This window comes from Desmodus rotundus, chromosome 7, assembly GCF_022682495.2.
Source record: "Desmodus rotundus isolate HL8 chromosome 7, HLdesRot8A.1, whole genome shotgun sequence".
Lineage (NCBI taxonomy): Eukaryota > Metazoa > Chordata > Mammalia > Chiroptera > Phyllostomidae > Desmodus > Desmodus rotundus.
The window spans coordinates 36,774,985-36,840,845 of NC_071393.1; the positions used below are offsets into that span (position 1 = coordinate 36,774,985).

The window sequence follows — 65,861 nt, forward strand, 5'->3', positions numbered from 1 at the left end:
AATGATTTAGAGGGAGCCAGGTAAAGAGGAAGGGGAGGGGAGTGTTGCAGGTAGAAGACATTCACAAAGCCCCCTGAGGCCTGAGAGAGCTTGAATCTGCTCTGAATGCCATTTGAAAGATTATGAAGAAAATGGAAACTCCTGCAAATTCAGCACAAACACCTCTGCCTGTGTCTGCTGTGAGTCCCCAGGAGCCGTGGTAGAGGGAGAACGTGGTTGGCACACACGCGACCAGCCATGGGGACTCACAAAAGCCAGAGGTATTTTTCTTGTCTGCCTTGAGCAGCAAGGAGAAGGACAGAAGCAAAGAATAGCTAAAGCTGCTGCAAAAATGAATTTCCTTTGAAACAACACGAATGAAAAACAAAATCCTCTTAACCTAGCGATGGTCCTGATGGAATAAAGCACTTCTCTGACACGAGCCCCAAATTAACAAAACCCTAATTAGGATTACTAAATGAGCAGATCAGAACTCCACAGAGAAAATATTTACTTAGGCAGAACCTCCTCGATTCAACAGCTCCTTCAATTAATTTTTTTCTAAAGTTTTGGATTTCCACTGACTAATCTGCTGGCATTTAGTAGGATTTGTAAACCGCTTGCTAAGTAGTTAGAAAATGTGAAATGTCTTTGCCAGGAAGCTCCTTGGGGACCTCTGCAAGAACACAGAGAGAAAGGAGGTGTCTGAAGCGCCTCATTACAACCAACAGGACACCACCCTCCCAGAGCTAGATCACCTCCCACTGGAGTGTGCCTGACTAACTGTCCTGAGCGGCCCGGAACTGGCCCGCACCTTGGCCAAGCCCTAAAGTGGTGGCTGCACCTGCAGGAAGGACAGAGCACGGGTGGCAGCCTCGCTCTGCAGAACTGCAGGCTCCGTTTGGATGGCTGGAGCTGATAGGGGTCACACAACGGAAGTGGACTGTGTCACTCTGAATGTGACACTGAATCAAGCCTGGGCCACAGGGAACACTAAGATCTGTGTGCATTACCCTAAGATTTTGACTGGTAGGGTACACGGGAGAACCCTTGATGTGGAAGGTAAGCAAGGCCCTACCCACAGCCCTAACCCACCTACTACCACCATCTCCAGCTGCTCTGGTCCTCCCCCTCCTCCCTATACCTCACACACATTCCCACCTGCACAGGACGCTTCCGCCCTTTTCACACTCACCTCCGTCCTGGCTGTGCCCTCTACATTAATTGTTCTTTTCCTTAAAGAAGGGGCTTGGTTCCCCGTGTTCCTGGTGTAGAGGGCTGAGGTTCCCGGGGTTTTGCATCGTCCAGGCCTGGTTCTCTCCCAGTGGGAGCCTCTCATCTCCCCCCTCACCAACCCTGAAGCAAGACTCAGCCTTCTTCTTTTTTCCCCCCAAAGAAAACCCAGCACACAGAGTACGAAATTGATTTTGTTCTGAAGTTTCAACAGGGGAGACATAGTGGAGGTTCACATCACAGAGCACACGGCACACACCACAGAAATTCCAGTTAGACAGCTCCACTCTCCCTGCAAAGTTGCTCCTCAGCCACGCAGCGCCCTCCCCCTCGACCTTCCTCCACAAAGTTTCAGTCACCATTCCCACCCACCCCCATACGTGTCCCTCCCTTTCTGCAGAGCAGTGCAGCTCTGCCCTGCCTCGCTTCCAGTTTGGCAGGCTCCCTCCCATGACCCCCACTCAACTAACAGTTCGAGCCCCTTCTTCTTCAGATGGCAGTGGGGAGCGGTAAATAGCAAACACCGTTTTCCCACATCCCACCCTTTCCCCTCGTGAATGAGCACCGGAGATCCAGAGGAGCCCAGAGCGAGGTCTCACCGAAGGTGAGTGAACAGCCTAAACCTAGTGGTCACGGTGGCTGCAAGAGCCTTTGGAAGCCACCTCACTCCTGCCCAGGCAGCCTGTGATGCACTTGAGGCTGCCCAGAGGTCCATCTAAAGACCCTAGCAGAGGCAGCTCTACCCAGAGGCAGACTCGGACCCCGCAGGTGCACAGGACTCACCAGACCACAAGAAACTGAGGCCCAGACTAAAGCAAGAAAGTGGAAGAATTCATCCTCACAGGAAAAAACATCCACGCTTCAATTGTGCAAAGTTTCTGTAAACTATAAAATCTAAAGTCACAGGCCCCTTTAATTGTGTGGTCCCTGGGTTTCCCATGCGCCTTGGGAAAAGGCAACCACCACATCCTCTCTCTCTTCTTCAAGCCGCACCCACACATTGCCACTGGGAAAAGCTGCTGTCAGTGAAGCTCCTTCCACAGGGCGGGCCTGGACACCGCTGGCAGTCGCCTGCTTGTACCTGCACATCGCTCTGGGGGGAAAGTGATTATCACTCTTACTCCATGGAGGAGGAGAGAAAAATGCATCTAATCGACTCAGGCAGCTCCAAACAGACGTCTCATTTTAGAACCCTTAGGAGGGGCTCACTTTAACGGCACTCGAATCTCAGGTTGTGACTTCAAGTCACCAAGGGCAGGGGAAGAGGGTGGGGAGCAGAGGTTTGGAATCCTGGCTGGGAGGGAGTATCTGAACTTCTGATGTGCCAGCAGGGGAGCACCAAAGAGCAAACACTAGAGCAGTCTGTAGGGGCACTTCTGTGTTACAGGAGTCCCTGTGCATCCACGTGAAATGTTTCAAGACCCCCAGTGAATGCCTGAAATCGTGGATAGTCCTGAACCCTCTATATGTTGCACTGTGTTTTTTCCTACACATACCCTTTCACCTAAAGGAAGCGCCGTACAGTTTCTCTGTGACATATCCAAATCGCCAGCATCTCTACTCCTGTGCTTTGGGGCCACTGTTAAATAAGGGTGACTTGAACACAAGCACTGTGATACCGTGACAGCTGGTCTGACAGCCCAGACGCCTGCTCAGTGACGAATGGGTGGGGAGTGTATACAGTGTGGACGCGCTGGGGAAAGGGATGAGCCAGGTCCCAGTTTGGACAGAGTGGGATGGCACAAGATTTCATCACACTATTCGGAGTGGTATACAATTTAAAGCTTATGAATTGTTTATTTCTGAAATTTTTCAGTTACAAGTCCGGACCACAGTTGGCTGCAGGTAACCGAAACCATGGAAAGTGAAACCACAGATTGAGGGGGAGTGGGGGGATGCTGTCCTGGAAACTTTGGAAATACTGACAACGGAAACTCTTGGAAGGACTGGACTTCCTGCTGTTCAGATTGGTGTGGTTGCAGAGCCTTCATACACTGAGATATTTTTGTTTGGAGCATTGTACCTGGAATCTACCAAGTGGAGTGCTGTCCGGTATTTACATTGGTGAAGATGGGCATCTGACAGATTATACTTTCCAAAGATGGCCACCGCAACATCACCCACCCCACGTGTCCTCTGTGATACAACCTGCCACACCCTGTCAACAGGTAGAGTTTATTTGCCCTTTGTATCTAAATCATGCAATGTGTGCTTCAACCAGCAGAACACAGCAGAAGTGATGTCGTGCCATATCTGGCCGTAGCTTTAACTGTCCTGGAAGCTTCTGCTTCCTGACTCTTGGAATGCTCGCCCTTGGCATTTCCCTTTCAGAACCCAGCTTTTCTATTGACTAGATTATCTTCTCTTCTGTTTTCTTGATGCTCTGCTGTTTGGGGCCTTGATCCTCCAAGGGTTAGCTAATTTGTACAGCCTCTCTTGTGAATGCATCTTTGATGCACAAATCAACCAATCCAACTTCCAACCAACTCCTTTATCATATTCTCACACATCAAACCAATATTCCCCCTGCCGTAATCACCTCAGTTACCAGACAACAAAGGACCACCCCTATAGCCAAAGCCTACCAAAATTATTCAAATTATCTAATCCTAAACTTACTCAGCCTACCTACCCTGCCTCACCCCCTCCTTCCTGCAAAAACTCCAGTAAAGAGCATGTTCTTCTCCCTACCCTTTCTCCCTCCTGAGTGACGCCGGTGCCTCCCTGTGTGGCTCTGCATGACATTTCCAGGCATCTAGAGCGAGTGTAAACATCTTCCCCCTGACAATCATTTCCATGTCTGCGTGTCTGACCATACTTGATTAAAACAAATCCTGGTACGGCTACCAGGCTATGAGAGGCTCAAGCCATGTGGAGAGGCCATGTGAAGGTATGACAGTCGGGAGCCCCACCTGAGCGCCCTGGCAACAGCCCGTGTCAGCTGCCAGCCACGTGAGGAGCCTCCTTGGATGTTCCACACAGAAGACAACAGCTCCAGCCGACTCCTGATTGCAACTGCAGTAGAGCCCTCCAATAAGAATACCTGAGTACCACGTGGTGTTTTTACCCATTCTCCCCGGGGTGGTTGTTACACTACAGGAGATAACAAGAACCTGTGTGATGTGCTTTCACTGGAGGGTCAGTTCCTGTAATATGTAGTTGCCTTGAATGGTATGGTGGCTCCTTGCTATCCAAGATTGAACATCACCTGGAAGCTTGAAATGCAGAATTTCAGCCCCATCTCACACTTACTAAGTCACAGTCTGCATTTTGACAAGAGCCTCTGATAAACTGAATGCAAAATAAAGTTTAAGAAGCACTGCTCTATCAAATATTGACTATACTCTGTCCAGCTCCCCCAAGGATCCTTGAAACAGCTCCCTGTGCACCCCCTGACACCAGCTCCTGTCCAGCTGCTTTGCTTCTGAGGGCTTGCACCTGGGATCTTCTTCCGGCATTGCCCTCGGCCTCCTGGAGCTGCCTGGCCTGTACATGCAGACAGCCAAAGTGTCTGGGGGTTAACGTGCCCCCACACAGCCCACACAATGACTGACTAGGTGGCAGTATGAACGCCCAGCTCTCTTGCCTGGAGGTGGAACAAACTTTAAAGCATGATTTTCTCCAGCGCTGTCCAGGGTCAGTTTGAAAGTTGGACTTTGCCTGAAATTTCACCCTTGGTTCACTTCCTCCAGCTTCCCCGACCCCGTTTCCAATTTCTATTAGGAGATCTTCCTTAATAAATCTCATGCTCAAGAACCCTTGTCTCAGGGTCTGCCACACTACCTAAGGCAGATAACATAGAAACATTTCACCTGATCAAAACTCAGCATTGATTGCCCTGTCACCTTTTAATCACACGGGTCGTAGACACAGACTAACAACACACTAGGACAGAGAGGATTGAGTGGGGACAGGGGGAGGAAACGGAGACGATGAGACTAGACAATGCTTTTGAAGAGCTTTGCAATAGACAGAAACTAAAAAATGGTGCGGTAACTGGAGAGAAATGAACGTGTGTTAATTATATTGCAGTGTGACCCATCACTCCAAAACGTAGCAGCTTAACACAACAAACATTTACTACCTCACACGGTTTCTGGACGTCAGGATTCCTCAGGGTGGTCCTGGCTATAGTCTCCCATGGGGTTGCAGTCAAGAGGTCAGCCAGGGCTACAGTCTCACCTGAGGGCTTGAGTGGGACCTGGTTCCAAACTCACTCACGTGCCTGCTGGCCAGAAGCTTCAATTCCTCTCCACTTGGCTCTCTCCGTAAGGTTACTACTCATGACACAGTGCCTCCCCCAGAGTGAGTGGTGAGAGAGAGAGGTGCTTGTCAGTGCGTAGACGGGAACTGGGAAGGCCACACTATGCATCGCTGGTGAAAGTCCCTCACTCTTGGGAGTGGGACTGAGGAACACAGGACATTGGGATGAGGAAGACGTACTTTCACTTTATATATTTCTGAATTCCTTCTGTAATTTTAAAACACTAAAGGAGAAAGCTTAAATGAATTGCCAGTAGTTAGTAATGAATAGAGGTAAGTCCACCACAAGAATATCTAGGAGGAGAAATGACAAGAATAGAAAATGTAGAGTTCTGGCCCAGATGGAGGCGTAGGTAGGTAGAAACCCTTCACTTCCTCGCACAACCAACAGGTGGATAACAACCAATCTTAAATCAATAAACAACCAGAAGCGCCAGAAGATCAAACTGCATGGAACTCCAGCAACCAAGGAATTAAAAGAAAAAATCAACCAGAACAACCAGACCTGTAAGGCAGCAGACCACGGGGGCAGGCAGAGAAAAACCGCAGCGAGTCACTGACTGGGCGGGCGGGGCTGGCTTCAGTGAGGTGCTGGGCTGCGCAGGAGGGACTGACTTAAGGGGAAACTGAGACTCAGAGCCAACTGTGGACTACAACGGGGGTTGCCCCGGTGGGAAAAACTCCCAGTCTCACATGAGAGTCCATTGGAAAGTGAGCTAGAGCTGAGCAGGTGAGCCTCACTGTTCCCTCTCTGCTCCCCCCCCCCTCCCCGCCCCCAGGCAGCGCTGCAGCGCAGCAAGGAGGGTTGCCCTGCCCAGATGAATGCCTAAGGCCCCATCCCCCTACAACCTATCAGCTGCTCCAAGACAAAGAATTATGGCCCAAATGAAAGAACAGAGCAAAACCTCAGAAAGAGAACTAAGCGATAAGGAGATAGCCAACCTAGCTGATAGAGAATTTAAAGCCCTGGTAATCAAAATGCTCACAGAACTGATTGAGCTTGGTCACAAAATGAAAGAACGAGTGAAGGATACCCAAAATGAAATAAAGCAAAATATTCGGGGAACCAACAGTGACAGGAAGGAAACCAGGACTCAAAGCAACGATTTAGAACAAAAGGTAAAAATAAGCATCCACCTGGAACAGAATGAAGAAACAAGATTTCAAAAAAGTGAAGAGAGTCTTAACAAACCTCTTGGACAACCTGAAGCATTCCAACACCCAAATTATAGGGGTGCCAAAAGGAGAAGAACAACAGCAAGAAATTGAAAACTTATTTGAACAAGTAATGAAGGAGAACTTCCCCAATCTGGTGAAGGAAATAGACTTCCAGGAAATCCAGGAAGCCCAGAGAGTCCCAAAGAAGTTGGACCCAAAGAGGAACACACCAAGGCACATCATCATTAAGTTACCTAAGAGTGAAGATAAAGAGAGAATCTCCTAAAAGAAGTAAGAGGAAAGGAACAGTTACCTACAAAGGAGTTCCCATAAGGCTATCAGCTGATTTCTCAAAAGAAACCTTGCAGGCAAGAAGGGGCTAGAAAGAAATATTTGAAGTCATGAAAGGCCAGGACCTACATCCAAGATTACTCTATCCAGCAAGGCTATCATTTAGAAGGAAGAGAAGATAAAGTGCTTCCCAGATAAGGTCAAGTTAAAGGAGTCCATCATCACCCAGCCCTTATTATATGAAATGTTAAAGGGATTTATCTGAGAAAAAGACCAAGAATATGAACAGTAAAATGACAACAAACTCACAACTATCAACAAATGAACCTAAAAGAAAAGAAAAACAATGAAAACAAAAACTAAGCAAACAACCAGAACGGGAACAGAATCAGAGAAATGGACATCACATGGAGGGATTTCAGTGGGGAGGGGGAAAGGAGGAAAGGGGGGAAAGGTACAGGGAAGAATAAGCATAATTAGTAGGCATAAAATAGATGGGGAGAGATAAAAATGATATAGGAAACGGAGAACTCAAAGAACTTATATGTACAACCCATGGACATGAACTAAGGATTGGGGAATGCTGGAGGGTTGGAGGGCAGGGTGGAGGGGAGATAAAGAGAGAAAAAAATAGGAAAACTGTAATAGCATAATCAATAAAAAATACTGAAAAATTTTTTAAAAGAACATTTAAATTGGGTCATAAGAAATAACGTGGATGATAAAAACATGTGAACGATCCTAGAGGCAGGTTTCAACCCCATGCAGGAGTTCTGCAAGCGCTTGTGAGCTCTGGAATTGCTGCTGACCCCACCCAGGGTGCAATTCCTGCCTCCACGGAGAAAGCCCAAAGTATTCTGGGAACCTTCTTTCCCCTTCTGTTTGCTCTCCCACCACAGGGGGACATCAGCTCCGACAAGCTGTACATGGCTTTTTCTTTTACCATCTGCCTGTCTGGGCCCTGACTATAGGCTTGCTGGTCTGATCTTCATGAATACCTCAAATCCCTGCTTCCTGTGGCGTGACATGGACGTTTGCCCCAGAGGTAGGGTCCTGACTCGTCCAGCAGAGACAACTGAAACAGTTCAGCCCCAGGTTCCAGCACCAACCCTAAGAGTGAGGACAGGTGGGAGTATTAGTCTTAGTTGCAGAAATGCACCTGCCCTCAGCAGGTGGCGCTGCTAGAGAAACAGCCGCATTCCCCATGTTCAAGGGGCAAAAGAACCATCCTGAGCCTGACCCCCTCTCCCAGCAGTGTCGAGCTGACTGGGGAGTGGTCCTGGCTGTGTCAAAGGCAACATCACTCTCAGCATGGCCCTTGGCTCCCAAGTCTCCCCCCTAGGCATGACAGACACTGAAGGCCCCTCACTGTACGTGGATCGGGCATGACTCAGGGAGAAGCAGGGACTGCAGAGGTTTGTGGAGACGGCAGCACCTTAGAGATCGGCATCTGTGTCAGGATGGAGAGAGAACAGAGGACTTGGTGGCCTGAGATGAGAGCCACATGATGTAGGAAAAGTCCCCAGAGATTGAAGAGACTGTCAGGCAGGATTCGGCCCCGGGGGGTTCGGGTGCCTCCCCAGGCAGAGGCAGAGGGGCCTCCCCAGGGCCCTGCAGAGCGGCACCAGTCCACAGCAGTCTGCACTGGTTGTTGATGAGTTACGCACAGAAACTGAGAATGAGTTTCTACCTGTTGAATCTTTTAAAATCTAGCCTTACATTTCATGTCGATTTTGTAATTTCATTTTCCAAGTGATTTATTTTTATTGGATTTTTACAAAAGAATTGGTTTGTTTCAGAATTGGGAAATGGAAAACCAATCCCATGCCACAGAAAGTTTCCCAAGCTCTCCTTTAGAAGTTTCCGCGTTGCAACTACACAGAAAATAAATGGTGACAAGCACGTGCGACCTGGTGCTCAGCTGGCAGCCTGCAGCCGGCAGGTAACACCGTTAGGCCCCCAGAACACCGCTCTGCAGCGTCTGCCCAACGTCCTCAGCACAAACCAAAACAAAAGAAAACTAAGCAAACAATTAGAACAGAAACAGAACCACAGAAATGGAGATCACATGGAGGGTTATCAATAGGGGATTGGGAGGGGGAGAGAAGGGGGAAAGGTACAGAGAATAAGTAGCATAGACGATAGGTGGAAAATAGACAGGGGGAGGGTAAGAATAGTGTAGGAAATGTAGAAGTCAAAGAACTTATAAGTATGACCCATGGACATGAACTATAGGGGGGGAATGTGGGAGGGATGAGGTGGGCAGGATGGAGTTGAGTGAAGGGACGGAAATGGGACAACTGTAATAGCATAATCAATAAATATATATTTTTTAAAAAGCTATGGTAAAAAAAAAAAAAGCAACTCTGTCTGAATGTCACAAAGGCTTCTGGGTTGCATTTCTGCCAGGATCGGAGACAGACACTGCTTCAGATAAAAGGAAGATCCGAGTGGCAGAGGCACTTAGGTGAGAAAAAAGGCAAATGAAGTTAACTTGTCAAAGCCTTTCTCTCAGGCAGCACAAATGCAGTTTCTTGCAGAGGGAGGTACCATCTTGCAGTTGGGCCGCATGTCCATTCTCACACTTCTCTGTGGTCCCGGGGAACTCCATTCTCACACTTCTCTGTGGTCCGGGGGAACTCAGGGAGCAGTGTGATGCTGACGTTGCGCAGGGTGGCTACGGAACATCGTGCAATATTAACACTTTATTTTACCTTTAATCTCCATATATGTAAGTATAGAGAAAACATACATGATGCTAGTTCTTCACATCACTGCATGAATCTAGATATTACTTTAAGAGATAATGAAATCTGCAGTGCAAGAGGCAAATATTTATATTGTAAAACTGAAACATTTTGTAATATTTTCTTCAATTAATTTGTCTCATACAACTCCGTTAAAATATTTGAGCAAGATATGTACAATTCATGTTTCACTTCCAAATTTAAATAGTTTTTAAGACTTTGATGACAATCCACTATTACTGATACTTTCCCCAAGTTGAAATTAATTTTAAAAATTATCTAAGAATTACATGGACTCAAAAAAGTCTAAGTTGTCATCAATAGAACATCAAGTGCAAAAATATTGATTGTAAAACATTATTAACTAACTTTGCAATAGGGAAGACAAGAAAAAAGATAGTGAAAAATATGTAATAGTTTGTTATTTTTTGTGTATCTTGATTTTATTACTTGTCTAAACATCACCAACCAATCAACAGAATATCCAAATATGTGCAAAAATAATTCAATTCTGTTTTCTTTACAGAATTTTTAATTTCCACTCATATAAAATCCATGTACACTTTCAAAAAACATTTGATATTGTGAAAGTATATTTTTAAGGTAGGAAGATAGAATATTTGTATCTAATAGTTGATTGGCTTCATTTATGGCTTTCAATATTGACACATATACCATGTGGGCCTCCATTTCGTGCAGGCCCTGCTTACAGCTGCCTTCCTGAGCCAGGCCAGCGCTGCCTGCAGCTGACTGAACGTCAGTGAGTCCACATTTTAATTCACTGGGAAAGAGGTGTCTGGTGGATAGGGATGTGGCTTGAACACAAACATCAGAAGGGAGACACAGTTTTTAACAATAACAGACACGATTTTTTTATTTGTAGTTGATCCCATGTCTCACTTATCCCTCAATTAGCAGAGAGTTTTCTTGCCTGGCTTTGGCTTAAGCAAGCCACCGTATGTGTGACCCACAGTGGATGTCTGTAAGAGCCACCTCCGTGGCCCTCCTTGGCTGGTGTCCCTTCTCTGATCCTGGAGGGACAGGATCTGAACCCTGCTGAGAGGCATTACCTCTGTCCCAGGCGCTCGGTCTGTCCTCCAAATCCTGCTCGGGGATCACAGCTGCTGGCCAAGGGCAGGAGGCAGAGGGCTGCCAGTCACCCGCATTGTCCACCCCACCCCATGCTTGAGGTGGAAAAGGCCACAGCTTACCACGGGGCCGATGGACTGTGAGCCTCGGGGAAAACTCTGTCGCCTACACCATTTCTCTGCTGAGAGGCATTTGTTTTGTTACCAGGGTGTGCGCGCAAGTGTGTACACACACGAGGCACCATGCTCACTTGCACCTCCACCATCAACGCTGCAATAAACACCCTGGTACAGGGGCCCTAAGGAGGAGGCTTTTCTTTTTCAGGAATATTTCCCCAGGAGTGCAATTGCTAGGTCAAAAACCATATGTATTTTTAATGTTAATGGATCTTTCCAGACTGATTTCCAAAAAGATCATAATAATTTACACCTCCACCAGCAATGACTAAGAGCACACTTGCCCCCCATATGCAATAAGCGTAGACGCTCTTTTTAATATTGCCAGCCTGAGGGGTCTGTGCTAGTATCTTATTCTTTTAATTTGCATTTCCCTTAATTCTAATGAATTTGAGCATCCTGCCATACATACAATTGGATATTTTCCTTCTCTGAATTGCCCATTCATATTATTTTGTCTATTTCTCCACTGGGTTTTTTGTCTTAGCAATTGATAAGAGCTCTTCGCACATTATAACTATCAACCTTTGTCAGCTGCACGACAGATATTATTTTCCAAATCTAATGCTTGTCATTTGCCATTGCTTGTAGTATCTTTTGCCATAAAACTGATTTAAATATGTATTTATATATGTATGTATAAAGGCAAAAATATCTCCTAGGTTTCCAAACTTGGTTGAGAAGGTCTCCTAACCTCTTGTTTATATGAGGCCTCCTTGCCAAAATTTTTATTGATCATTATTATATGAAATAGTGTACATATTTTTATGAATCCATAAGTTTTCACAAGAGCACATTCAAGTAGCCGGGATTCAGGTCAAGAAACAAAACATTCCCAGCACCCTAGAAGCTCCTTCGCGCCTCCCACCAGCGCCACCCCTTCTAAAGATTAACCTCTACCCTGACTTCTAACGTCATAGGTGAGTGTTTGAATTTTATTTAAATGAATCACTAGCCCTGGATGGATGGCTCAGTTGGTTGGTGTATTGTCTCTACACCAAAAGGCTGCAGGTTTGATTCTCGTCAGGGCACATACCTAGGTTGCAGGTTTGATCCTGGGTCAGGGAGTGTACAGGAAGCCAATGTTTCTCTCTCACGTAGATGTTTCTCTCTCTCTCTCCCCCTTCCCTTCTCTCTAAAATCAATAAACATATCCTCTTCAGGTGAGGATTCAAAAAAACAAACCATCATCTGTATCTAGCTTCTTTAACTCAACATCACGTTTACGAGATTCATTCATGTACTATAGTTCAGTCATTACTGTTGTATGGTATTCCTTCATACAAATTACCACACTTTCTTTATCTGTTTTACTGTTGATGGACATTTGGGTGGCTTCTAACTTGGGGCTATTACAAATTGTGCTGCTATAAACATTCTTGTACTTCTTTTTTGGTGAGTGTATGTCTGCATTTCTGTTGGATATTTACCTGAGTATAAATTCGGGGTCACAGTATATGTATGTTCATGTTTTGTAGACATTGGCAGTTTTCCACAGTGGTTGTACCAATTACACCCTTGCCAGTAAGGTAAGAGATGCTTTAGTTGTTCTACATTCGCCCAACACTTGGTTTCCTCTGACTTTTTCATTTTAGCCATGCTAGTGGGTATATGCTACACTTGCACTGTGGTGCGTCTTGAAAGATTCTTAATATTTTATTTTTACACCGAAAGCCTTTAATCCACCTGGAATTTTATTTTTGTATATGGTAAGACAGAAGTCCACTTGGACTCTATTCCAGACAGATAGCCAGATTAAATACTCTGTCTTTTGCCCTGATAGGTCAGGCGGGATCAGCAGACCTTCGCCAGGTGGGGCGGAGTGGAGGAGAGCACCCCGGGCTGACAGAGCTGCAGGAGCCAAGGCACGGAGGCATGAAGCAGCGCGCTGTGGCTGGAATCAAAAGTGTGCAGCAGCAGGAGGCACAGGAGGGTTGGCAGGGCCAGATCTTGCCATTCTTGCAGGATGCCACAGACCCATGGCTGCTGTTAAATGCAAGCACCAAAGGAAGAAGGACCCTCTCCTCTTCGGATATTTGGGAATATATTTTTGAGATCCTTACTTTGAAAGGGGTGATTACCAAAATGTTACTCGTGGGGGAGTGTTGACAGAAACACTTACATACATCATTTGATTTAATTCTCACAATGCCTTCATGGAGGAGGCACAATGAACCTGGACTCACAGGCGAGGGCGTAAGGCTCAGGGAAATCAGGAGGCTTGTCCCTGGTCACATAGCTAGTGGAGTTGAGCCTGGAGCCGGGTCTGTCTCCCTGCTGAGTTCCTGCTCCTCCTGCCCGAGGAGCTGGCGGCACTGGCAGCAGACTGAACGGAGCTGCAGCACTTCCCAACTCATGGAGCAGGTGACGAAGCAGAGACATACTCTTGATCTCAGCGCCTGCAAAAGAACCTGTCGGTGGCTATTTGCTCTGCCCCGGTCACACTGAGAGGTCAGTTTCTTGAGGAACAGTCACTGTTCTAGGCAGAAAGGACCTCTTGCCGATCAGACTGGGGTGACTGCTCTTGGGCCCGTGGGAGGTGTCATGGGTCTGTGGAGAGCAGGGCGCAGCTCGCTGGAAGAAGCAGAGTGTGGTGAGAGGGACAGAGAGCATGAAGTGGCCTCTGTCCTCCACGCCTTTCCCATTCACCGTTCCAAGTCACAAAGGTCCGGCTGCTCTTCTGTTGTCAGTTGGGAGAGCTCTCTGTGCCCTACGTTATAGCCCCGAGAACCTCTGCTGTTGTGAGCAGTTCTGTGTCCCCAGCCAGGGAGATGGGGACACTCACTGACATGAGCACTGGCACTCAGAGGTGACACAGCCCAGCACACACCTGCACAGCACCTGCCTCCTGGAACAGGAGACCCCAGAGAATCAATCCAGTTCGGGGTCCTCAAATTAATGCATGTGAGTTATTTTGCAGAGGGAAGTCACCCAGGTAATGAAGCAATTTTCCACCGAAGGGAAGATTTTTAACTGCTGGAGATAATTGTAGAAAAGTACACTGAAATTATGGGGTGCCATTTCCCTCTATCAGATTGGCAAAGATTTAAAAGTTTGATAATACCCAGTGTTGGTGGGAATACAAAGATATGGCATTTGGCAGGAAAAAAATAAATGATAACAACTTCTTGGGGAGGTAACTTGGCCATATATGTGAAAGTATTAAATGCAGCTAGCCCTAAACCTAGCGATTCTACTCATAAAACTTTACAATATATAGGTAGATGTATATATACGCAAATCACAAAACAAAAATAGTGACTAAGAAAGCTCATGGCAGCCTTTGTGTATACTACCATAAAATTAGAACCAACTAGAAACTATCCATTAATAGCAAACTGGCTAAGAGAATATTCCATCCCATTTAACATGAAGACGTGGACCTCTAGGCGCTGACAAGGAAATGTGTCCACAATACATTTTTTAATTGGGGAAAAAAGGTACAGAAGAGCACATTGTTCTCATCCCACTTGTGTCTTTAAAAGCATGTTTGTACGTGCATAGAGGGCATCCACGCCGTACACAAGAAACAGTCATAGGACGTAGCTCTGGAATTGAAAGAGGGGAAGAACAGGGAGACAAATGTTTTACTTAATAACCTTCTCTACTATTTGATATTTTTACAATGAGCATGTGTTAGCTGTATAATGTTATTTTCACTGAGATTTTTAAAATATATTAGGCTTTCCTGTAACATTTCACTTAGAAAAAGAGTTCCCCTAAAAACTTCGAAAGAACTTAGGCAAACCAGCCTTAGTGTACAGACTGCCAGGAAAATCTGTGAAAGCCTTTTGAAATGTGAAGGAAAAGTACCTTATGGAACACTGGTCTAGTGCACACTTCCAGGTTCTCTGATTCTATAGTAGTTTCCACCTTTCCTCGTCCTGGAGTCAGTAAGTGGTAGAAAACTGAAACTAATCCAAATAATTCCATCGCAGTGCGAATGAATTGTGTGTTGGGGGGGTGAAGATGGGGGAGTTGCGGTTGATTTCCCCCCCCCGGTGGAAGAGGCCAATCTCAATCAACTAACAAGTTCATTGCATTATTCCTGATTGCCAACACGTGTGTCTGGCCTTTGCCCCGGCCCGTGAACAGACATTTAACACTTCACTGGTTCCCTCACTAATACATTAACTAAACTATGACACGTGTGCCTTTTATATTTTTATGAGTTATAACTGTTTCGTTTAAATAGTGACCGTCTAACGAAGTGGAGACAACGAAGGCCAGTCGAGGAAGAGGTCTGCTTACGGTTGCAAACACAGGACTAATCCCCAGCCATCAAATTTCTTGGCTATTTTACCTACATCATCAAGTAACACGGATTGAAATCCTTTCCAGTCTGACTGGAACGCTTCTTCCTTATAGGCTTATTGTTCATTTACAAGATGCTTTCTCACAAATATTCATGCCGCACAACCTGCCCCATAAATGCAGACCCTCCCCCTCCCCCACCACAACCACCACCGCCAAACAGCGCCACGCACTCTTACTGCAAAGCGGCTGGAGGGTTGGGGTGGGAGCGCGGCCCCGTCCTAGGGATTGGTGCAGGCAGAAGAGGTGGGCGAAAGGCAGAGTGGCTCTCAGGTGCGGTGATACAGGGCCCGTGTGCAGGGAGGGAGGCAAAGCATCCTCAGAGACAGCCTAACGTGGGAAGTGGGCCGCCCACCCGCGGAACCAGGCGCCGCCGGGGTGCCACGGCCCTGAGTCCGTGGACAGTCCAGTAAGGCTGCCCGGAGGCGGTGGCCTTTGTGCTGAGGTTTGAAAACTCTGGAGGGCAGACGTGAAGCCCACAAGCTGCGTGGCGGCCTCTGCAAAGAGCCCGGGAGGTAAGAAGCCAAAGCCTCTGAGCACGGACTCGCTAAGCGTTTTCCTTGCGCTGAAAAAGAAATCCCACGAGATGAAGGCCTGGAGCTGCAGCAGCGTGGTCGCCGCCCAGTTCCCCTGCAGCTCCTGCGGTGGACTCGCGGCGCCCCCTGCAGGCGCCGGGCCACTCTCCTGGCGCGGACCTGCGGGGAGAGGCGGAGGCGGAAGGGTGCTCCCAGGAGGCCGGCCAGGCTGTGTGATCTTCTGTCCCCTCCGTGCGTGGCGGGCGCCCCTCCAGGCTGGGCTCCGTTCTGTGCACCCGCGAAGGCACCACATCCACGCATCTCCATCACTGAGAGATCCCATCGCCATTGCGCAGATGAGAAAACCGAGCCTCAGAAACGCAGCCTGACCCAAATAAGCACTGAGAAGGATTTCCAGGACCCCGAGGCCCATCCCCACCCGTGTTAGGCTCTCTCCCTGGGGACTCTTTCCTTTGCCCTAGAGGGCCTAGTGGTCTGAGGTGCATCCAGGTGCCCGCCCTCCCCGGTTTCTCAGAGCCAGAGCGTCTGTGGTGTGGACAAGACTGCGTGTGCTTTGGGGGGTCACCCCTATCCACTACCGAAGGCAGGCAGACCAGCTTCAACAGAGGGAAATCTGAGAACAGCACCATCAGTGCCCTTGGACCTGGCAGTTCCACTGAGCGATCCTACCCTAAGGAGAGCGTTAAGAAAGAGCAAAGATTTTGCTATGAGAGTGTTCACCCCCCATGGTTCATAATAACTCTGCCGGTAGGCTAAATAAACAGAAGTCTATGCAGCCATGAAGAAGCATGTTGGATTAAAAAACTTTTGGTGCTATATCAAAATGCTCATTTTATGGTTAAAAAAAAGTTACAATACAACATGTATAATAAAATTCAATTTCTGTGAAGATATATGTGCTTGTGCACACAATAAAAAAAGTCTGCAAAGATATACATAAAGAAATTAGATTTATCAGTGGGGATTAAGGGTGATTTTAAAAGTCTTTGTACCTTTCTGTATTTTCTAAATAATACACGCTGAAAATGAATTCGTTTTGTGGTTTATTCTTCAAGCAGAAAAAGCCCAGTGTTCCTTACCGCCCCAGGAAGGACAGAGCAGCCTGAAGAGTCGGATCGAGGACACAGGAAAGGGACAGCCACAGGAATGACAGTCACCAAGAGCTGCTCCTTTTAAAGAATATGAGAGTGATGACACATTTTCCAAACTGTGGGTTCTAACACATGTCAGTTCGCAACATGCCCCAACTGGTGGGTCGTGCATTTTTGCCCACAGATGAGGAGCTTTGCAAGGAAAACTGCTACGGGCTACCCACTCCAGTTGTAAAGGAACTCACGGACGTGCCACCTTTTTGTTCCAGAAAGTGGACAGACATGCCGCAAGTAATGCGGTTCCTTTATCGTAGCAGCTCTACGCAAACTGACTGCAGCACGCAGAGTGACCTCTGAACCCCACAGCTGCACTGACCAGGCAGGGGGTTTATCCGCTCCGACCTGGATGTGCAGCTCCTGCTGACGGAGTCTGTTGTGGGCGGGATCAGCGGTAGGCCGTCAGAAAGGACCAAGTCCTCTAGAATCTCCTGGCCAGGAGGCAACGCTGGAAACTACCATAGGCTTTTTCCTTTTGAAACCTGGTGACGCGGAATTTGCTGAAAAGTCTTTTTCATTTCATTTCTCAAGAAAATGCAGCTCATTTTCATCATAACTTTTTAATCTTGGTATCTTTTTGGAAATTAACTTTTTAATACAACCTGAACTGAAGAGATGCAGATTTTGCACTTACGACCTAGATGAATCTCAAAATACTTACGCTGAGTGAAAGAAGCCAGATCCCCAAAAGTACATTCTGTAGGATTTCATCTACATAACGTTCTGGAAAGTGTGAACTGACGTACATTGGCAGAAAGCACATCATGGGCTGGCTGGGTCCAGAGTAGGGGGCGGGGGCGATTTGGGGGCAGAAAGGAGGGGGAGAGAAGGGTTACAAAGGGACGTGACCACTCTTCTGGGGTGATGGATAGGTTTATGATCTTGACTGTACGATGGTTTCAGGGTGTATACATACGGGAAACATCACATTGTACACTCTGCACATTGTGCGGTTTACTATGTGTTCATTTTACCGCCGTAAAGGTACTAAAAATATTAAGTGTCACAAATAAATTATGCTGAAGATGGGCAAAGCTTTTACTTATAAAACATGTCATTGTGAGACATTTCGGCAGGTCTAAATAAACAAAGGGGTCTCCCACAATCTTAGAGAGGACAACTCAATATTACAAAGATGCCAAACCTCCTCAAGCTGAAACTGATGAAAATCCTAACTTGTTTTTGTGCGATTGTTTCTTATTTGAAAATGTATACGGCAATGAAAATAAAAAGGCCAAGGATAGCCCAGATGCTCTTGAAAGATAAGGTAAAAGACTTTACATTGCCAGAGAGCGAGATGCTGGTCTAGGGAATAACAAACAGACCAATGGAACAGAATAAAGAGTCCCAAACAAACCTACCCCTACTCAGACACTTGATAGTGGATGGAGGTGAGAAAAGCAGAGTCACTGAGAAATGACCAACAAAAGCCACTGGGTCATTTCCTCCCACAGTACACAAAAACCAGCCCCGGGGTAGATTAAACACCCAAACGTGAAGTGCAAAACCATACAGCTCTGAGAAGATGGTATCTATATCTTCAAGACCCCAACAGGGAAAGATTTTTTTTAAACAGGTAACAAAAAGCACTAAGATAAAGAAAAAGACAGACAGTAAAAAGGAACCATCTACATTAAAATTAAGAACTTTATTCACTAAAGATATTATAAAGAGGATGAAAAGGCAAGCGGCAGGGGTTGAAGACAAGATATTTGCAACTCACTCACACATAAAATCCTTGTCCAAACCCAAACGAGACACCGCTACACGCCCTACAGAGCAGCAACACGTGGAGAATCCGCTGGCGTGTGTAAGGAGCAACAAGAACACAGTCACACGCTTCAGTGGGCACCCCACTTCGGAAGGATGCCTGGTATTACGTAATGAAGCTGAGGACAGGTGTATCCCATGACCCAGAAATTTTACCCTTAGTTTATGCCCCAAAAGAAGTTCTATACATACGTATCAGCGGTGTGTACATGGCAATATTGCACATAATAGTAAAAAAGTGGGGAAATGTTGTACATTCTATTTATAGTAAAATGGACAAGTAAATTTTAGTTTTTTCATTCAATTGAATATTATGCAGATGCTGAGCAGCCAAAAAACTAGAAAAGGCCACTGCACAGTGATCTACGTAGAGATGTCCGTCCTTGCAGTATAAGGGGGACAGGTCAGCGGGCTGAGACGAAAATTACGTATATTCTCGGGAACCAACCCCAGCAGCAACGGCAGGGAGTGTTTGGGCGTGTGTTAACATGTAGCAGACACTGGGCGAGGCTCTTGTAAGGTGCCTCTACTTCCCACAACCATTTGGTAAAGTGGGAATTATTTTGCAGATTAGGACAATGAGGGGCAGGAAGGTTAAGTGACTTATCTGAGGTCCCAAAGTAGGGGATGGCAGAAGTGGAATTTAAAATCAGGCAGCAAATCCCACACTTTCCACTGAAGGAGAAACTGCCGGCTGCCTTGCAGCAGCCATTCACCCCTCTCCTTTCTTTCAGAGCCCTGAGTTTGTACTGACGCCCCCTTCTTCTGTGCCGTCACCCCGGGACAGCAGAGCAAAAGATGGAACAAGCCCGGGTCCCTAACGACTCTGGAGCAGCGCAGTTAGATGTTTTTGCTTCCTTTCATTTATTTATTTATTTTTCCCCTTTATTTCCATTTGGAGAACAACTCTTAGGCTAAGTGGTTGTTGAACTGTTAAGCTTCTTGAATCAAGAAGAAATGCAGTCGGAAGGCAAGTTTTCCATTTCCTCCCAAACGTACATTGCGGGTATTACAGAACCCAAATCAAATGTGTATACCACATGCTGCGAGATCTGCCACAGGGCTGATTTACTGGGCCTGCACAGGAGCACCGTGCGGGGCGGCCGTGAGTGTGAAGGGCTACACAGGCCGTGTGATAGCAGGACTCTGTGTTAAGACATCCAAGAGAGCCCTGCAGGCCAGGCCCATCCTTCACCCTGTCTGCTTACCCATTCATGAGCCCCGTGAAGTTCATAGGCCCTTGCAGACAGAAGCCCGAAGTGGAAATCCAGGGCCACCACACTGTTACATCCCCACAAGCTAAAGAGTTCCCTGCCCCCAGTCTGGGTAGGAAGTCCTAGGGAAAAAACCATCACAGCTGTCCTCAATGCTTTGACGCGAATGTTCTTGTCACCTGGCCCCCGGGCCTTCGATACCCCTACCTCTCCCCATTCAGCCAGCAATCCGTCTTTCTAGCTCTTCTAGTGCCTTCCTGAGGGCAGGTTAGGGACAAGGGTGTCTGATTGCTCAGGGCTGGGCCTGCCAACACAAAACTCTCTCTCTCTTTTTTTTTTTATTGTTATTCAATTACAGTTGCATGCCTTTTCTCCCCATCCCTCCACCCCACCCCAGCTGAACCCACCTCCCTCCCCCACCTCCACCCTCCCCCTTGGTTTTGTCCATGTGTCCTTTATAGTAGTTCCTGTAATCCCCTCTTCCCACTGTCCCCGTCCACCACCCCCCCCCCCCCCCCCCGCCCTGATTAAAACTCTCTCTTTTCAAAGCCTGGAATTATCTTTTGTCTCCTGGGAGTTGTCTACAACCGTCAAAGCTGTGCTCGCACTCTGGCCTTTGGGTGAGGCCTGTGCTGGGCTGTGTCCCTGGTGTCAGCAAAGGCCCCACAGACACAGTGTGGACTGCGGAGAGCAGCCTGGATGAATCCCAGAGGCCTGGAGCTGTGGGAAGAGTGCGCTAGCCCAGCTTTCATAAGAATTGTTCAGTCTCAAAAGGCACACAACTGTAATTGAATAACAATAAAAAATTAAAATTAAAAAAATTTTTGTTGATGGGCACTAGAACGCTTTCTACCTTTTGGATATTGTGAATAATGCTGCAATAAACATGATGAATAAATATCAAAAAAAAAAAAAAAGAATTGTTCAGTCTCACTTCAGTTTCAGTTCCAATGTAGGAACACAGTTGTTCCTTAAAACGCTTTAGATCACGTAGGTGGTGTTGACTGGGGTACCTGTCGAAAACAAAGCCTTAGGCTAATTTGGGAGCAAAAAGGACTCTGCTAATTCCTTGTATAAGTATGAGATCTGCTACTTGGCCTTCCAGGTCAGGGTCTTCATTGGGACGCCTGGAACCTCTGTTCGCCTCTGAAATTCTGAAATCAGTTTTTGGCATACGCTCCCTCTCTCTCATTTCAAGGTTCTAAGAGAGAGACCCAATAGCAAAAGCAATGTCCAGAAGCAATTTGGGTGGGGAGGGGGCTGTCTTGAGGCCCACCCAGCCCTTTTGTCTTTGTTTAGCCTAGGCAATGGAGCCACAGCTGCCCACTGAGGCTATTTTGTATGAAAGCCCCAGAAATCTCACTTCTCAAAAACCAATTGGTTTGCAAAGCATTCCAGGCTCATTACACAGATACATGATCAGAATCAGACGTGACTATTTTTCATTAAGAAAATATATCAAGTGGGACTGTAGTACCAAAAGAGCTGAATGCCTGCCCCGAAACCCTCGTGAGGAGTAAGAAGGAAATGAAGTCACCGTGTGTATGTGACCAGAAGCCACATCAGGAGTCACCATGCCTGGCAGCTGTCCCTGGTGTTCCTCACTTCCTGCAGCTCCTGCCTCTTTAGTTTCAATCTAATCAAGTTTGGCTCTGGGCACCTTGTCCTGCCTTGCCATCATCCACAACGCAAACCCACTCTGAGCGCCCAAAAAACAGGAGCCCCAGAGCGCCTATATAATGACCAGGTGGGACTCCTTGGCTATTGAAGCCCACAAAGTGCCAGCACCCCATTTGGACTTTTATATGAGAAATAAACTTTCATTTTGGTCAAGCTGATTTTGTTTTGTTTCTTTGGCTAAATCAAAACTTCTGGAATTGTATATTAGAAAGTAGCTTAGAAAGTAAACATTAGGTCTCACCACAAGAAAAAAATTGTAACTATGTGAGTTAATGGATGTTAACTAAACTTATTGTGACTGTTATGCAATACATATGTATATCAAATCGTTACATTGTACACCTTAAACATATACAATGTTCTATGTCAATTATATCCCAGTTAAACTGGAGGGCAGGGTCAGGCAAGCCTAGAAAGAAGAAGAAATAGACGCAAAGTGCTATCAGCTCAGCAGCTCTCCAGGGGGCCAGAAAGGTAGGCCCCAGGCACTTTCCCTCCACATCAGTTTGGTGTGAAGCACTTCCCTGCTCCTCTAGGCCTGTCTACCCCATGACCTTCCCACAGTTCAGCTTCCTTCTCTCTCCGCAAAACTTCACCTTGAAAATATATTTAACTGACCCTATCTGACCTTCAAGCCAATGTGAAATTGCAGGTCCAAAACCAAAACCAGCTAGCTAATGTGTACCCCAACAAGAAAGATTCATTTAATGTGAACCCTGAGAAGGAACTTATCTGCTGAGACGGGATCAAAACTGAGGGACCAAATTTTATGAATAACGAGAACCTACTAGCCATTTGTTGACAGAGGGTATCCAAATACTCATGTGCCCTGCTCCATTAATGAGTCAACTACTTACTATAAGGGAGTCAGTTCATCTTTCCACCAATGGACTAAGCTCTACCCTGTCCAATCAGAACTGTTCCATAATGACCAACAGGATGCATAATGCCAACCAATCAGGACTATGAGACTTGGGCCAATCAGAGGTGTGCAAATTTGGATACCTCATTTACATAAAATGGACCTAGTTGGGAACATGGCAGAAACTTTTGCTATAAAAACAACATCCCTTTTGTCTGGTGGTACACCATTTAGGTTGCTACCTGAATGTGCATGTCCTGGGGTGCAGCTTCTTGAGCTCAAATAAATGCTTTTCATTCTTTATTACAATCTAAAATTAATTTTGGTTTACACTATAGGCTGTTGGCTCTTTCTTGGTTCATAGTCCCATTAGAGAAAAATGGTCTCTAGCCAATCAGTGGATTCACTGCTTTAAAAAAAGTTTTTTTTAATGTATTATTAGAGGGGAAGAGAAGGAGAGAAACATCAATGTGTGGTTGCCTCTCACGCACCCTCTACTGGGGACCTAGCCCTCAACCCAGGCCTGTGCCCTGACTGGGAATTGAACTGGTGACCTTTTGGTTCTCAGGTGGGCACTCAATCCACTGAGCTACACCAGCCAGGGCAATTCACTGCTTTTGAGTTAGTTTCTGGTTCAGTTACTTCTGGGGTGATAGGGAAAGCTGCCCACTTGGGGCTGAGAGAGGAAGCAGTTTCCCTCCCGGGGAATTGATTGTCATGTCTTTCTGGGGAGAGAGAAGGAACACGCAACTCCAGGGAAGACAGCTTCCGATCTCATTGGCCCCTTGGCTGTGGCTCTTTTCCACGGTAGCCCACATCTCCTCCTGTGTGAACACCTCCTTTGAAACGGATGCTATGGTCAGGTGGGCTGGGGGCGGCGGGCCGGGGGTGATGTGAATCAGGACAGGGTGGATGACCAGGATGGGATGGGTAGGTGCCGGTATGGTGCTTTTCGGGGGAATGAAGCCAAATGCCCAAGATCAAAGCTAGGGAAATATAAAGTTTCGCTGCCAAGTCCAAAGGTCAGGCACAGAGTGGAAAATCTGACACACAGCCAAGTCAGGAGCCAGCAGTACTGGAAAAATGGAAACAGTCCAGGGAACAAGAGAAGGCCTGGCGTGGTGGCTACTGAGATTGAGCTGCCAGTAAGCCTAGGCTCACGCACAAGGGCCACAGCAAGGACGGCGGGGCCTGCCGGGTTTAAGTCGCGTCACGAGGGAGGAGAAAACAAGGGTTTTGTAAACGAGGTGCATAACCTCCCTGTGTTGTACACAAGATTGTGTGGATCTGTAAATTTTCCTGAGATTGTTAAAGGGAACAGCGCCCCCAAAGGATTATTTTAGGTTTGGATTTGGTCAGCCGAAGAGGACGAGGGCTGTGGGCTCTCCTCGCTCTCGGTTTAGGCCGTAGTGGCTGACGGTCCCGGCTACCCTCCCTGCCACCTGTGCCCCAGGGACTCGCTGCGCCGTGCCGCCATTGCTCCCGGGAAAGCCCAGCCCCGGGCCTGAAACAGGATAAGCTTAGTAAACGAGGGAGGATAAACACAAGGGCGGAGGGACCGATTAAAAGGGGGGTGGGATGGGAAGTGTGATTCGTGACGCTCAGAGGAACTGCGGGCGCAGCTCAAATGGGGACACTGGCGCGGATTAATGTAAGGTTTGCAAACTTCTTCGTAATCCCTCCGCCGCGTTTTACTGGTGGGAAAACAATGGCACCCTCGCCCCTCTATTTCAGGGTACGGTTGGTGTTCCGGGAAGGAACGCAGCGCCTCCGCCTTTGTCTAACCTATTTGAGGGCCACGACACCGCGCGCGGAAGTGCCCGGATTTGAAAGCTAGAAAAGGGCTCCCCGCCCGCCCCCGCGCCCGTGGCCCCGCCCCGCGCCCGTGGCCCCGCCCCGCGCCCGTGGCCCCGCCCCGCGCCCGTGGCCCCGCCCCGCGCCCGTGGCCCCGCCCCGCGCCCGTGGCCCCGCCCCGCGCCCGTGGCCCCGCCCCGCGCCCGTGGCCCCGCCCCGCGCCCGTGGCCCCGCCCCGCGCCCGTGGCCCCGCCCCGCGCCCGTGGCCCCGCCCCGCGCCCGTGGCCCCGCCCTCACGGCGCCAATGACGCGCCGGCGTGACGTGTCGCTCCTTCGACGTCTGCGCACTCCGAGCCCGGAAGAGGCCGGACCCCAGAGAGGAGTCGAGCGGCTGCGTTTGAGCGCTCTCGTCCCCATGGCGCTGTGGCGCGGCTCCGCGTACGCGGGCTTCTTGGCGTTGGTGCTGGGCTGCGTCTTCTTGCTGGAGCCGCAGCTGCCGAGCTCGGCGCTGCGCCTGTTGTGGAGCTCCTTGCAGTTGGGGCCCGCGCCTCCGGGACCCGGCTCCCCCGAGGGCCGGTTGGCGGCCGCCTGGGACGCACTCATCGTGCGGCCGGTCCGGCGCTGGCGCCGCGTGGCCGTGGGGTGAGTGCCTTCGGGGCCTGCGTCTTCGGGCCAGTACAGGATGTGAGGGCGCCCAGGACCTCCCAGCGCCGCCTTGGCGGAGGTCGGGCGGCGTGGGAGCTGGGAAGTTGGAGCCCGCGCGAAACGGGCTCGCAGAGGTGCCCGGAAGGCCCCTCGGCGCACATGTCCACGCTGCTGCCTGCCTTGGCGAGAAGCGTTGACGTCTGGAACGAGCCCTCTCCGTCAGTGTTGCAGGGACTCACGAGCCCACTTTTTTCTTGTGGCTGGACCCTGCGCGCTTCCCTCCTGTCCGCACTCCCCGCCTTGTCGCCTCTTGGAAGTGCCGCTCAGCCGGACCCCTCACTGTGGGAGCCCCCTTCGTTCCACTTTCAGCTCCGCCGGTTCCTCCGGCAACGGCTCTTTTGCAGTCTAAATGTTTGGTGTTGCCGCGCTGTGACGGCGCTCTTCTTCCTCTTGCTTCTGAACTTGAAGCCGTGGGGTGGTAGCTGCCTTGAGCTAGCGACGCCGTGCTTCCTCTTCCTTGACGCCTTGGTTTGCAGGCCACCACGCCACTGAAACTCCTGTGTCAGAGCTCACTGGCGACTCGTCGATGTTCAGATTCAGCCTCCATTTAGTCTCCGCAGCCTTCCATGCGTTGCACATGCCTTTGCCCTTGAAACTCATACTGCATATTTAGGGTGCTCCCAAATCACAGTGCCTCCTTTCTTCGCAGCCCTCTGAGAATGTGATTATTGGCTTCACACTCACTAGTTCCTGCCTCGGTTTGACTTGAATACCTCACCGGCACCTCTAGAGCGCCATCCAAAAGCAGGCCTTCTCCCAAGCGCTCTGTTAGTTTCTGTGATTGATGGGGCCAAGAAGGGTCGGGTAAAGCAAAGTTAGCGTGAAGATTACAAATAAGTAGTCCATGTAATAGGGCATGGTGGCTGCTTTAAAGAGCACTCAGATGTTAGCGAGTGTTTTTTTTATATCGGCACATTTATTGTTTCCTTGGATGTCTCTCCTTTTACCTCTGTTTTAAAATTGGGGCCCTTCCACCCACGTCCTTATCAGCTTCTTGCACATTCAGGCCTGTGTGGCTTCATGCACATTCACTCAACAGTGTTCGTCAACTACACGGTTTGTGTCAGGCCCACGGTGGGTTCTGAGGATGCGGGGATGGACGGAGTGAGGCCCCTGCCTCCTTCGTTGGGAACACATGTATGTATCAGTCTGCTTGGGTCACAGAATACCACAGACTGGAAGCTTAAACAACAGATGTTGATTTTCTCACAGTTCTAGAGGCTGATGGGCCAGGGTCAAGGTGCTTGCAAGGTTGGCTTCTGGTGAGTCCTCTCTTTCTGACTTGCAGATGGCCTCCTCCTTGCTGTGCACCTACGTGGCCTTTCCCCGGTACGTGGGCACTCCTCTTATATGGGCACTAGTCCTGTTGGATTGGGGCCTCAACCTTAATTGCGTCCTCAATAGTTTCTCCAAATACAGTCACTTTTGTGGTTACAGCTTCAACATATGAAAGGGAGGTGGGAGGGGGGATACAGTGCTGTCCATAAGGATTATGAAAAGCGCTTTGATGAACTAGTAGTATAATCAAGGTAGCCTGTGCCCCACAGAAGGATACCTAATTCTTCGTAGGGTGAGAATCCAGAAGAAAACCCCATCTGAGAAGGTGATGTCCCATTTATTATTGCTACATCACAAATCACCCCATAACGCAGTAGCTAAAAGCATGGTCTTTTTATTATTACTTCTCATGATTCTGAGATTTGATTGGGCTCAGCCAAGCAGTTCTCACCTCGGGTCTTAGGTCGTTTTGGTCAGATAATGGCTGGGGTTTGTACCCGAGTACCAACAGGTTCTCTATGTAGCTGTTTGACCTTTTTTCACAGCAAGGTGACTGGGTTAGCAGACAGAATAGCCCAGTGGGACCAGGCAGAACCTTAATGCCTTTTAGGATGTAACTTAGAGGCACGTCTATCGTAATCACAGGTCCCACTGGCTTTAAGGGGAGGGAACATAGAATAAATGTCAATGGGAAGAGTGTCAGCATAACGTGAAAAAGAACATACGAGATGGGCCAGCTTTTTCCCCCCTAATTAAAGCATTGTTTATAGTAGCAAAAATTCAATAACTACTTTTTTGTCTTGGCTAGAAATAGGAAAATGCATAAACAAACTGGTACAGTCACACAATGAAATATTATGTCGCAGTTAAAATAAATTTGAAGAGCTTTCTTTATTATGGAGAAAAGCAAGCTACAGAAGGCCGAGCAGCGTGGACACACTGCGGCCGTCTTGGAAAACACGTTCTGCTGTAGTGACTTGCATGGGGTAGGCCCTAGGGAAGAACGGCATTTCTCCACCTGAAGGTGGGAGGGTAAATCCACTTAGGGAGAGAGAACCAAATGTGAAAGAGGACGTGGTTTGGGAACGCTACGCTGTGTTTAGAGCAAGGAAGGACCTTATGGTAGAGAGGTGTCAAGAAATGATGCCAAGAAGGGCCTTTAATACCAAGGTAGGGGATGAGTTTGTTTATAGTGAGGTAAATGATGCGAAGTTCTTTGCTGAGAATAACTGATGGGACTGTGAAACGTAGGTTTAAGCATCGGTTCTAACCCGTTTGACTGTTTCATGTCATTTTTGTGGGTAACAACCATCGGTAACATTTCTCATTACCCAAAGGGAATTTTATCCTAAAGATGGGGATGTGCAAGGGGTAGGTGGGAGAAGGTGCAGTACTGGTACCAGATTCCCGTTTGGGGGGTGTGCGTATTGCAGTTCACTTCCCGGGAGCATGTACTCACACAACACAAAATGTAATGTGATTCATAAGGAGGAAAGTACTGAGACCTTGATGCTAGTTAAGAGCCTTTTCTTGCTTGGAATTGGTGCCAGACGTGAGACTTGACAGGTTGAAAGTGCTAGAGTAAAGAAAGGCTGTTAAAAATGACAGGTCTTTAGTATTTGGGATCTTATAACAACCTTCAGTAGGCAGATACAGGTCTTGTCATCCAGTTTTCACAGGTGAGTAAACTGGGGCTTAGAAACATTGATTTGCCCCAGACTAGTTACCAAGTGCCAGAGGCCCAACTCTAACTGATTCCTGGCTCAGCCGCATTCATGCCACATTGTTGCCATTAAGAGAGATTAAGAAAAAGGAAGAAGTTCGTGATAGAAGGTAACCAGTTTGATTTCAGAAGAGGGGAAGTGTACCTGCTGTGGGATTTCAAATGAAACTTAGCCACAACTGCTGACCACAAGAGGCTGGAGTTAGGAGCATATTGGGGAGCAGGGCTGCACATTTTGGAGACGCCAGCACTTAGGTTGAAGCCAGAGCATGGATAGCCTCACCCAGGGAGAGAACCAGAAGGGAAGGTAAATGATGAGGTGGCATTTGGGGAGGCGCCAGCATTTCAGGGGTTGGTGAATAGGGGCCAGAGAAGTAAAGCGTAGGAGTTTCAAGAAGATAGTCGGTGCTGAGCCCACCACCACATCTTTCTAGAATGTGTCTTGCCTCCCCACTTGAAAGTGGACCCTGGTATCTAAGCCTCACTGGGTGAATGTGAGCCCCTCGTCTTTGGGAACAGTCAGCTTATATTCCCCCATACCTGGCTTCACCCTGACCTTTGACACCTGTCTTGCTCTTCTCTCCTGTTCAGACTCTCTGTTCTAACTCAAGTCAGCATTCTCCTTGTGTCCAAATACAAGGCTAATCCCTTCATGCACATCTTTTCTTGTGCATGCTCCCTGCGTGGGCTTTCGTGTCAGATAAATCTGCGTTTGAAACTGGCTCCTCTAGCCACGGCCTTTGGAATGGGAGAGGACTCAACTTTTCTCAGCTGAAAATGGCGATGACTGCTTTCCCGTCTTACGACACTTTGCAGACTGGTGTAGTCCATCCGAGCACGCCTGCCTTACTTCTCCAGAGCACCATCCAGGGTTCAGCCTGGAGCCCCCTTTGGGTTTCTGCTGTGTCATATCTTCTCGTGATTATGATTAGCTCTTGTAATATCTTGGTGGGGTGTTACAGCTAAAGAGTAACCCTAGGAAACATCCTACAGATGGTGAAATGGAAGGGAAGTGGTGAGAACCACAGTTCTTGCCTTTAGGGAACTGAAAGTCTAGACGGGGGAACTATGCCCCCTTCCCTGCCCCCAGCCCATCTCTAGCGATAGGAAAGGACCCTCCAGCTCCCAGCCCCTCTGTGCTCACCCCTTTAGCCTCTTGACTGCGATTTCAGCATCTGTTGCCTTGCCTTATTTTCCAGTTATTTCATCCATAGTTGTGTTTTCTCCAAACTCATGTAATCTTTTACACGTTTCTTACCGAAGTGTGAAATTCTGCCTGTCACATGAAGCTGACTTTTTCCTCTGATCCTTTTGCTCCCTCCTTCCCTCAATTTCCCGATAATGAAGCACCTTAGCCTGTGAACAGTGTGCTTGTCTATATTTTAGTGCGCTGTTGACGGAGGTAAGTGCAGAGAAGGTTCTTGCTCTGGTTAAAGTTTGATAAACTGTAACTAGAAAGCACATGTAGGACTACGATTGGTATCTGGCACATGGTGGGTGTTCAGTGGTGTTTTCCCAAACCACAGATAAAGTGTTCCTCTGTGTGATTGTCACCCCTCCCCCCCACGTGTTCATGACATGGTTGGGGGTGGGTGAAAAACGTTCCTATGGTAGTTATATTTTTTTTAACTCAAAATTACTCTTGTTGTGGTTTGCCTTGTTGCAGAATATGCTGAATGTTCTTTCAGTTTTGTTTTTCTGTAACTCTTACAAACGCAACTGCCTCCATTATCATCTTTCAAGAATCAAACTTTGAGATCTCAGCAGAACTAGATTTGAAGGTGATGTGTTTACGAAGTCATTATTTCCAAATGTGGGTGTTGCTCAGTATCTGAATTTTTGCTGCCCGGACGCAGGGCCCAGATCTATTTGGGCACATCCTCTAAACAGAACCGTTTGGTGGAAATAGTCTCTCCGTCTCCAGGCCCTCACTGTCTGAAACTTGGGAACCTACCAGAGTCCGAGGGCCGGGGGCACCTGTGTTCCTGTTAAGCTTCTCCCTTCATACGTCTGTCTGTGTTGCATCCCATAGAACACAGGACACTGTGTGAGGTGGGACTGGGGTGAGTTTACACTGTCTGGCTTATCATCACGTAAGGCTGTGAAAGGAGTGCGTTTTAAGCACGTTGGTCAGCACCTGCCATATGCATGTGTGTCACTGTGCTTTGCATGTGGAAAGGCGTGCTGACGTGTGTTTAGGGCCTTTCCACTTGACCAGAGAAATGGTGTGCCTTTGACTTCAAAAGAATAAGAAAGCGGGTATTTAAATGTTTATAGGCAAAAGTCTTTTCAAAAACGTGGGACCCGTGGAGAGAGAACTAATAAAAGAAATCTTACGATGAGGACGGGGTCAGTTTGTGCCATGAGGAGGGATGTTCCTCCTCCTTATCCGTGTAAGCCTCACTTACGTGTTGTAATCATAGCTAGCCCATATAGGAACCTTTAAAGTTGTTGTTCGTTCAGTTATAAAAGTACTGCATGCTTGTAAACATTAGAAATACACCTAATGAAAAATAAAATTCTTCTCCCTTAACAATCTCATTCCTCTTCTTAGAGTTTGCAGCCATTAATGATTTGGTGTGTTAATTTCCAGATCAAGAGATTTTTCTAGAACAACCAGAAGGGAAACATAGCCATATATTTCACCCTAAAATTCAATCCATTGAGCCTTCTTTATTGATGAGTTTACCTTCTGGTTTCAACGCTGCCCGGCATTACTGGGAGCCCAGCTACCCTTACCGCCAGGAGCGGTTTTGGTTGGCCTGCTGTGAGCCCTGCTCTTCTCAGAGGCTGGGAGCTGCCTGTGCGGTCGTCCAGCCCCACTGCCAAGAATGACATTTCCAGTAGGCAGAGGCAGGATCAGTGACCAGGGGTGGGTAGGAAGACCGCACCTGGCTACCCAGATTATTCGGCCTTTCCCTTTTAAGGGACGCCTTTTAGCAAACACACAACATGAGCCAGAGCTTCCCATGCTCACATAGGAAAGGCCATGCCAAACAACCTTAGTACTTTATCATTTCCGTGGAGCCAGCCTCGTGGTGCAGCGCTTGCCTCTTACTTTGCACTGTTCCTAAGTGTATGTTAACTTATTTAATCTTCACAACAGCTCCATGAGTTAAGTAGTCATATTACGCCATTTTGTAGATGAGGAAACCGAGACAGAAAAATTAGAAGTGACTTGCCCGAGTCACACAGCCAGTGTGAATCCAGACAGTTCGGCTCCTCTGGCATTTTCTCAGAAATGCTGTATTTGTGCTACCATGACAGCTCCGCTTGGAAATGCTGAGCACCCTTCTCCTCTTTGTACTGGCATAAACATGCGCCTAACTATTGAAGAGAGGCCTGTGTCCTGTTCCTAAGACATACGCTCAGCTAGTCCCTCTGCTGCATGTACTTTCCAGTTCAGGTTTCGGGCCCATCTCACCTGTTTCTCTGGTTGAACACGGTTCTCGGGAACATCTGCCTGGTGTGAAATACAAAGCAGCTGTCCCCCGGGCCTCTGCTCATTTCTTTCACGTCTCTGTCCTCCTTCCTTCCAGAGTCAATGCATGTGTGGATGTGGTGCTCTCAGGGGTGAAGCTCTTGCAGGCACTTGGCCTGAATCCTGGGGATGGGAAAGATCACTCCATCCTGCATTCAAGGAATGATCTGGAAGATGCCTTCACTCACTTCCTGGGGAAGGGAGCAGCTGCAGAGCGCTTCTTCAGCGATAAGGAAACTTTCCATGACATTGCCCAGGTTGCATCCAAGTTCCCAGGAGCCCAGGTCTGTTTGGTTAACCGGTAGTAACTTAAGACAGGGTGGGAGCCCTGACTGGTTTGGCTCAGTTGGTTGTCATTGTCCCACAAAGCGAAAGGTCGCCTGTTCGATTCCCGGCCAGGGTATATGCCTGGGCTGTGGGTTTGGTCCCTGGTTGGGGCACATACAAGACCGAGCGGTGTTTCTCACATGGACGTGTCTCTTCCTCTCTCTCTCCCTCTTTCTAAAGATAAATAAAATCTTAAAAAAGGGGAGGTGTTTGGAAAAGATACCTAATTTACATGGTTCCTAGAAGCAACCAAGCAACCTTTTCCTCCAGTTTGCCCCAACGGGATGATTGTTGGGAATCCAATTCTGCAATGTTTTCTCTTTTGTAAAACTGTGTATCTGACCTTCCATTAACTCTGTTGTTTTTAGTCAGATCCATTCAGCCAGATTCATGAAGCATATTTACTAAAATTTTGGTTCTGGTTCATCCATTTAAATTGCACGTTACCCAAGCTTAAGGTAGGAATGATACCTGCTAACTGGTTTGGGTATTGCTTGTGGCTGGTAACTTGCAGTGATCTTAACATGGCCCAGTCCTTCCTGAGCAGACGGCACGGCCAAACCCACAGGGCGAGTTCCAGCCTTGCCTGGGAAAGGGGCAGCGGGGGCCTCACTCTCTTCTGCTGGTCCGGATCAAGGTTTCTGCACCGTAGTGATATTGACATTTGGGGCTACAGTTCCTTGTCGTGAGGGTTTCCTGCACATGTTGAGATGTTCAACAGCCTCTCTGGCCTCAACCCACTCGATGACAGTAGCACTCCTTCTTCTCCCCAGTCGTGACTGTTAAAACTGTTTCCAGGGTGGGGAGAGGAGGCAGTGCAGTCACCCCGGTTGAGAACCACAGGTCTAGATTGGGGGTCCTCAGAGTTAAGCACATGTGCCAGCATCTCCTGGAAGGGGTATTGAGAACAGATCCCTGGGCCCACTCCCAGAGCTTCTGATTCAGCATATGTGGGTAGGACCCAGGAATTCTACCCTCCCGGCAAGTTGCCTGGTTATGTTGATGCTTTCGTTCTGAGCAGCTTGTCTACAGGGTTCCAACCTGTCAGATAGAACTAGAGGACCCCGAGCCCACCTGGCGATCATAGACAAAGCTCTGGGGCCTGCATCGTCCAGACAGCTTCTGCGAGGCTCACGCAGAGTAAGAGCAGTGCTGGGGCAGGGGGAAAGGAGGCCCCTTCGCTGGGCCCGGCGCACCTGCTGAGACAGGTGCCCTTGTGCCCCTTGAGGTTGAGTTTTGGGGTTTTGCATAGTACAAAATGCTTATTTTTATTAGTCACATGCCATCGTTACTGCACTCCCCGCAAATAAGATCTCAAACTTTAATCAGAAACTAACCTCACCGTTTTTTCCTTACATGTGTTCTTCTTTCTGTGTGTCCACCTGCAGCTAATTTCAGCAGCAGACCCTAGTCAAACAGCCAGTCTGATTCAGTCTTCCCTTTCCCCTGCTTCTTGAGGTTGGGTTTTGGTAGTTTGTTTAAACATCCCTCCACCCCACCCCTAATTCTTCTTACCTAAAACCTTCCTTGGGCTCGTCACCTACATCTGGGTGTGACTCTTACTAGGGAAGCTCTGAATACCATTTCTAATTTGTACCTTTCACAGGCTATTCTTTTCACCACTTTTATTTTGATAATTTTTAAGATTTTCAAGGGTTTTTTTTTTCCTTTGAAGCTGCCCACTTGAATATTGGAAGTGGCGTGGGCATTACCCACCTGAGTTTCTGAAGGAGACAGCAGCTGTTAAAATTTCAGTGACAGTCATTCTGCAGCTGAACTCAGTAATGCGATTCCGGTCCCTCGTGAAGAGACCCCGATAGTTCTGACATGACGGCGGGTCCTCCTGCCCAACAGTCTTCGCGGTGGCGGAGTGAAGCCAGCAGCTGGACTGCCGCTGTCTTTTCTCTAACTCGATCCTGACTTTTGTGTCATAGCAAAAAAAATTTTCTGCAGAACTCTACCTGGCTTTTAGATCATCCAAATTACTTCTTAACATTGTAAAACCTCAAATGTGTTACCTTCCACTAGGGTGGCACCTTACTTAGTGCCTTTTCGAACTCCCTTGAAGTAGGCTGACTGATAAACTAAGCAGTTCATAACTATTACATGAAAGCTCCAAAGTCCACCTCACAGAATCTTAACATTTCCCCTAAGATATTTAGTACATTCTAGCCATCATAGTTAACTAAAAAATTAAGGTAGTGTGTTAAAAGTCCAAATTGTAGCCTGTATATCACAGGAAGTTTTAAATTTGTCCATAGAAAGCTGTGACTGCCCCACCTGAACCCAGGAGCTGGTTGACGGGACCCTGGGATCAAGTATGTCTAGCATCTAGGATTGAGTCATTTATTTAGTCTCTTCCTCGGTGTGGGACTGAGGACTAGGAAGGTGAGGTGACAACATTCTGTTGACGTGGCTTCTCAGCTTTCACAGTAGAACATCAGCTTTATCTCCTGCTTGTCAGGTTTCCAAAGCACGTGAACTCATCCTTCGTCAGCATGAAACAGCAGCTCTGAATGATCTGTTCTCCAGCCCTGGGCCCTCAGCTGAGAGATGTATTTAGGAGACAACATTTTCTCCTAGGAAAGCTTTTGTGTTTCCTAACACATCAGTGTGTTTCTTCCTTTCTCAAAATTTAGCAACAAACATTGGCTGAGCACTCGTTGTGAGAAAAAAACAGTCCCTTCCCTGAAGGAGCCAGACATGGACCCAAATGAAAATAGCCCAAGTGCACAAGGGCCCAGGTGGGGTTTGTTGAGAGCGTAGGGTTAGCAAGGGCTCTATAACCCTGTCTGGGGCGGGGTGGGGGGACGTGGGGGGAGGAAGCTGACTAGGCAGTGGGGAAAAGGGACGAGAAGGCACTGCAGAAGAGGTGATACAGCAGCTGATTCTTGAGAAGTGGTCCGGGGTTTACCAGGACGTGAGGAGGACAGGTGTCATCAAACGGAAAGTGCGCTAAAGGCGCGGAGGGGAAGGCAGACTTGGGGAACTGCAGCACCGTGGGGAAGGGCAGGGCAGGGGTGAAGGTGGGAGGAGAGCGGGGCAGAGAGAACGGCCCTGTGTGCCCCACTTAGGACTTGGGTTCCAGTCCACTGCAGCGTTCACTGGGTGAGCGTCAGGGGAAGAGTAGCATAATCATACACTCTTTCAGAAGGACGACAGTGTAGAATAAACGATCTGTGAACGCTTTTTCTGTTTGCTTAATCTGTTCTGGCTGCCCGGAAGCTCAAGGCCAAATTTGATCCATGGTTAAGACAATTACACTAATTTCCGTGGTTAGCGTATTTGTTTTCTTCACCTTTCCTTGTAATTCATAGTCAGTTAACCTATGGGCTTAATGTTTTATTAACCTCCTATGTGTGTCCTTGTAAAGTCACCTCAAAATTTTTTTGGAAAAAATAGACTATATTAATTCAAAAAAATTTAAAAATTATTAAGCTTAGGTAACGTAGTCGTGCTTAAAACACTGTCTAATAACCTTGACCTCTCTTACAGCACTATGTAGGAGGAAACGCGGCCTTAATCGGACAGAAATTTGCAGCCCACTCAGATTTAAAGGTAGGTCAACTTCCCAGGTTAAAACCTGTCCCTTTCTCTAATTTTCAATAATTTTAGAGCAGGAACGAGTGTGTGCTCCACCTACCATGTGCCAGATCCTGGCCTCTTGTCAGGAGCCAGTGCAATAATAGTAGGAGAGTCGTAGCGGCCAGTGCTTCCTGAGCGCGTGCTTTGTGCCCGCCATTCCTTCGCCTTATATTGCCTTCCGTGATTTGTGTAGATCATATCATGTAATTCTTGCAGCATCCTCCAAGGCTAGTTGATACTGTTGTTGGTACTGTTCATTGTCTTTCTCATGAAGTTTGAGGCATAAAACAACACAGCTAACGAGAAATGGAGCCATTCTCACCTAGCCCCCTGAGTCCATGTTCTTAAGTGCTGGATCAAGTAATGGTTAGGAGTCAGTGCCTAGGCCTGGGGATTATACAGTGATGAGAGCAAACTTAGTTGGTTGTATTTCTGACCCTAGTGTTGAAAAATGAAGTCCACCGGATGGAGGTCAGTAGTGGGGTTTAATAGAATTCAAAGTTACTGCTGTTCAGAATAACATCTGAGTAAGAAGGTTCTTTTGCTCTGAGTGGAATAGGTCAGAGGGGGGAGGCCAGCAAGGAGGTTGTTGCTGTTGCCTACTGTAAAATGATGAAGGTTTGGATTAGAGCGGCCAGCAGAGGAGACGCTCGTCTGCCTAAAGCCTACTGAAATGGAATTACTTGGTGCTAGACCATACTTGAGAACAAAGAAGATAAATTTAAAAAGGATGACTTCAGAGTAAACAGACTTGATGAGTGTGGAACAGATGTGACCACTGACAATAGAGAAAAGGAACTCTAAACAGTTTTCGGGAACCAGCCTGAAAATAGAAATATGGGCTCTGGCTGGTGTGGCTCAGAGGATTGAGTGCTGGCCTGCGAACCAAAGGGTCACCGGTTCGATTCCCGGTCAGGGCACATGCCTGGGCTGCAGGCCAGGTCCCCAACAAGGGGCACATGAGAGGCAATCGTACATCAATGTTTCTCTCCCTCTCTTTCTCCCTCCCTTCCCCTCTCTAAAATAAATAAATAAGAATCTTTAATTAAAAAAAAGAAAGAAAGAAAGAAATATGTGTCGGGACAGAGAATCAAAAGCCCAAGGTGGGCCCAGTGTACAGACAGATGAGCAGCTGGAGGGAAGTTTATGTGGAACCGCACTGAGCAGCAGGAGGTGCACGAGCTTAGATGTGGGGAGTGTATTGAAGTGCACACTCAGATTTTAAAAAGAAAATTCTCATGAAGTACTAGGATGGAAAATACAGATTCTTTTGCAGTCATTATCTTTATAGATAGTAAGTAACTCCCAAGAAGAGAAGATGAGAAATTCCAGGGCTAACTTCAGAAATATGACCAGTTAATAGAAAAAAAGAAAAGATTAATCATAAGCTTATTAGAGCCTGTGCTCTTCCCCTCAGAACCCTGGGTGTTTGTGTGGGTCCCCAATAGGCCACCCTCCTGACCCCGAGAAGTAACTCTGGCCTCTGGGAGGACAGCACCCTGCGAGACTTGGGTTAGTAGAGGACTGACCTCCCCTTGAGAGGCATTTGCTGCTGTTTTCTGCAGAAGCCAGGGCTGGGACCAGTCTCATTGGAAAGCGTTCTGCTGAACCGAGTCTGGCCTTGGTAGGAGATTGAGGAAAGAAAAGAGATACATGTTACTCGATCCTCTCAACGATCTGATGAAGTAAGATACTGTCGCCCTTTTAAAGGTGAAAGACAAGGTCCAGAGATGTTAAGTAATGTGCCAAGGTCACCTAGCCAGGAAATGTTAGAGCTGGTATTCAAAGGCCAGGCTCTGCCTTGACCTCACCGCCCTACAACTGCTCTCATTCAGTTTAACTTGCCAGAATGTGATCCTCTGAGAACTACCAGAGGTTAAGAACTAGGCATTTTCCAAAGGTAATAATAGTAATAATAGCAGCTAACATTTACATAGTTCTTACTATATGCCAGGCACTCTTTCGAGAGTGATATACAAGTGATATACAAGTGAATGAGTGATATACTCATTCAGTCTTCAGAACACCCTGTAAGGAGTCATGTTATCCCCATTTTGTCTATAGGAAAAACGAGGCTTGGAAAAGTTAAAACTGTTCAGGGTCACATACTTAGTAAGGGGTAGAGCTGGGATCTGAACCCAAGCAATCCAGCTCCAGAGTCTTTACTTCTAATGACTCTATATATTGTGTCTCATAAGTAGACCCTGGTGAATATAGCAAAGGCAGATCTAGTGGAAGGGTGGAATAGAGGCCAGTTGGTAGGAGGGGAGAATGCCTTAGAAAATGTATTTGTGAAGCATTTGATAAAATCCAACACCCACTTATGATAAAAACTTGAAGTGGGAATAGAGGGAACACACCTCAACATAATAAAGACCATATATGACAAACCCACAGGCAACATCATACTCAATGGACAAAAACTATAAGCGTTACCCTTAATATTGGGAACAAGACAGGGGTATCTGCTTTAAAAGGGGGGGTGGGTGGGGAGAGAGAAGGAGAAAAAGAAAATGTATTTGTGGAACTTAACCAACAGGAATAGAATAATGTTGGATTTCATCAGATGCTGCTTCTACATCTAAGAAGATGATTGTGGGGGTTTTTGTTGTTTGGTATATGGTGATTACATTGATTTTCAAATGTTAACCTACCTTACATCCCTGAGATAAACTCCATTTGGTTCTGATATATTTGTTGTCCTTTTTACATGTTGTTGGATTCAGTTTACTAAAATTTTATTTTAAATGTTTATGTCAATTTCCAGGAGGGATATAGACCTATATTTTTCTTTTCTTGCGTGTCTTTGTTTCATTGATTTTTCTATATTGTTTTTCTCTTTTCTATTTTTATTGGTTTCTGTTCAGTCTGACTTCGACTTGCTCTTCTCTTTCTTGTTTTCTGATACGGAATGTTCGGTGCAGTAAATTTCTGCTAAAGACCCGAGCTGCGTCCGCAGGTCTCCACGCACTTTATTTTCCTTTGGTTCAGATGTTTTCTAACTTCCCTTTGGTTTCTGGAAATGGGCCGTCGAATAGCCCATCCATGGACTACTTAGAAGTGTATTGTTTAGTTTCTAAATGTTTGGGGATTTTCTAGATGTATTTCTGTCATTGATTTCTATTTTAATTCCATCGTGGTCAGAGAATATGCTTCTCTGACTCCATGGATTGAGACTTTTTTTTGGCCCAGAAGACGGTTTATCTTGCTGTGTTCTGTTGTTGGGTGGGGTGTGCTGTGAGTGTCAGTCAGGCTGTGCTGGTTGGAATTGTTCCAGCCTTCTATGGTCTTACTGGTTTTCTGTCTACTTGATTTATTAATTATTGAGAGAGGGATATCGACACCTTCAGCTATACCTGTGGACTTAGATACCTCTTTCCTTTGCAGTTCTATAACTTTATGCATTGTGTGCAGTATTTTTTTTTAAGAATTTATTTATTTATTTTCAGGGAGAGGGGAAGGGAGGGAGAAAGAGAGGGAAACATCCATGTGTGAGGGATACATTACCTCTCGCACACCCCCAACTGAGGACCTGGCCTGTAACCCAGGCATGTGCCCTGACTGGGAATCGAACTGGCGAGCTTTCAGTCCACAGACCAGCACTCAGTCCCCTGAGCCACACCAGCCGGGGCTGGCATGCAGTATTTTTAAGCTCTGTTATTAGGGGCACAACTATTTAGGATTATTACGTCCCCTTCATGAATTGGCCCCTTTATCATTACCAGGGATAAAGAAGATTATTTTCTATGATTCCATACTATCTTCTCTGGCCCATTAGCCCTAATTCTGTGCGGTGTTACTTTGACGGAGCTGTAGGGTTTCCTGTGCGCACTAGCTGTCGCGGTCTGACCGAAGGCAGTGTGAGCACACTGCCCCCCAGCATGTAAGGGCTCTACGCCAGTGCGTTCCCATTTCCCCGTCTTACCTTTACACTGCTGCTGCCAGACAGTTTACCTACGTGTATGCGTCCCACAGATCTCGCAGTATGCTGTTCATTTGTTTAGGCGGTTAATTGTCTTGAAGATATTTGAATAATAAGAGAGATATTACTTATTCAGATGCTGCTTATCCAGCGCCATTTCTGGTGCTCTTCACTCCTTTGCTTGGAGCTGTATTTCCATGGGGCAGGGCATCGCTTTCCCTCTGCCTGAGGGGTTTCCTTTCACATTCCTTGTCGTGCAGGCCTGCTGGTGATGAATTCTCTTAGACTTGTGTATCTGGGAACTCTTTTAAGGTAATTGCTGAAGCATTTATAGGGCTTATTAGTCTTCTTCCTGTTTTTTAGGGATCACTGTCCTTTGTTGCCTGATGTCCAGATGTTTTGAAAACCATTGTTTCACATATTTTATCTGTTTTCCGTTGATATTTCCGGTAGGAGGGTAAACTGGCTCTTGTCATCTCATCTTAGAAGCTGAAGCTCTAGTCATGAATTAGAGAAAATAAAATAAAATGGTAGGGGCAAGACTTTTCAGAATTGGCAAATAATGGACACGTATCAAGGCATAAAGGGAGTAGTAGGTCAAGGAGACAGGGGTGTATTTTCACCCAGAAGCTGCTATTGCTCAGAAGCAGGTAAGGTCCTCTGTGCAAATAAGCAGATAATTAGCAAGTAAAAGTGCCTTCGAAGCTCCGGGGTAGAGCGTATTAGATCTGAAGTGTGGCTGTCTCTGGGCACTTCTCTTCCAATCTGACCCGAGCCCTCGTCTTTCCGTGACTTTGAGTCCATTAGCCTGGCTCTGAGTGGTGGCTGGCGCCGGCACAGCAGAAACAGCAGCCGCGTGAAGTGGGTTCTGAAAGGGCAGCCCGGGAGCGGCCCACGTCAGAGTGGAAAAGGTTTTGGAAAAGTCGCAGAGTGCCTGCCCCCAAACTTTCTGAATTGAAGTACTTTTTAATTCTCATATTCGGAAGGCTCTCCCATTCTCATGACAGCTAAGTACAGCAGGGAGCCTGATCTCCCCTGTCCGGTCACCTGGTTGTGGGAGGGCATTGTGATCCTTGAGGTTGGGTCTTTTCTATGCTGCGTAAACTCCAACAGAATTGTTTTCAGGATCCCGTATCTATTGCCTACACAGTACGTGAGCGAGTAAAGAAAAAGAGAAAGTGGGGTAGAGTGTGTTAGTCTGTCATAATAACAAAATGCCATAGACTGGGTGGCTTAACCAATAAAAATTCATTCTCTCCCTGCTCTGGAGGCTGGAAAGTCCAAGATCAAGGCTCCAGCAGGGTTCGGTCTCTGGTGAGGGCCCGCTGCCTGGCCTGCAGATGGCTGCCTTTCCGCAGTGGTCTCCCGTGGCCTTTCTGCAGTGTGTGTGGCGGGGAGAGAGAAGGAAGGCCACTGGATTAGGACCTTACTCATATGACCTCATTTAGCCTTGATTTCCTCCTAAAAGCTCTATTTCCAAATACTGTCACCTTGGCAATTAGACTCTCACCTATGAATCTGGGGGACACAAACGTTCAGTCCCTAAGAGGATAAACGGGGGACAGCAGCTGCATAGGTACTGGTCTAACGTCAGCCTCTCATTTCTGGGCACGTTGTGGCCATATGCTCAACGCCTAAACCCCGGTAATAGCCCCCTGTCGCAAACCTCCAAACCAAGAGCTTCCAAGCTTAGATTGCGATCTCAGTATTTTGTCACAATGAGAAGTGGCCTGGATGTACCTTTTCGGTTACTATCCAGATTCCATGGAAGAGGGCCAGGTCTGACAGGCTTCATATTTCTTCTCTCCAGGTTCTTCTTTGTGGTCCAGTGGGTCCAAAACTGCATGAACTTCTCGATGACAACATATTCGTTCCGCCAGAGTCGCTGCAGGACATGGATGAGTTCCACCTCATTTTGGAGTATCAAGCAGGTAAGAGAAGTGAGTAAGTAATGGTGCAAGACGCGTCAGAGGAGTCTTGTTTGGTTGGTCTGAGGTGTGACTGTGCTAAAAATGGAGCTGTGTGAACTAGGAGCATCCTGTTCGCCTCACAACGGTTTCTGTGCTGCTGCTGGCCATCGTCTCAGGGGAGAGTGCTGGAGTATTTCGACAGTGAAGAAAATTCCCAGGTCTACAAACAGAATTGATCTGAACCCAGGAGAAATCAGGCTGCAGACAGCAGGCATCTTGAATAAAAATGAAAATGCATTAAACATACACGTATAAAGTTTTTCTTTATTGCTAAGGAAAGAGAAGGGCACATGACATCTGCCCAGCTCTGTGCTGGACGCTGCCCGAGGCGTTTCTGGACAGCTGTTTCAAGCTGCTTAGAATTGATTCCAGGCCTCTGGCAAGCTTCCTGGGAAGCTTTTTGTTGTGCCTTGGGTGTAAGTATCATTTCCCATTATCTAATGTTTCAGTGTTTATCACTTCACACCACCCCACCCTGCCCTCCCCCAGTAGATTTTATGTTACACACTGCAGAGCTGATTTCGGAAAGACTCCTAAATACCTGAACATAATGTTTATTTGACTCTGTGTATTCTACTGTGGTATCTTTCCTGTGCTCAGAAGTCAGCCTCTTGAATTTCTGTTTCAACGCATTAATCAGGTTAAAGACTCGAGCATTGAAACGGACTAATTGGCACCTTAAAGCAGTGCTCACCTAATGTGCTTCGGTGAACTGCTTCCAAGTCAGACATTTAAGAGAGCCTCACCTACTAGAGTAATGATAATTAACTTTAATGGAAGAGAAATAGAGTGCTTCTTGAAAATTATGCCTTTCTCCAAGAACAAAAAGGATTGTTCCTTGTTTTTGGTTGTCTTTTGGGTGTTTAGTAGAATCAGTCAAGAAGTTAGGAAAGGCAGGGTCGGCAAATTAGGGACGACGTTGGGGGAGGCAGTTCGCGTTTAATGATACAGAAGTGTTGAGTTTCGGTTTTAGTTCTTCCCTGCTGCCTGAGGGTTGTGCTGAGGATTAAGAGGTCAGTGTGTCTAAGGCGCTGGGAGCTGCTTAAATGGAAGGCATGAATGGAGCCTGCCCAAAGCAAAGGCTCCACTGGGGCCCCTGCAAGCCCCTTACAGCTAGGAAACTTAAAGCCTCTTCCTTATCTTTCCATTGTGTTGTCTGGGCTTTTCTAGGGGACAAGTGGGGCCAGTTAAAAGCTCCCCATGCCAACCGATTCATCTTCTCCCACGACCTCTCCAACGGGGCCATGAATATGCTGGAGGTGTTTGTGTCTAGCCTGGAGGAGTTTCAGCCAGACCTGGTGGTCCTCTCTGGATTGCACATGATGGAGGGACAGAGCAAGGAGCTCCAGAGGAGGAGACTCTTGGAGGTAACAGCACTGTTGAAGAGTTGCGCGGATCTCAGCTAGTGTGTTCCTTCAGAATCCTGCCTTCTGCCCTCTGCAGCTGATGCTGCCTTGTCCTCAGTCCCGACCTCCCCAGGACATAGCATGGCAGCTGGCTCTGAGCTTGCCTTCTGCCCCAGGGAGGCACCTCACAGTATTCTCGCAGACACAGGCAGCAGCTTGAGTGGAACAGGAGAGAACATCGTCCTGCCTGAGCCCCTCTGTATACGGTGCTAAACTGACCGAAAGCTGCAGTGTCTGTAGTTTGTATTATTTGGGTCATCTCACTTCTCATCAGCTGTTGCTGCAGATTCAAACAGCTTTTGAATCCATCTGCTCTCTCTGGGTCCCCAGGACCAGGTTGACTACATGGACATACAGGGGCAGTCCTTTGTGCTCTCTGAGTCTGTAACACAGGCCTCTCTGCACAGCCTAGGTGTCCCTGTTGGGAAAAGCATCCCTCATCCACAGGGGCTGTGGGAGCCTCCCAGGCTGGGAGCTTTCATGAGGATGCAGAGAAGACAGTGGCTGTGCACATGGCCTCTTAGGGCCTGATCTTTTCTTCCTCTGGCCTGACTTCTTCTCTAGGCAATGCTATCCTCTCCTTGCAGGTCGTGACCTCCATTTCTGACATCCCAGCTGGTATTCCGATTCACCTAGAACTGGCCAGTATGACTAACAGGGAGCTCATGAGCAGCATTATGCATCAGGTAACCACGTGGGCGGCACGTGGGGCCCTCGTTGGCCCTGACTCATGGGGACTTGCAGAGATGTGCCTTTGTCCAGCAGGACCAGCTCTTTGGGCTCAGGGGCAGCTTACTGAGGTGCGGCTGTCATGCCACTCAGACCTATGTCCTTAGAGATTGAAATAAGGAACCAGGACTGTTCTGAAGCAAAATCTCCTTCTAGGTTAGAAGTGCGGCAGGGTATCAGTGGGTTCATGGGCTGTTTCTTCTTCGGGAGCCTGGGCGTTGGGGTGAACGGTCTGCGGCAGAACTCAAAGGGGAAGACTGAAAGCCCTGTCAGCTGCTTTCAACTGAACACCAAGAGTTCAGAGAAAGAAAACTGGGAGAGCCTCACTTCCACACCACCAGGCACCCCCAGTTCAACTCCTGCCTCGGGGCAGCAGCAAAGATGAGCTGAATTGGGGAGGGTGATGCTTTGGAACGCAGACTTGGGAGCCTGGGTTGGAATGCTGGCTGTGCTGCTGGCTTTGCTTCTGGCTAGCTTTATGAAATTAGGCAAGTTAATTAACTTTTCATTTTATTATTATTTACTCTTTTTAATGGATAATATTCATATTAAAAGCCATACAGTGAAGTCACCCTCCCTTTTTCCTGCCACCTGTACCTACTATTAGTAATCTTACTTTCATCTGTATCCCTCCAGTGTTACTGTATACATATATATATGCAAATATAGGAACTTCCAGCCAAGATGGAAGTGTAGGTAGATACACTTTGCCTCCTCACACAACCAAAAGAAGGACAACAACAAATTTAAAAACACAGAACAACCCGAAGTGCCAGAAAATTGAACTGTATGGAAGTCCAACAATTGAGGAGTTAAAGAAGAAATATTCATTCAGACTGATAGGAGGGGCAGAGATGGGCAGGGCAGCCAGGGCAGAGAGGACTCGCAGCAAGGCTGCGGCTGGAGGACCTGGCAGTCCCACATTTGCATGCACATAAACCAGGAGAACTCCCAGACTCACAGGAGAGTTTGTTGGAGAGACCCACAGGGTCCTAGAACATAACAAACCCACCAACCCAGGAATCAGCATCTGGTCGGCCCAATTTGTTAGTGGGTAGCAGGGGAACTGACTGGAAGCCAGCAGAGAGCCAAGCAAGCAGCATTGCTCCCTCTCAGACCCCTCCCCCACATACAGCGGCACAACGCAGCAACGAGGGTTGCTCTGCCCCTTACAACAAGACAGGTGCACCGAGACAAAGAAATACGGCCCAAATGAAAGAACAGATCAAAACTCCAAAAATAGAACTAAGCGATAAAGAGACAGCCAACCTATCAGATGCAGAACTCAAAACATTTGTAATCAGGATGCTCACAGAAATGGTTGAGTATGGTGGCAAATTAGAGGAAAAAGTGAAGGCTATGCAAAATAGAGGAAAAAGAAAAATATACAGGGAACCAACAGTGAAGGGAAGGAAACCAGGACTCACATCAATGGTTTGGAGCAAAAAGAAGAAAGAAACATTCAACCAGAACAGAATGAAGAAACAAGAATTCCAAAAAATGAAAAGAGGCTTAGGAACCTCCGGGACAACTTTAAATGTTCCAGCATCTGAATCATAGGGGTGCCAGAAGGAGAAGAGGGACAGTAAGAAATTGAAAACGTATTTGAAAAAATAATGAAGGAGAACTTCTCCAATCTGGCAAAGGAAATAGACTTCCAGGAAGTCCAGGAAGCTCAGAGTCCCGAGTATATTGAATATACTGTTCTGCACTTTGCTCTTTTTCACTAAGTGGACTTTTTTTTTTTTTGAATTTTTATAAGAGTGTATTTGAGCCAAGTGGATAGCATATACTAGGGAGCAAGACCTCAAATGTTAAGTGGGTTTTGAAGATCTATTTCTGTCGTCACTTGGAAGGCACCCTCTGTCATTTCACAGCCACATGGTTAAAAGGAATGTGGGGCATCTCGGCTTATTGAACCTAATCCTCTCGATGGGCATTTGGCGTGTTGTCCCTTCGCTGTTCCATGCAGTGCTGCCACCAGTAACTTTGTCCATGACTTTATTTTGCCATTAGCAAGTACTTGTGTATGATAAATTCTCAGAAGTAAAATTGGCTGGATTGGAGCAGAAACAGCATTTGTAAGATTGAGATGGCCAAATTGCCCTCCAGGAGAATTATACCAAGTTACTTCTACTAGACTTCTTTACAAGTGCTTATTATTATTTCCTCATTTCCTTGAAACCAGAATGATTAAAAACATGCATTGTTAGCAATCTGACAGGTGAAAAATGGTATTACAGATAGTTTTATTTACTTATTTTTTCTAATTCTAATATGAAATATTCTTTTTAAAAATATTTTATTGTTTATGCTATTACAGTTGTCCCAATTTTTCCCTCCTTTGCCCCCTCTGCCCAGTCCTCCGCACAACCTCAGGCAGTCCCACACCATTGTCCGTATCCACGGGCTGTGCGTGTATGTTCTTTAGCTGCTCCCTTCACCTTCTTACAACCAGTCCCCACGTCTCCAGTTAAAACTGTCAGTCTAGTCCCTGTTTCTATGCTTCTGGTACTATTTTGTTAGTTTATTTTGTTTGTTAGATTCCACATATAAGTGAGATCATTTGGTATTTGTCTTTCACCAACTGGCTTATTTCACTTAGCGTAATATTCTCCAGGTCCATCCATGCTGTCTCAAAAGGTAAGAGCTCCCCCCCCCCCCCTGCTGTGTAGTATTCTGTTGGGTAAAAGTACCACAGCTTTTTGATCCACTCATCTACTGATGGGCACTTAGGCTGTTTCCAGCCCTTGGCTATTGAAAATAACACTGCTACGAACATAGGGGTGTATATGTATTTTTTGAATTGGTGTTTCAGGATTTTTAGGATATATTCCCAAAAGTGGAATTGCTGGGTCAAAAGGCAGATCCATTTTTAATTTTTTGAGGAAGTTCCGTACTGTTTTCCACAGTGGCTGCACCAATCTGCATTCCCACCACCAGGGTTCCTTTTCTTCCACATCTTCGCCAGCAATTGCTGTTTGCTGATTTATTAGTGACGGCCAGTGTGACCAGGGGTATCTCACTGTGGCTTTCATTTGCGTCTCTCTGATGGCTGGTGACGCTGAGCATTTATTCATGTGTCTCTGCGCCCTCTGTATGTGCTCCTTGCAGAAATATTCAGATCGTTTGCTCATTTTTAATCAGGTTGTTTGTCTTCCTGGTGTTGAGTTATATGAGTTCTGTATATATTTTGGAAATCTAACCCTTATCTGATGTATCGTTAGCAGATATGTTCTCCCATACAGTGGGACACCTTTTCATGTTGATGGCTTCTTTAGCTGTGCAGAAGCTTTTTAATCTGATGCAGTCCCACTTGTTTATTTTTCCATTGTTTCCAAAAACATGGAATGCTCTAAAAACTAGCGCGTCATCCCTGTGCAGGGGCCGTGCTAATCTTCTCTGTAGCGTCCCATTTGTAGCGTACGTGCCACCAAAGAGAGCACTGGAATAATATTTTTTAAAAGACTACTTTTTTAGGGCAGTTTTAGGTTCACAGCAAAATAAGAAGAATGTAGAGAGTTCCCACACCTTCTGTCCACAGCCCCCCAGACTCACCCACACGCACACCCACTACACCGCAATGGGGCACTCGGCACAGCCGGTGAACCCACGCTGGCTCGTCGCTACCACCCAAAGTGCGTGTTTCACGTCAGGGTTCACTCTTGGTGTTTCTCAGTATAGTTTTTACTTGCATTTCTGTTTGGGAGGTTCTCTCTGCACTTTTTAAAAGCAAGCCATTTTTATTTCACTTTCTCTGTGACTGTCTGCTTAACTTCTCCTCAGACCCCTCACCAGGAAAATGGAGGCAGTCCCTGAGAGCCTCCCTCCCTCAAGGGTTACAGTAAGAATTGAGCGAAATAAAGCCTGTAGTTCAACGCCTGGCGGAGAACATGCAGTAAAGGGAAGTGCTGTTACATTAGCAAAGGTACAGGCCGTTGCTTTCTTCGTTAACTATAAATACATACATGCGCCTGCACACACACAGGGGCCCCTCCCTCCAGCACTGACATTCGCCTCACGCACTTCTCTAGCCCTGCGGAGGACAGCGCCAAGTCAGAACGACAGTGAGGTGGACGTAGTGGTTCCCTTTAAACTCTCTGCAGAAAACGGGCTGCACAGAGCATTCCCGTCAAGATCACTTTGTAAGTCAAAATGGTGCTGAGAACCACCCACAACCACGTCAGAATTACAACTAAACTACAGAACCACCAGCATTCAGAACTGCCTGAAATCTGGCTGAATGGAGGTCCCGCAACTAAGCATATACAGAAGAAGCCACATGGAGACAGACAGGAGGGGTGGAGGCGTGGTACGGGCTGGTCCCACATCCACATGTGGCACTTAAATGTTGGGGGGGATATCTTGGCCGTGGAAGTCCCCCCTAAGGAGTGAGGGGTCCCAGCCCCACATCAGAACCCCCAGTCCAGGGCTCGAATGCCAGGAAAGGAAGTCCCCATAACTTATGGCTGAAAAGACCAGTGGGAATTGCGGCTGAGTGAGATGGAGCCTTCTGAGTCCCGGGTGCTCCTCTTTAGGGCCCACAAGTACACGAAGTTACTCGGACTCACTCACTCTGAGCTCCATTGCTGAGGCAGCACCTTGAAATGCACCAGGGACATAGGAGGAGTGACAGCTTTGTCTCAGAAGTGCTGACAAGCACCATGGTTCCTTTGACAAGCCCGCCCCTCCGAGCTGGCAGGTGGGCGCTGTACCTGTCTCTGTCAACCTGCTAACACCGGGAGCCCCACCTGGGGACTACCTGAGTCCCCGCCCCACCAAACTTGCGGACCTACCCAAGCTGCTCCCAGTAGCTTGTCCATACAAACAGCCTCTCTCGGCTCATGCTTCAGACTTTCCTAAAATTCCTCAAACCAGCAGTATTTGGCCTGTGCATACCCATACCCCTTGCTAACTGGCCCCAGACCTGGCACTAGCAGGAGCCAACTGCAGCAGCTTGGCCCCTTCTGAGCACCTCCAGCCTGGCACAAGTAGCTGCCATTGGCAGAAGGCTCTGTAGCTCATGCCAGGTGGCCCTGGGCAGGGCACAGGCAGTGGCTGACCTTGCAGCCAGTCATCCTAGGGATTAGTCCCTCCCAGTGGCATGCCAATAATAAGATCGTACACACAGCTCACATGGGTGCACCCAGAACCCCTAGCTCGGTCAGGGAGGCTGTGGCACTGGGCCCTATAGGACAGCAACTACATTAGGTCACTCTACCATGTCTGGGAGACGGCAGCTCTGTCTGTTGCATAGAGACAAACGGGGAAGCAGCCTAAATGAGGAGACAAAGAAACAGGCCCTAAATGAAAGAACAGGAGAAATCTCCAGAAAAACACTAAATGAAATGGAGGCAAGCAAACTACCAGATACAGAGTTCAAAACAATAATGAGGACTCTGAAGGAACTTAGAACTTCAACAGCATAAAAAAGGACATGAAAACCATTAAAGAGAACCAGTCAGAAATGAAGGATACAGTAACTAAAAAGAACAGTATCTTACAGGGAATCAGCAGTAGAGAAAATGAAGCCAAGAATCAGATCAGCAATTTGGAGTATAAGGAAGCAGAAAACACCCAATCAGAACAGCAAAAGGAAAAAAGAATTTTAAAAATGAGGATAGTTTAAAGGGCCTCTGGGACAACATTGGAACAATGTTGTCAACGTGTAACATTGACATTATTGGGGTACCAGAAGGGGAAGAGAGAGCAAGGAGTCAAAAACTATTTGAAGAAATAATGACAGAAAACTTATCTAACTTTGCAAAGGAAATAGACTTACCAGCCCAGGAAGCACAGAAAGTCCCAAACAAGATGAACCCAAAGAGGACCATACCAAGACACATCATAATTAAAATGCCAAAGGTTAAAGACAGAGAATCTTGAAAGCAGCAAAAGAAAAGCCGTTAGTTGCCTACAGGGGAGCTCCCATAAGACTGTCAGCTCAGTTTCTTAACAGAAACCGCAAAGCCAGAAGGAGTGGCAAGAAATGTTCAAAGTGATGGAAAGCAGGGACCTTACTCAGCAAAGCCATCATTTAGAATCAAAGGACAGATACAGAGCTTCCCAGAGAAGAAAAAGGCAAAGGAGTTCATCACCACCAAACCAGTATCCTAGGAAGTGTTACAGGGGCTCCTTGAAGTAGAAGAAACATCACCATTGTTTATAGTGAGTGGGCAATAAATTCATATCAACAGTTGCTTTATAATGCAAGTGGAATAAATGTTCCAGTCAAAAGACGTAAAGTGACTGAACAAATAAGAAAACAAGGCCCGCCCTTACGCTGTCTACAACAGACTCACTTCAGGTCAAAAGGCAGACTGAACGAGAGGGGATAGAAAAAGATGCTTCATGGAAATGGAAGCAAACAAACAGCTGAGGTAGCAGTACTTACGCCAGAGGAAACAGACTCTAAAGCAAAGGATGTAGCAACAGACAAGCGAGAAACCAGCAGCTCCACTTCCGGGTGTTGATCCAAAGAAAACAAAACGCTAAATCGAAACCCACATCCACCCGTGTCTGTTGTAGCGTTGTTGACAGTAGCCACGGTATGGAAGCGGCTGCAGTGTCCGTCAGCGGATGGGTGGATGAAGAAGAAGTGATTCGCGTACACAGTGGAGTGTGATTCAGCCATAGAAAAGGAAATCTTGTCATCTGTAACAACGCGGATGGCCGTAGAAGGTATCCTGCTGCGTGCAGGAAGTCAGAAAGAGAAAGACAGCTGTCAGGTGACTTTACTTACATGTGGGATCTAAAAAAAACAAAGCAGAGCAGCCCTGGCTGGGCGGCCCCGTCGGTCGGAGCACCATCACAGAAAGCCAAGGTTGCGGCGCGCGTGAGAATCGGGGAGCGCGCCAATGAGTGGACGGCAGCCCGATGTTGCTCTCTGCCTCCCTCCCTCCCCCCTTCCCTGTGTCCCTCTCTCCCCCTCTTCCCTCCTCTCCTTCCCTCTCTCTAACATCGATAAATAGGAAACAGTAATTTTTAAAAAGCAGAATGGAAACAGACTCAGAACGTTTTGAGGGCTGCCAGAGGGGAGGGTGGTTGGTGGGATGGGTGACGTAGCGGGCGGCATTAAGTACAGATTGGTAGTTAGAGAACAGTCCCAGGGGCGTGAAGACCACAGAGAGAATACAGTCCACAGTATTCTAGTAACTGTGGTGTCAGCTGGGTGCTGGATTTGTGGGGTGCTCACTTAGTTACATAATGCCTAATTGTGTGGTTGTACACCTGAAACTAATCATGTAAGCCAACTGTAATTTAAAAATAAAATAAAATTTTTAATTAAAACAAGCTCAGTGGCTCTTATGTAGTTCCCTTTTTCATACAGTGTTATTGCTAAATGTTCTCCTCCCCCACATCTGCCTCAATGTGTAGCTCTCGCCTGAAGCTGTTCTTGCCCTCGGTGTTGTTCACACAGGGCCGTGTGACCTGCCTGCGCTGCTAGGGCCTTCTGTGCGTCCCTGGCGTAGCGCCCGCCGACGTCCAGGAACTGACAGTCACGTCTGGTCAACGGCAAGAGGGTCTGCTGTGTGGGCAGACGAGCTCATTTCTCAAATACCGTTCCACAGGCACCACGGGGGGAAGCGGCGCACGCACACCTCTGCCCTTGTCTTGTACAACTAAAGACTGGGTCTGAGACAGTGACTGCCACTTCGCTGCTCATCCCGAGTGGTGATGAAGGTGCCGGTGGGGGTAGCAGTGAGAACGGTGACCTTCGATCTGTTACTTCCCCACCACAGACTTCAGGGGCAGGGGGTCTTGTGAGGAAGAAATCACCCATCCTGCCTTCCTTCCCTGACTTTAGTCGTTGGCTGTGTCCTAAGATACCTTCCTGATGTGAATCAGAAAGATGTTTTGTTTTTGTTAGCAGGTCTTTCGCACGGTGACTTCCCTTGGGCTGAATGAGCAGGAGCTGTTATTTCTTAGCCAGTCGGCAGCTGGACCTCACTCTTCTCTGTCCTCTTGGAACGGTGTCCCTGATGTGGGCATGGTCAGCGACATCCTGTTTTGGATCTTGAAGGAACATGGGAAGAGTAAAAGCAGAGCCTCAGATCTCACGAGGATCCACTTCCACACGCTGGCCTACCACATCCTGGTCACTGTGGACGGACACTGGGCCAACCAGCTCGCTGCCGTGGCCGCAGGAGCTCGCGTGGCAGGGACACAGGCCTGTGCAACAGAGACCATAGACACCAGCCGGGTGTCCCTGAGGGCACCCCAGGAGTTCCTGACCTCCCACTCAGAGGCAGGCTCCAGGGTCATACTCAACCCCGATGAGCCAGTGGTAGAGTGGCACAGGGAGGGGGTGTCCTTCCACTTCACGCCCGTGTTGGTGTGTGAAGATCCCGTTCGAACTGTGGGCCTCGGAGACGCCATTTCAGCTGAAGGTCTCTTCTATTCAGGAGCGCACCCTCACTACTAGGAAGTTATTGCGAATAGTTTTTCCGAGGGAGAATTAGCGAATTTAAGAATACAGGAACTAAGTGGTTTGGAAAATAGGGTCAAGGCATCAGAACAGTTTCTAGATTTAAATCAAAGACAGCCAAAGACACAACAGCAGATTAAACTATATCAGATACATTCCAACCTGTTGACAATTACACAAAAGCATTTCAGGTTCTAATCAAAATTTATCTACTAAGGAGACTGGACTTTGGGTTTTTATGTTGTGTGTTACAGGGCTAAAAACCTGATTCCCACATCCCCAGTTTATGCAGCATTCTCAAGTATTTTAGGCCAAACTTCCTCACCCTGGAGCGCACGCCAGCTGGGAAAAGCACCCCCTCCTGCCCCCTCAGAAGCGCATGCTCACTCACCATGTCTAGTGAAGGCCAGTGTGAGTCTCGTGTCCTGTGTCCACTCAGTGCTCATGGTCAGGGTCGTGAGTTCCGATCAGTGCTGTAATGAACATTCGTAATGAGCACACCTTCTCAGCCTTGTCTCAAACATAAGACAGAGCCACCAGTAAGGACAAAGTCCTTCCCCCTGTGCTTCATAGGCGCAGTGGGGTGGGAGCGGGGGCCCAGTGTGGGAATCGGCCATTCTGCGTGGGTTTAGGAGCCTGGCTGACATGCAGGGTGGCCCTGTGAGCTAAGGGCTGTGCCCTCCTGCCCTGGCTCTTGGATCATATGCCAGCTGGTCCGAGACTACTGTGCCCGCCCAACCTCACTGCCCGGCTCTGGACATACTTTCTCCAGCAGAAGACTGGTCTTTGTTCGTGCTGGTCCGTGGAGGAGTTCGCCTCTGCAACTGGAACGTGCCTCTGCGTGTGTGACCGGCTGTGTGTGCTCCACACGGACACATCACATCCGTCACAGAGCTCGGCCTCCGAAGAGCCCCAGGGTCATGAAGATACTGGTCATGTTGTGTATTTATTTTTTATATAAATCAAGGAGACTTCTATGTGCTTTTAAATATATTAAAAACAATTCCATTTTAGGAACCCCAAGTCTGTTTGCAGTGGATTTTGTCCCCACCACTCCGGAGCCAGACACAGTAGCAGTCACTCCAGCTCGGCCTTGGGAGCTCCGGGTTACTCTGCTCTCGGGAGGCGTTCGGTCATCCGCCTTCCCCGCCACTGGCTGGATCGTCCCCCCACTGAGCCTGACCTGCAGGCCTGTCCTCTGTCATAAAGCGACCGAAGATACGAGCATGGAGTAGCTGATCCGGCGTGAGACAGCGGTTTGAAAGGGTGGCGAGCCTTCTCGGTCTGTTCAGAGGCAGTTTTGCTTTGGCAGCGGGTGGCAGGGCAGTGGTTGCACACCCAGCTGGCAGCTTCTGGGATGTAGCTCAAGTCCTTCACTTACAGCCTCACCCCCACCCCACCCCACCCCACCCCACCCCCGCTTTGGGTAAGAGGAAAAGGCTTGAATGCTCCTTCAAAGCAAGCTGAAATCCATCCCACAAACCGAAAGGTCACCGCCTCCATTCCAGGGCAGGGCACGTGCCTGGGTTGCAAGAGCAGTCCCCAGTTGGGGTGCAGTCGATGTTCCCGCCACACACCCTTCTTTCTTTCCCTCTCTTCCCCTCTGTGTATCAAAGATAATTTTTAAAAAAAAAAAAACATTTCAGCCTAGAGAACTACGCGTCTTGAAATTCAAAACAAGTAGCTTTTTAAAGGAAATCTCTGGCTGCTACCTCAGGATCTGCCCCCAACCTCAGTTGAAAATCTTTAAATACCAACATTCTAGCCTATTTGTATTAGAATTAAATGAGGAGGTTTTTATAATCCCAAGAAGAACTGGGACAAGTCGTCACTGATGTTCGAAACCTGAGAATACTTGGAGAGCTCGGAAGTGTTCATGGGACCTTTTTCTCAGTTGGTCTCTGAGTTGCGTCTACTCAGGCCCTGGAATCGGTACGTTTTCAGCAGGTTCTCCAGCCTGCACTGGTGATGTCAGGAAAGACTGATCAAGCAGTGTAGCCAGCACACACCGTAGAGCAGTGTCTCAAAAGATGGGCTTTGAACTTTTCGTAGTTGCTAAGTCAGTCTGGTGGGTATCACAACGTGTCAAACGCCCCACACGGGCTTTATGAACACTGAGCAGAACTTCATACGTGCCTGCGGGAGCTGGCGTGTGTGTGTGAGGGACCGTCACCTAGGGCAGCTCGTGGAGACGTGAGCGGGAGAGGCAGGGCGTCCAGCCCCTCAACCCCTCGCTCTGCGCTGTATTTTACAAAGGTTTTCACGTATGCTGTGATGTGAAGGAAAGTTTGAAAATTCACTGGAGTAGAAAGAATAGCCTTCCTAAAAGTGTTCTAACACTCTTGAATTCGCTCGAAGTTCACTAAACACTGGGTGGGGGGCGGGGAGAAGCTACAACACCCAAAAACCATTTTCAGGGGATGAGAAAGATCAGTAAAGTCTTGTCGCGCGGATTCAGTTTGCAGTTTCTCTGTCAAGTCTGAGTGGGGCGAGGGTAATGATTCATCAGCAGGAATCCAAATTTGGGCAGGGTTTTGAGATGGTAAGCCCTGCATCACACTGGACCAGTTTGCCTCACTTTCCTCGTCTGTAAAGCGGGTTAACAGTGGTCCCTGCCCTCGTAGGGTTCTTGAGGCCTGATGGAGAATGACGTGCAAAATAATTACCACAGCACATGGCACATAATCAGCGTTTGATGATTGTCATTTACTATTATTAAACCGAACAGGGCGTTGCCTGGAACTCTAGAACTATTTTAAATCATTGAAAAGCTGCCACAGTGATAATTTCACATTTTATCTTTTGGTCTTTTTTTAGGCAAAAATTTTCACAACAGTGAAACAGCATGCATTTTAAGTGCCATTTGCTAAGTTTTGAAAAATGCATACACCTATCTGACCCAAACGCCTGTCAGAAACAAGATGTTTCTGTCACTTCTGGCCACTTCCAAGTCATCCCTAGCCCCACTCCTAACCCCCAAAGCAACGCGTTACTTATTTTTTCCACCATAAATGAGTTTTGCCTGTGTGGGAATGTCGTAGAAATGGAATCAAAGTATTCAGTCCTCTGTATAAAGCTGTTCATTCAGCACAACGTGTGTGGTATTAATCTCTTGTTCCAAGTAGTTGGTTGCTTTCCGTAGCCAACTAGTATTCTACCACGAATACAGTGATTTCCACTCGGGGCCTTTATGAATAATGGTATCAACAAGTCTTTGTAGACATTCCCATTTCTCAGGCAGTGGAATCACTGGGGTAAATATGGATGGTGGGATAGGCGATGGACCTTTCTCAAAAGTCGTCGAACCATTTTACTCCCACCGCTGATCAATGACACTTTGGGTGCTTCCCACTTGCGCCGACGTTTGGCGTTTCCAGTGATTAATTTCATCCAAAGGATGGGGGCGTTAGTGGTATTTCATGGTGGTTTTATTTTGCATTTCCCCGATGGTGAATGATGAGCACATCTTTACATGCTTATTGGTCATTTGGCTATTTTTATGAAGTGCCCAAATTTTTTGCCTTTTTTTTTCAATTGGGTCATTTTCTATATGTTGTTGTCTTAGTGTTTTTATCCTTGAATTGTAGGAGTTCATCATATATTATGGATATAAATCCTTTGTCAGACATATCTAGTGGCCATATTCTCCCAGAATATGTTCCCAGTTTATAGATTGACACTAACTTTCTCCATGGTGTGTTGGTCTTCTGTGTGCTAATAAACTCCTTGTCATGAATACAGTCTCATACTTCCTTCTAGAACTTTATAATGTTAGGGTGTACCTTCAGGGCTAGAATCCACTCTGAGTTATTTTTGTGCCTGGCGTTAGTCTTGGGTCAGGTTCATTTTTTTCTACACAGGTATCCAGTTGTTTTCAAAAAACCATTGTTTAAAAAAAAACACCATTGTTAAAAAAAAAAACCCTTTCCTTTTCCCATTGTGTTGCTTTGATGCCTTTATCAAAAATCAAAAGACTTTGTAAGTATGGAGTCTGTTCTATTTTATTTGATCTATGTGTCTATCCCAATGCCAATACCACATAATTACTATTATGTTTAAGTCTTTAAAAAAAGTTTTTTGTTTATTGATTTTTAGAGAGCAAAGGGGAAAGAAAGGGAGAGAGAAAACCATCGATTTTGTTGTTCCACTTATTGATGCATTCATTGGTTGATTCTTATATGTGCCCTGACTGGAGACCAACCCACAACCTTGGCGTATTGGGATGACACTCTAGCCAGTTGAGCTACCCGGCCAGGGCCTGGGTAAGTCTTGAAGTGAGGTGGTTAGTGTAAGTCCAATTTTGTTGAAGATTGCCTTGGATGTTCCAGGTCCTTTTGTATTTCCATGACATCTTAGAACCAGCTTGTTAATTTCTACCCCAAAACCTACTGTGATAATGATAGGAGTTTGTACTCCTTCCTATACACCAGTTTGGGAAGAATTTTCACCTTAACAATTCTTTAGTCTTCCAATGCATGAACATAGCCTATCTCCCTGGGGGTATTTGCTCCTACCTGTCCTTATTAGTTAAAGCTTATGATAAGTTCGATTCCCAGTCAGGGCACATGCCTGGGTTGTGGACCAGGCCCCCAGTAGGGGGCGTGCGAGAGGCAACCACACATTGATGTTTCTCTCCATCTCTTTCTCCCTCCCCTCCCCTCTGTCTAAAAAATGAAAATAAATTAAAAATCGTTAAAAAATTAAAGTCACAATTAAAGAAAACAATTCATACGACTCTATTTCATTAGCTCCCTCATCAGTCTTCATTTCCCCTTTGTTCATGTTTCAGGCAAGTCCGCCTTTCATCAATGTTAAAATCAAAGAATAATATCAAAATAAGAAACCAGTGAGTTTATTTGAATCATACAAATATTTGCAATGTCTGACAAGAAACTCAATTTCATTTTATTATGTGTGATGCTTCTCTAATATCTCCATGATTACTATGTATGATGCTCTATCTCCCTCTTCTTTTTCATTTTAAAGTTCACCCATCTCTCACCCTGCTCCCCTTTGGCATCTATGAGCTTATTCTCTATTTCTATGGGTCTGTTTCTGTCTTGTTTATTGATTTGTTTTGGGTTTTTTAAGATTTTACAAATAAAATCATATACTTCTCTTTATCTGACTTAACTGTAATACCCTCTAGGTCCACCTATGTTGCTGCAAGTGGCAAGATTTTATTCCTTTTGTTGCTGAGTAGCATCCCATTGCATGTATCAACCACATCCCCTTTACCCACTCATGTGCTGACGGACACCGAGGTTGCTTCTGTATCTTGGCTATTGTAAGTAATGCTGCATGAACATGGGGGCGCATATGTCTTTTTGAGTTAGTGTTTTTGTTACCTGCAGATAAATACCTAGAAGTGGAATTGCTGGGTGGTGTGGCAGCTCCTGGTTTTTTGGGGGGGTTTTTTGAGAAATCTCCATACTGATTTCCATAGTGGCTGCACTAATTTGTAATCCTACCAGCAGTATATGAGGATTCCCTTTTCTCCACATTCTCGCCAGCACGAGTTACTTGTTTATTTTTGATGGTAGCCATTCTGTCAGGCGGTATTTCGTTGCGGTTTTGATTTGGGTTTCCCTGGTGATCAGTGGTGACGAGCATCTTTTCATATGTCTATTGGCCGTCCGTGTGTCTTCGGAGAGATGTCTCTGCAGGTTTGCAGCCCATTTTTAATGGTATTGTTTGTGCGGGCGGGGGGAGGTGTTTATGTTGATGAGTTCCTCATATATATTTTAATATTAACCTCTTACTGGATAGATAATTTGCTAATAACTTCTCCATTTCAGTGTTACCTTTTCGTTTTGTCGATGGTTTCCTTTGCTTTGCACAAACTCTCGTTTGATGTAGTCCCATTTGGTGATTTCTTCTTTAGTTGCCCTTGTCCAAGGAAACACCCAAATAGGTGTTAAGCCCTATGTCAGAGAGCTGACTGCCTGTTTTCTTATAATTTCAGATCTTACATTTAAGTCGTTAAACCATTTGAGTTTGTGTTTCTATTTGGTGTAAGAAAGTGTTCCAATGTCATTTTTTATATGTATCTGTTCAGCTTTCCCAACGCCACGTATTGAAGAAACTGTCTTTACCCCATTGTAATCCCTGCCTCCTTTGTTGTAAATTGACTGTATAAGGGAGGCTCTGTTTCTGGGCTCTCTCTTCTCGTCTGTTGATCTGTGTATCTGGCTCTTCCCCGCCCCCCGCCCCGGTACCAACTGATTATTGCAGCTTTGTGGTCTAGCTTCAAATCAGGAAGTATGGTACCTCCCACTTTATTTTCAAGGTTTCAATGGCTAGTCAGGGCCTTTTGTGACTCCTTGTAAATTTTAGGATTACTTTTCGTTCTGAGAACAATGCCATTGGTATTTTAATAGGGATTGCATGGATTTGTATATTACTTTGGGTCCTAAGGACATTTAAATAATATTAATCCTTATAACCTATGAGTGAGGTATATCCTTCCATTTATTTGTATCCTCTCTTCCATGTTTCATAGTTTTCAAAATACAGGTCTTTCAACTCTGTGATTAAATTTATTCCTAGATATTTTGTTTTTCTATGCAGTTGCAAATGGGATTATTTCTGGTGATTTGTTGGTGGGGTATAGAAACACAACAGATTTCTGTGTGCCGACTCTGTGTCCTGCAACTTCACTGAATTCATTTACTCAAATAGTTTTTCGGTGGAGTCTTTGGGGTTTTTTATATGATATTATGCCATCTGCAAACAGTGAGAGTTTTCTTCCTCCTCTCTGATTTGGATGCCTTTGATTCCTTTTTATCTGATTTCTACGGCTAGGGCTTCCAAAACTATGTTGAATAATAGTGGTGATAGTAGGCATCCTTGTCTTATTCCTGCTATTAGAGGAAAATCTTTCGATTCCCACCATTCAGTACAGTATGATATCAGCTGTGGATTTGCTACATATGGCCTTCGCTATGTTGAGGTGTGCTCCTTCTGTACCCACTTGGTTGAGGATTTTTATCATGAAAGGATGTTGAATTTTGTCGAATGCTTTTTCTGCATCCATGAAGATGATCACATGATTTTTTCCTTCTTTCCGTTAATGCGATGCACATTGATTGATTTGTGGATGGGGACCCATCCTTGCATCCCTGGGGTGAACCCCACTTGGGAATGGTGTACAATCCTTTTCATGTGCTGTTGAATCCCAGTTGCTAGCATTTTGTTGAGAGTTTTTAAATCTATGTTCATCAGGAATATTGCCCTATAATTTTCTTTTTTTGTAATGTCTTTGTCTGGTTTTCGTATTAGGGTAATAATGACATTGTAGAATGAATTTGGAAGTATTTTTTTCTCTTTGACTTTTTTGAAATAGTGTAAGAAGGATGAGCATTGATTCTTTGTTTGGTAGAATTAACCTGTGAAGCCTTCTGGTCCTTGACTTATTTGTTGGGAGTTTTTTGTTTTTGTTTTTTTCTGCTTCAGTTTCATAGCTAGTAATCAGTCTGTTTCGATTTTCTATTTCTATCTGGGTCAGTCTTAGAAGGTTATGTGCTTCTAGAAATGTATCAGTTTCTCCTAGATTATTGAATTTGTTGGCATATAGTTGTTGGTAATGTTATTTAGTAATCCTTTGTATTTCCGTGGTGTCAGTGTAACTTTTTTCATTTATGATTTTATTTATTTGGGCTCTCTTTTTCCCTGATGAGTTTGGCTGAAGGTTTGTCAATTTTGTTTATCTTTTCAAGTAACCAGCTTAGTTTCATTGAACTTTTCTATTGTTTTTTTAATCTTTATTTTGTTTATTTCTGCTCTGGTCTTATTTCCTTCCTATTTACTTTGGGTTTTGTTTTTTGTGCTTTTTGTAGTTCCTTAGAAATAAAGTTATATTTGTTTATTTGGGATTTTTCTTTTCTTTCATTTCTTCCTTCCTTCCCCCCTTTCCCTCTTTCTTTTCTGAGGTAGGCCTGTATAGCTATGAACTTCCCCTTTAGAACTGCTTTGGCTGTACCCATAAATTTGGAAAACTTGTGTTCTCATTTTCATTTGTCTCAGGGTAGTTCTTAATGTCCTGTTTGATTTCCTCTTTGATCCACTGGTTGGTTAGGAGCATGCTGTTTAATCTCCACATATTTCTTTTTCACAGTTTTCTTCCTGTGGTTGATTTCTAATTTCATGCCTTTGTGGTCAGATGCTTGATATGCTTCATGAATTTACTGAAGCACATTTATGCTATTTATCCTGGGAAATGGTGCAGGTGCACCTGACAAAACAAGGTAGCGTTCTGCAGTTCTGGGACGCCGCGTTCTATGATGTCTGTGAAGTCGGTCTAGTGTCATGTAGCACTGCAGGCCATTATTTCCTTCTCAGTTTTCTGCCTGAATGATCTATCCAGTGATGTGAGTCATTAAAATTCCCTATTTTCGTATTAGTGTGAATTTCTCCCTTTGTGTCCATTAATATTGCTTTATATGTTTAAGTGCTCCTGGATTGAGTGCAGATATTTATGAGTTATATCCTCTTCTTAGATTGACCCCTTTATAATTATATGGTGTTCCTCTTTGTCTTTTTTACATTCTTTGTTTTAAAGTTTATTTTCGCTGATGAGTTTTGCTCCCCAGCTTTCTTTTCATTTTTGTTTGCATGAAGTACCTTTTTCCATTCGTTCATTTTCAGTCTTGTACATCTCAAGGTGAAGTGAGTCTCTTGTAAACAGCATACAAATGGGTCATGTTTCTTAATCCATTCAGCAACCCTATGTCTTTGTATTGCCTTTAATCCATAAAGTAATTATTGAGTAAAATAAAAAACTTTAAAGGGCCTGGCCAGGTCACTCAGCTTGTTAATGTCGTCCTGATATGCCAAGGTTGTGGGTTCAGTCCCCCATCAGGAAACTTACAAGACTCAACCAATGAATGCATAAATAAGTGGAACAACAAATTGAGGTCTCTCTCTTTCTTAAAATGAATAAAAATAAAAATAGCAATTATTGAGTAAGTATATACTTATTACCATTTGGTTAATTGTTTTTTGGTTGTTTTTGGAGTTCACTTCTGTGTTTTGTTTGGGTTCCTCTCTATTCTTTACGTATCTTTTGTAAGTTTTTGGTTTGTGGTTACTATGACTTTTGAGTGTATCATTCTGTATCTGTAGCAGTCTATTTTAAGCTGATAGGCATTTAAGTTCAAATACATTCTAAAAGGACTACGTTCTTACTCCCTCCTCCACACTTTGTGTGTCTATCATATTTTAGATCTTTGTTTTGGGTGTCTCCTAACTACTTATTACAGTTTGGGTTGGGTTTGGTACTTTTGTCTCTTAACATCGGTGGGAGCTCTTTATGTATTTATTTTTTAAACAGATTTTATCTATTCTCTTTTTGAGAGAGGGAAAGGAGAAAGAGGGAGAGAAACATCGATGTGTGGTTGCCTCCCACACACACCCCCCACTGGGGACCTGGCCTGCAACCCAGACATGTGTCCCAACTGGGAATCAAACCAGAGACCCCTTGGTTGGCAGGCCAGTGCTCAAACCACTAAGCCACACCAGCCAGGGCTTGTGGGAGCGTTTTAAATGTCTGATTTGGTCCTGGCTGGTGTGACTCAGTTGTTTGGAGCATCATCCCATGGACTGCAAGACTGCAGGTTTGATTCCTGGTCAAGGTACATACCCGGTTGCGAGTTCAATCCCTGGTTGGGGAGCGTGTGAGAAGGTATCACTGTTTCTCTCTCTCTCTCTCTCTCTCTCCCCCTCCCTCCCCACCCCCCTTCCTCTCTCCAAAAGCAACGAAAATATTTCTTCAGGTGAGGAAAAAATAAAATAAATGTCTGATTCACTGTATTTATTGATTGGCTTTACTTGTGAGATATTTTCCTTTTTCATATTTTCTTATTTCTGGTATGGTCTTACCTTTTCTGCTTAACATTTCTTGCGAATGTTGAAATGGTGATGAACTCCCTCAGTTTTTGCTTGTCTAGGAAACTCTTAATATCTATCCTCCAATTCTGAATGATAACCTTGCCAGGTAGATTATTCTGAGTTGTAGGTTCCTTTCAGCACTTTAAACATGTCCTGCTAGCATACCACTGCTGGGATTATGCCCTAAGAATCCTGAGACACCAATTCAGAGACCCCATGCACCCCAGTGTTCATAGCAGCACAATTCACAATAGCCAAGTGCTAGAAGCAACCTAAGTGCCCACTGCTGAATGAGTGGATCAAAAAACTGTGGCACATTTACACAATGGAATATTATGCAGCAGAGAGAAAGAAGGAGCTCCTACCCTTTGCAAATAGCATGGATGGAACTGGAGAGCATTATGCTAAGTGAAATAAGCCAGGCGGTGAAAGACAAATACCATATGGTCTCACCTATAAGTGGAACCTAATCAACAAAACAAACAAGCAAGCAAAATATAACCAGATACATTGAAATAAAGAACAAACTGACAGTAACCAGAGGGGAGGGGGGTGAGGGATAATGGGGGAAAATAGGGGAAGGGCCATCAAGGAACATGTATAAAGGACATATGGACAAAACCAAAGGGTGTAGGTTCGAGGGTGGGAGGTGGGGATGGTGGGGTAGGGGGACGTGGTGGGGTGAAAATGGAGACAACTGTATTTGAAAATAAAAAACAAAAAATATATAATTTATTGGAGTGAAATGTAGAACCATGCTAAATTAAAACTAAGAAGAAGACTGCTCGGAAAAGAATTTGCAGTTTTTTATATATTTAAGCTACATTATAAAGTGAATAGTCTGATTCCGTATTTTTAAAAAAAGATGTCCTGCCACTCTCTTTGGCCTGTATAGTTGCTGCTGGGAAATCACCTGATAGCCTTATGGTCTTTCCTTTGCATGTAACTAGTTGTTTTCCTTTGCTGCATTGAATATTATCTGACTTTTCCCATTTTAATTACTGTGTCTTGGTGTGTGTCTCTTTGAGTTCTATTTTTTGGGGGGAACTCTGTGCTTCCTGGATGTGAAAGTCTGTTTCCTCTCCCAGATTTGGGAAGTTTTCAGTCATTTCTTCAAATAAAGTTTCTGTTCCTCCCTCTCTTCACTTTGCAAATGTTTGTGTGCTTGCTGTTGCCCCACAGATCCCTTAAACTATCCTCGTGTTTTGTTTTTTTCCACTGTTCTGATTGGGTAATGTCCACTAGTCTGTCCTCTCGGTTGCTGATCCATTCTTCTGTGTCAGCTAATCTGATGTTGATTCATTCTAGTGTTTCTCATTTCAGATATTGTATGCCCTGTCTTCTGCTTGGTTCTTTTTTATACTTTCTAACTCTTCATTGAAGTTCTCCCTTAGTTCCTGTATTCCTCTCTCAAGTTGTGTGAGCATCCTTATGACTGTTTCTTTGAATTCTTTGTCAGGCAAATTACTCTGTATTTCTAGTATACCCCTTGTTTTGAAGTTTATAGCTGACATTAATACAGCACTGTAGATATTACTACAGACTTCTTATGCCTGTAGTTTGCATGGTATACCTTTTTCCATCCTTTTCTTTCAATGGCAGATAAATGGGTTTTAATTTTTTAATTCTTTCTCTGCTTTGTAATTGTAATGTTTAGTCCAGTTCCATTTTTTAGGCTAGTTACATTTTAATGTAATTATTGATATAATTGAATTTACATTTAATATTTGCTATTTTCTCTTTCTTCCATCTTTTTCTTTTTCCTTCATTCTTTTTTCCTGTCCTTTTAAGGGAAGAGGGTGTTAGTTGACTATTTTTTAGAATTTCATTTTAATTTCTCTATTGTCTTTTTAGCTAATTTATTTCCATCTTTTTCATGGTTGCTCTAGGGGTTAAAATATGCATTCTTAGCTCTTCACAAACTATTTAGGATTAGTTTTGTACCACATTGTGTAAAATTTAAAAAACTTTCGACTGTAAAGTTCTACGTACCCCCCTTGTCCTTTAGTTAAATTTCTGTATGTTGTCACTTCCGGCCAAGATGGAGTAGTAGGTAGACACACTGTGCCTCCTCACACAACCAAAAGAAGGACAACAACAATTTAAAAACAAGAAACAACCAGAACTGACAGAAAATTGCACTGTATGGAAGTCCGACAACCGAGGAGATAAAGAAGAAACACTCACCCAGACGGTAGGAGGGGCGGAGATGGGCAGCCAGGAGGAGAAGGCTCGCAGCAAGGCAGCGGCTGGTGGACCCAGTGGTCCCACATTCCCGGAGATAAACCGAGAGGACCAACTGGGGAGCAAGACAGACCCGCAACCCAGGGCTCCAGCTCTGGGAAACAAAGCCTCAAACCTCTGACTGAAAACACCTGTGGGGGTTGAGGCGGCAGGAGAAACTCCCAGCCTCACAGGAGAGTTCAATGGAGAGACCCACAGGGTCCCAGAACAGACACAAACCCTAACCTGGGAATCAGCACCAGAAGGGCCCAGTTTGCTCGTGGGTAGCCGAGGAAGTTACTGAAAACCGGCAGAGAACAGAGCAAGCAGCTTTGTTCCCTCTCAGACACTCCCCCACGTGCAGCGTCACAGCGCAGCGACCAGACCAGCGTTACCCCACCCTGGTGAACACCGAAGGCTCCGCCCCTTACGTAACAGGCATGCCAAGACAAAAAAAAAAAGGCCCAAAGAACAGATCAAAGCTCCAGAAAAAAGACAACTAAGTGACCAACAGATAGCCAACCTATCAGATGCACAGTTCAAAACACTGGTAATCAGGATGCTCACTGAATTGGTTGAATTTGGTCACAAATTAGATGAAAAAATGAAGGCTATGCTAAGTGAATAAAGGAAAATATACAGGGAACCAATAGTGATGGGAAGGAAACCAGGAGTCAAATCAACGGTGTGGACCAGAAGAAAGAAAGAAACATCCAACAGGAACAGAATGAAGAGACAAGAATTCAAAAAAATGAGGAGGGGCTTAGGAACCTCCAGGACATCTTTAAATGTTCCAACATCCAAATCATAGAGGTACCAGAAGGAGAAGAGGAAGAACAAGAAATTGAAATTTTATTTGAAAAAATAATGGAGAACTTCCCCAATCTGGGAAAGGAAATAGACTTCCAGGAAGCCAGGAAGCTCAGAGAGTCCCAAAGAAGTTGGACCCAAGGAGGAACACACCAAAGCACAATATAATTACATTAGCCAAGATTAAAGACAAGGAGAGAATCTTAGAAGCAGCAAGAGAAAAGGACACAGTTACCTACAAAGGAGTTCCCATAAGACTGTCAGCTGACTTCTCAAAACAGACCTTATAGGCAAGAAGGGGCTGGAAAGAAGTATTCCCAGTCATGAAAGGCAAGGACCTACATCCAAGATGACTATCCAGCAAAGCTATCATTTCGAATGGAAGGGCAGATAAAGTGCTTTTCAGATAAGGCAAAGTTAAAAGAGTTCATCATCACCAAGCTGTTATTATATTAAATGTTAACGGGATTTATCTAAGAAAAAGAAGATAAAAAATACGAACAGTGAAATGACAGCAAACTTAGTTATTAACAACCACACCTAAAACAAAAACAAAAGCAAACTAAGCAAACAACTAGAACAGGAACAGAATCACAGAAATGGAGATCACATGGAGGGTTATCAGCAGAGGAGTGGGAGGGGGAGAGAAGGGGAAAAGGTACAGAGAATAAGTAGCATAAATGGTAGGTTGAAAACAGACAGGGGGAGGGTAAGAATAGTATAGGAAATGTAGAAGCCAAACAACTTATATATATGACCCATGGACATGAACTAAAGGGGGGGAATGCGGGTGGGAGGGGGTGTGCAGGGCAGAGGAGAGTGAAGGGGGGGGAAATGGGACAACTGTAATAGCATAATCAATAAAATACATTTTTAAAAAAATTTGTGTATGTTAAACCTCACAATATAGTGTGATTTTTTGTTCGGAACAGTCATATGTATTTTTTAAAATTAAACCAAGATAGTGTTGCCCTGGCCAGTGTGGTTCAGTTTGTTGGTGCATCATCCTGTAAACCGAAAGGTCATAGGTTTGATTCCTAGTCAGGGAACATTGATGTTCTCTCCCTCTCTCTCTTTCCCTCCCTTCTCCTCTAAAATCAGTAATCAGTGAGCATGTCCTCAGGTGAGGATC

General features: G+C 46.2%; 1 protein-coding gene and 1 non-coding gene across 4 annotated transcripts; one reads left to right on the plus strand and one right to left on the minus strand.

Annotated features, from left to right (window-relative positions):
• Positions 1 to 24,603: 24,603 nt before the first annotated feature.
• Positions 24,604 to 52,831, plus strand: ADPGK (ADP dependent glucokinase). 3 transcript variants are annotated; one of them, XM_024557520.3, is made up of 7 exons: positions 24,604 to 24,896; positions 31,500 to 31,725; positions 35,264 to 35,326; positions 41,086 to 41,206; positions 42,416 to 42,612; positions 43,239 to 43,337; positions 51,251 to 52,831. In XM_024557520.3, the coding sequence occupies exons 1-7, from the start codon at positions 24,670 to 24,672 to the stop codon at positions 51,803 to 51,805; spliced, it is 1,488 nt and encodes a 495-aa protein (XP_024413288.2). In that variant the 5' UTR covers positions 24,604 to 24,669; the 3' UTR covers positions 51,806 to 52,831. The 3 variants fall into 3 exon arrangements, with proteins under 3 accessions (XP_024413288.2, XP_024413289.2, XP_045048862.2); XM_024557521.3 differs by having other exon boundaries at positions 51,254 to 52,831; XM_045192927.2 differs by lacking the exon at positions 31,500 to 31,725 and having other exon boundaries at positions 24,765 to 24,896.
• On the minus strand, positions 46,720 to 46,826 carry LOC112301962 (U6 spliceosomal RNA). Its single transcript, XR_002974517.2, has one exon. It is a non-coding gene; the product is annotated as a U6 spliceosomal RNA (small nuclear RNA).
• Positions 52,832 to 65,861: the final 13,030 nt, after the last annotated feature.

Coding starts and splice junctions, on each gene's coding strand:
- ADPGK (XM_024557520.3), top strand. CDS start 24,670: ATGGCGCTGTGGCGCGGCTCCGCGTACGCGGGCTTCTTGGCGTTGGTG. Junction 35,327..41,085: donor CAGCCCACTCAGATTTAAAG/GTAGGTCAACTT, acceptor TCTTCTCTCCAG/GTTCTTCTTTGTGGTCCAGT. Junction 42,613..43,238: donor AGAGGAGGAGACTCTTGGAG/GTAACAGCACTG, acceptor CTCTCCTTGCAG/GTCGTGACCTCCATTTCTGA.